Consider the following 72,089-nt stretch of genomic DNA (forward strand, 5'->3'; position numbering starts at 1 on the left):
ATGAAAACTCCCCATCACCGACTGCACATTGGTTAGCTTCCGGTTGGTAAAACATTTGAGCCCCCCCTGCCCACTGGGGAGTACACCAGATTAGACCTTGTGGCAAGGGTTGCCACCCAAGGGTTTCGAACTTGTGACTTCCCATCAACTTGGTGACATTCACAAATCGCCCCTACCAGATGAGCGAAGACCTTGTTTCGGTTAGACCATTATTAACAATATGTGAAACGTCAAAAAATTGTTGATGCATGTGGTTAAAAACGTTCCACGTTTGAAAAAGACAGATAAAAAATAATTACAAGAAAACTAGCAGACAGTTTTAATTGGATGCAACAAGGCAAGAAAAAAAAAACACATATATGGCTTTTTTAATAATATGTGGAGTTTTTTTCTCGACAGACAACATCTAATGTGATTTGAAGCTTAGATCTGGTGAGTTTGGATTCATATCCTTTGTTTTTTCTTGAAAAGTACTCCTTTTCTAACATGAATCTTCATGTTTCTGAAAGAAAATTGTTTTTTACCAGCAATTTGAAGGTCACAGAATTTCATTTGTTCTTTTGGTTTCTTCAAAGTTATTTTTTTTTCATGGGAAAAAGGTTTTGGACATGAAAAAAAAAAAGTTTAAACCGAGTTTTGTTATGGTTAAACTTCCCGTGCATAAGTGCAAATCCATTTGGTACAAATGTTGTTTACATGGCCCCAGGGGACACTTTAGTCATTCTACAGCTTCCCCATCTGCGTATTGCCTTCCCTTGCATGAAATAATCCATGATGTATCTACCCTTAATTTGGTGCATTATTCATATTTGGAATAATTTTCACAATGCTTTAAAAAAAATAATTTTCACAATGCACATGGACATGTTTACGGTTCTCATTCATTCTCGTCAAGGGGCTGCAGTTTTACAGTGCATTTTTCTTTTTTGGATTGGCAAGCTGGGGGTGTTTTACAATGCATTTGCCCGTGATTGTGGGCAGGATTCATTCATGGGGGTGTCTTTGTATTGCTTGGCATACACGTAGGGCCATCGATGTTGCCTTTTGCAACCACCCAGAACCAATTTGAGTTCAACACGCTAGTTGGGATAAGGAAGTTGCATTCAAATGTGATTTGAAATCTAATGCAAAATGGGAAAATGAATCTCATTTGCACAGATAACCAAACATGTGATTCAAAATCTCATGCAAATAAGAAACTTAATGTGATTTGAAATCGCATTTGAAGTAACTCTCATGCTAAATCCAAGTCACATAGTTGGATATGTGATTTGAAATCATTGGACTTTAAATCACATTTGATTTCATCTCATGTGATGCAACCAAACATACCGGTGTTAGAATTGGCATGAATGGTACCTTGAGTAGCTCATTTTTTCGGCTTGGCTTGAGTCATTGGAAGTTTGTTCAGACTCATAAAATAGACTTGCCAAGCTGAACCACGGGCTGCATTCCTATGGTCAATTAGGACTGGGGGGCTCGGCCCTCGCCCCCCCTCCCCTCGAGAATTTAAAACTTATATTGGAATCTTTATCTGGCTGATCCCAATATAGATAAAAAAAAATTCTGGGCACCCCTCAAAAAAAATTTTCTGACCCCGGTAAGATTTTTTTTTATTTATTTATGTTTGCCCCCACAATAAAAGTTTCTGCCTATGGTTACCCAGTGTGCCAACATAGGGTGCTCACCTCAGTTCAACTCTCATAAGATTTGTTAATAACATCAAGCTTATATATACATTAAAGAGATGAGTAACTTGTAAATAGTTTATGCAATAAGCTGTCATAACACTTATGAAAAACATAGTTGCATGTGCTTTTGACTTGATCATAATCCTTGGTAAATTTGAAAGCAAGACCCTCTAGTTATGTAGTGTAACCGGACCATCCAACTACTGCATGTCAGTAGAAGTATGAAAACTCATAACTTCCAAATTCTAAAGAATGGATGAGAATGCAGAAATTGGAGAATAGCCAATGATGGGACAAATGCGGTGCATTATAAAAAAAATCCACTAGCTAGCTCTGGGGATAACGAATCAGGTAAACCACTTTTGTAAAACAAACTATCACAAAAGTGGTACCTGTCTAAGCTGTCTTGTGTGGTCAGACCTACTTTGAGTACCAAACAAGGCAGATGTCACGTCTTGAATTGGAGTTTTACATTAACATTTTACCTGAACAAATCTCGGGTGAAAAGATCAGGTGCAATATGATTGCACAAATATTTGTGCATTAAGCACCTGATCACCCTCCATCTTGGAAATAGGACTTATCAGGTGTGGGGCCCAAAGACCTGATGGATGGCGATCGGGTGCTTAATGCACAATTTTTGTGCAATCATATTGCACCCGATCCTCTCTCCAATCTCGGTGCTAGGAACAATTGACTTTCATACAAGCGTTAAGCCAATGGATCAAAAAGATGCCTTGGTCGTAATAAAAGCTGGATCCCATGCTGTACTAATGGCTTATTGATTGTGATCGACTATATCACATGCAAATTTACAAAATCCAGCTTGACTTTTGACAAATTTACAAACACAACCTAAGTTTTGAAATTTTACAAATACCTGCTCAAGTTAGCAAAATAATTCTCGGACATCCGTCTCCCTTAACTCTAGTGAATTGACCATGGTCAAACCAAGATTTATCATACTAAAATTCTGTTATTACCCTTCTCTTTATATTTCCACTACTTTACCAAAAGGTCCCTATTTTTCAAAAAACACAAGTGTTTCTTCCACCCACTTGAAAACACCAGAGCTTATTGGCGTGTATTTGTAAATTTTCAAAACTTAGCCTGTCTTTATAAATAGGTCAAAAGTCAGGCAGATTTCTGTAAATTCTTCTGAAAAATAAAGAGAAGAGAATAAAGGTACCGGTAGATCTTTCTCTCTCTCCCGTATGGTTGTACAAGTTGCCAAACCCCTCCTCACCCTCACAGGAAGAAGATTAAGATGGGTTTATCTTCACCATTTACTTTTCATTCCTTTTCCCCTCTTTTCTATCAGGTTGTTTATCTTGCCGTCCAAGGATGTCCCTCAATTTTGGAATGCACGGAACCTCTCGACTCTCATGTATTTGGAGCACACCCCACTGCCTAGAATTAACGGAATAAGCTGAATATTGCATTTTACCAACTTATTCATCATGTTACCTGGATAAAAGTGTGCATTTTGACTGCTCCGGACCGTCAAGTTTTCACTTTGTTTTATCAGATGTAATACTTCTTTTCCCTCTCTAAGTGTTGTAATTAGCTTTGCCCTAAGTTCTCTTGTGTACTAAGTGATATGAAACTCTCTTTAAACACTTACTTTTGCTATAAAAAGTTTTTGCTTTCTTGCATTTTTGCTCTCTCGTCCTTCTCTCTCTTTATGTTATTGTATGCATGTGTGCTTGTGTTATTTTGCCCTTGCATTCATCGAGTGCACACATTCGTGGCACACTCGAGAGACCGACCTTCGATGTTGGTGAGCACCGGGGCGTATCACAGGGGCCTTCGCTTTCAGCCCATGACAAAGTGGTATCAGAGCCTTATCGAAGCTGAGAAAGGGACTCGATGACTAGTATCGAATGGGCCGACGACAGTCGTTAATCATGTATTCGAAGACGACCGAATCTCTTTTCAAGAAAACTCACAATCATAAGGAAAAAAAATTGCTTCGGGGAGTCAAATTCCTCAAGAAGAAGAGTTCATAGAGGATGATTGTGTGGCAACTCTGGTGCATAATGTTGCCCAGCTAACGGATACTGTGACCAACATCAAACAATTAGTTCACGATGCAAATAATATTTTTGTATGCTTGATCATGAGATCAAGTCTGTTGTGGAAGACTCTGTGGATAGTCTTACCACCAAATTCAAAGATCTGCTCGAAAGGTTCAACACTATGGCTAAAGAAATGGTCGAGGTCCATAGGAAGAACGACCAACTAGAGCGACACATGAGGACTGTCTCAGCTAGAGGAGGCGCAACGAATGGGGATAGGTCGCGTATCAAGTTGTTTGAACCTACAAAGTACAAGGATACTCACAAATCAAAGGATCTCGAAAACTTTACTTACTTGATGGAACAATACCTCGATGTCGCAGGAGTCGAAGAGGATGCAGACAGATTGTGCACCGCAATGATGTATTTTGTAGATGACATGATGCTATGGTGGAGACACCACCTAGGTGATGTTGGGCATGGTCTCGTTGCAATTGATTCGTGAGATGATCAGAAGCGAGAATTACACAATCACTTCTTGTCAAAGAATGAAGAGAGAATTGCCCATAACAAGTTGATGTCATTAAAATAAATCAGGTTAATTCATGACTACGTTAAGGCTTTCACCTCGTTGATGTTGGATATCAAGAATATGACTGACCAAGACTGTAAGTACCACTTCATATATATATGGATTATAGGGGTGGGCTGCTACAATGTTGAATAGGCAAGACCCTTCAAATCTCGCTTTGATGCTTGCTGCTGCTAAGTGATTGGCTGAAATTGATAGACGTGAACTACTAAAAAATGATCGTAACAACAACAACAATCAGAGGGATAATATAAGAAATAATTATAGTGATAATTCAGGCAATGAGAACCAACATACTGATAACAAAAAAAAATCGTAGCCGATAGGATGGACAAAATAACAATCAAAATAGGAGTAACAACTACAGAGGGCGACACTATAGTTGTTGTGATTGCTATTACTATAACAACAACCACTTAGCTAATGAATGTCTCAATAGGAATCATGGTCAGGGTAATGCAGATAACCGTGAGCCTAGAGATGCAAACATTGTTCAAGTTGAAAATGGGTGTGCCATTGTAAAAGCGCCGACTGTGGGAGTTGTGAAGGTGACACCTATCGTCGAACCACCTGTAAGGAAAGAGTTGAGGTACTTAGAAGTCCTTATGAATGAGAGACTTACCAAGGCCTTGGTAGACATGGGTGCCACACACAACTTCATTTCTCTCGAAGAAGCAAAGTGACTGCAATTCTGTTGAAAAAAAGAGAGTCAGATTAAGGCAGTCAACTTCAAAGACAAATTTATATGTAGTGTTATCTGCAATGCGTCAGTACACATCCTGAGTTGGTCTGGAAGGATCGTATTTTTTGTAGCCCTGATAGATGATTTCAAGGTCATCCTTGAAATAAAATTATTGTAAAACAACAAGGTGGTGTTGATGCCTCATTTGAATGTTGTCAATTTTGAGGATGAGAAACAACCTTGCATGATTGCCCGCAGAGAAGTCTTGCGAGTGTTTGGTGTCCACGCTCCAATTAAAGAAAGGTTTAAAGAGAGGTGATGAGACTTTCCTTGTGGTGATCCGTGAAGTGAAAGAAGTAGAAGATGTTGTTGGTGTTCCATGGGTCTTAGTGTTTGTATTGAAGGAGCTCAAGGATGCGATGTCCACCAAACTGTCGAATAAGATACCTTTGCGACATGAGGTGGATCACCAGATTGAGTTGGTGTTGGATGCACAGTCACCTATAATGGCACCATACCACATGATGACTACCGAGCTAATGAAACTACATAAGCAACTTGATGGCATGCTTGAAGCCAGGATTATTCAACTATCCAAAGCTCCCTTTGGATCACCCATGTTGTTTTAAGCAAAGCACGATGGGTCAAAGCACTTGTGTGTTGACTACTGAGCATTGAATAAATTGACGGTAAAGAACAAGTATCCACTTTTTTTTTTATCGCGGACATGTTTGATCAGCTTGAAAATGTTCAGATCTTTTCAAAATTAGACTTGAAGTTAGGTCATTGGCAGGTAAGAATTGTTGAAGGAGATGAAGCCAAAACCACCTTGTGACATGCTATGGGGTATTCAGGTTCCTTGTGATGCCATTTGGCTTGACGAATGCGCCTGCGAGCTTCTCCACCCTAATGAACACTATATTCTACCAAATCTTTGACAAGTTCATCATAGTTTTCCTCGATGACATAGTTCTGTATAATAGCTCAATGGAGGCATGTTCAACACCTTCATATTGTGTTTCAAACTCTAAAAGATAACGAATTTTATGTCAAGCGGGAGAAGTGTCTATTCGGCTAGAAAGATGTATACTTTCTTGGCCATTTCGTGAGAGGAGGCAAGATGAAGATGGATCACCATAAGGTTAAGGCAATTCAAGAGTGAGAGTTGCCTGTTAAGGTTCTTGAATTACGCTATTTCTTGGGACTTGCCAATTACTATTGACGATTTATTCAAAGAATATTCATTGATCGCTGCCCCACTCACTGATTTATTGAAGAAAGACAAGCCATGGTTCTGGACTGATGCTTGTTAGGAGGCCTTCCAAAAGTTGAAGTGTACCTTGATAGAAAAACCCGTGCTGAAGTTGCCTGATTGCCAAAAGTCATTCGAAGTGCATATTGATGTGTTTGACTTTGTGAATAAAAGGGTGTTGCTACAGGGAGGACATCCCATCACATTTGAAAGTCATAAGTTGAATGACACTAAGTGACACTACACAGTACACGTGCATGAGATGTTGCCTATCGTGCATTGTCTCTGCGTATAAAGGCATTACCTTCTGGGGTCACAGTTCATTGTGCAGACTGACAATGTTGCGACAAGTTACTTTCAGATCTAAAAGAAGTTGAGTTCGAGATAAACACGTTGGCAGGAGTTTCTAGCAAAATTTGACATGGTCCTAGAGTACAAGTTAGACAAAACCAATATTGTTGCTTATGCATTGAGTCAAAAGCCGAAACTTACAGTACTGCATGAAGGAGAAGACAACACTCGTCAACCGCTGAACGATCTTCTCGAACAGGTTCAAGAAGGATTGATGAATGATTCGATGGCTCAATAGCTAGTCACTTTAGTGAAGGAAGGAAAAACCTGAAGGTTTTGGCTGAAAGACGAATTGCTCCACACCACTGGGGACCGTTTGTATATTCCGTAGTGGGGTACTCTGTGGAGGCACTTGATACAGGAGTGTCACGACACGCACTGGGCTGGTCACCCAGGGCAACAAAGGACATTGGCGTTATTGGAGCATGCATGCTACTGGTCGCAGATGCATAATGACATTGATGGATACATGCACACTTGCTTGATTTGTCATCAAGACAAAACTATTAATCAGAGATCTGCAAGATTGTTGAAGCCATTACCAGTGTCGAGCTATCTCTGGAAGTGTGTCACCATGAGCTTTATTGTCAGTTTGCCTATTGCACATGGGTATAACACAATTCTTGTGGTTGTGGGCATGTTTTCAAAAAGTATATTGTATTCATACCTACCCCTACCACTTGTTCAGCTGTTGATATTGCTAAGTTGTTCGTGCAGCATATGGTGAAACATTAGAAAATCTCAGAGAGCATTGTCAGTGATCGCGATGCTCGTTTCACTGAATTTTTTTGGCTAGGGGTATTTCGTTTGATGATGACAGACTTGCACTTTAACGCTAGTTTTCATCCCTAGATTGATAGGCATATTGAATGGATCAATGGTATGCTAAAAATAATATATTCGACACTTTGTTAGTGCCAACAAGAGAGATTTAGTGGATTTGCTTGATATCACCCAATTTTGCTATAACCTCCAGAAGATAGAGTCATCTAGCCATAGTTTATTTAAAGCTAGCAAGACAACAACCACAGACTCCACTCAAGGATGTAGGAAAGCGTCTTGTGCATATCAATCCATTAGGAATTGGCAGGACCAGGTAGAGTTAGTGAAGGTGTATTTGAACAAGACGACGAAGCACATGAAGAAATGAGCGAACGAGAAACGTTGGCCAAGAGAGTTTCATGTTGAAGATAAGATGTTGGTGAAGCTCTTCCCCGAGCTCACAACTATCTTTTGAGATCACCACTGAGGCCTCATTCGCAAATATGATGGCCCCTTTACCATCACAAGGCGCGTTAGGAACTTGGCATACAAGTTAGACTTACCAATAAATTTTAAGGTGCATTCAGTTTTTCACGTATCCAACCTGAAGTTGTTCCATGAAGACGAGTACGATCTGCAACAAAGCATACCTCAATGTGTTCCCATCCCACAGTGCACGCCTTTAAAAACCAACATAATGAGTAGAGAACCGAAAGTGGTCCTGAACCACTCTAATAACTATATCAGCGAAGTGAAAAAGTATTTAGTGCAATGAAAATGACTACCGAAGAGAGAAATAACAGTTGAGAAAGCATCCAGCATGAGGAAGCATCCCCGGCTCGTGAAGGAGAAAAATGTCCAATTGATGCCGATGACAATACCAACTTAAGCAGGAGAGCATGTTCTGGACTGCCAAGTTCTCACTTTTTTACCTGATGTAATACATCTTCACCCTCTCTAAGTGTTGTAACGAGCTTTGTCCTAAGTTCCCCATGTAACCCTTTGTACACAGTTACTTTTGCTACAAGTTTTTGCTTTATTGCAATATTGCTCTCTTTATGTGATTGTATGCGTGCATACTTGTGTTGCTGCGCCCGCACACCCATTGAGTGACTGCTTGCGTGCATTCGCAAGGTATTCTAGAAGCTAGCCTTCGGTGTTGGGGAGCACCGGGCATGTCACAGGGCCTTCCCTTTCAGCCCGTGACAGTGACTCTCCACCAATCTAAAATCAATTCATGCATGAAGTGCTGTCACGTATACGCAACAAGCAGTGGCATATCCAAGAAACGTAATGAAAGACAAACAAGAAATTGGCTGAAGCACTCTTTCAAGTGCGGCATTGTATACTCAAGGGGCTCGTTTTCAAGTATAATACAGGCAACTTAGTTTTTTCAATTTTGTTTGCATGTGAGAGCAATTTTGGCTAAAAACACGAGATCTGGTGAATATTTGCTGGGAACAATCAACAAACAAATCAAGGTGGTCTCTTGACATTATCAGGTGCAGGCAGCAGCCAGGAAATTCAACAGAAAGCCTGACCTAACCTTCCCAAAAAATTGGAGGTATTAGGTGAAGAGTTTTTGGTCAAACAACTATTTTCTAAATATTTTGCGAATAAAACTAGGGGGTAGGCAGCCTGCAGGTGGCTGATGGCCGGCCCACTGCGGACAGGCTTGGGCAGACTTTGGGACTTGGCCTGCACAGTTGACGGGTCACAAGCCAGCCAACCTGATCCAATCCACTCGGTGCCAGGCCCATTGTTTGGGCTGGGCCTCCAATAGGATTTTGGTCCTTGGTCCTTGGTCCTTGGTCCAGCTTGAACGGAGCTTAGGCACAGCTCCACATACGGAGGAGCCGTTTGGCTTGTTGAGAAACCGAGCCGACCCACTCGCCCAACCCAAAACATAGCATAGCATATCTCTTCTTGCTTGTATAACTATTCCGAATCATGTGCTGGATTAAAGTTGTAGCATGGTGTTATTTTCCCCCAAGAGTTCGCTTAGCCAAGAAGCAAGCTGGTTCCACAAAGGAATCAGTGACTTGAGCGAGCTGCCCAAGCCACCCGACACCGGACAAACACAAGCAACATGTGACGTGAACCACTAGGTTAACTCAGACTATTCACATATGGGTTAAAGAGAGAGAGAGAGAGAGAGAGAGAGAGAGAGAGAGAGAGAGAGAGAGAGAGCCGAAAAGCGATCAAACGTTACTTAAAAGTGAAACTCAACAAAGCGTTGAGACCCACAAGCACAAACACAACAGCATAACATGAGAACACCAATAACACAAAACAGAACACTCATTGAGGACCACAAACATCTATATGAGGATCAGTTTGTGGCAGAGGCAGGTCTTTGAGATATATGCGTAAGATAGCATACACATCAGCCAAGACCCTATGGGTCAACCGGTTAAGGTTGAACGGGACATCCCGAAAAGTAGCATCATTTCTGGCCATCCATATGAACTACCACCCTGTAAATAACCAAACTCTCCAAATAGTCCTCCACTTCATTTCACGTCTAATTATAGCAGGGCCGAGGATAAGATCTAACGCAAAGACTGTTTAAATGGTCCGACTGAGAGAGAGAGAGAGAGAGAGAGAGAGAGAAACAATTAGTCTAAGAACAGCTTCAACAGCCAAAAGAACTTGAAGCGTATATTACCCTCATCACTCCAGCAATTCTGCTATCATAGACTGCTTAAATGGTCCGACTGAGCCAGCTGAAACGCCAGCCCTTTTTCGGAAACACATTGTCTGCATTCTTTCTGTAAATCCATATGCAAGCACCTTCGCATTTAAATATGCCTAGAGAAGCCTCTGATACATTGCCACCCTGCCCACATATCCAGCCTCTCTCATTCTCTGAATTTTTTCCTCGGAGTTGTGGATGTCACCCTTCTCCGCATATTTCTCCAAGATGGCCATGTATGAGTTGTAGAGAGGGCTTCTATTGGCCCTGCTCCACAGCCTTACGTAGAACAGAGTCAGCCTTATCCACTTCACCTGACTGCAGACAGAGCTTCACAACGGCATCCCATGTCAATGGCCCAATCCAGCAGCCAACGTCCGACATCCGCTTCACTAAATCCTTTCCCTTGGCCAACAGCTTGTGATTTCCATGAACCTTCAAAAGAGCAGTGTAAAAATTTTCAGGGAGCTTCTTCCCACTCTTCATCATCCTCTCAAACAATGCCTCAGCATTCTTCATCTTACTCAATTTCCCCCATAATTCGACTCTTCCACTTGTGGGTTTGGCTCACACAACTTCCAAATCCGGCTAACATCATCAGTTTTACCCAGGGCAGCATACAGAGGAAACAAGTCTGCATGCAGCTCGATTAACTTTTGAGTTGCCACCTTCCATCTCCTTCAAGATTGCTTCTGCCTTCTCTTTGTACTTTGCATCGATGTGGAACCTAGCTACCATTGATTATGACGATCAGGATCTATCCCCTCAGACTTCATGTTCTCTATCACCTGTTCCATCCCCTCGTAATCACCACTAAAGCCTTTGGCATGGATCAAGATCTTGTAAGTGAACAGTGTGGGCTTGACATTTTCTCTCTATCATCAGTAAAACATCTGCAAGCTTCTTCTTGTCATGTCTTTTGTACAGCAGAAGCAGTTGGTTACATGAAAATGTAGTCAAGGGGAATCCCTTATCCCTCATCAGATTAAACAAATGCTCTGCCTTCTTGACATTGTCAATGGACGTGCAGTTAGCCAAGAGCGTTCTGTAAACTATTTCAGTTTGCATGGATGATGGAATTTTCGTGCTATAAATCTCAGCATTGTGAACGCCATAAACTTTTGCAGTCAAATCCATGCGAGCAGCATAATCTCTCTCAGTGAAGTTTATAGTGTTGTTTGCTTCCAACAATTCTGCAAACTGCAAGAAGTCAGAGGTGACAAGAGAGAAGATATAATGTTCTGCATAATCTTCCAAACGTTAATTTACTAACTGATCAACAATTCAGTCTAATGCTATTGGTCTCTTTTGTCTCATCTACATGTCCATGACTTCACACACCCTAAAACACGTCCAGAAGCAAGAACAATACTATTAACAAGGATAGTTGCTTTCTTCCCTACTGCAGTCATGGATGATTCACTGAGAAAGGAGCCATGAACTAGAATTGAGTTCCATTTTACAGCACCAACACGCCAACAGCATAGATGTAACTGATAAGTTCCACAAGCGGCAACATAAATCCAGACAATACGCAAAACCAATTCAAATTTAACTGAAAATGACAAATCTATGTTAGTAATTGTTATCAGAGCTCAATAATGTAAGGAAAATGACTTGCATGTCTCACTGAATGCAAGCACGGGACAGATAAGTTTCTTAGCACCATGATAAACCTGTCAGTTTCACTTTTTCATTTATAATGATAATCCCTGTTCAGAAGAGGGGTTGGAATGGAACCCAACCCAATGCCTAAAACGGTGGCAGGTTAGGCAGCCATCCCGCCGGTCTGTGACCACCGCGCCGGCCAAGATCATCTGACTATGGGTCGTCAAGATGATCCTCGCCAGTGGCGGGGCTTGGGCCATGGCAGGCGGTGGCTTGGGAACCAACGCCTGCCCCTTGTCCTTGATCAGGGCCACTCCGGTAGAGTGGCAACGGTGCGAAATGCGGCACTCTTCCCTGCTGCTTCTGATTTGAGACTGATTCTGCCTCTTCTAAACCAAGATTCTGGGCCAAATCAATCCCATGTCCCTCATTCGTTGCGTCGATTAATGAGTGGTCATCATACCAAATCTGAATTCCAGATGCATTCAGAGGTAGAGCACCTTTCTGCACAAGGTCCATTGGAGTTGGGATCGGCTCGACTCAATTGTTGGAGTCCACCACAATGCTGTCGGCTAGGGTTCTAACTCCGCACAATAGCTCATTCAAATGCTTTGTAAAATTTTCGCATCAAATGTTCTTCCATTTTCATCATCGATTTGACTTGCAATGTCCCGTGCCTCGAGTTCTCCAATCTGTCGATTTCAGCTATATGAGTTTGCAATCCTTGGACATCATTCATGAGTTCTGAGGAAAGTAAAGAATAACAAAAAATATCAATTAAATTGCAGAAAATAAAAGAAAATAGCAAGAGTAAATCGTCTATCCATCTCCACAGATATTCGTAGGACAAAAAAGAAAACCCTAATTCTAATTTGAATATAGATCCATTAAATAAAAAGATTTAAATCTAAATAAAGCTTAAATAAAAGAACCCAAAATAGATGTCCTGGATCAGGATTGCACACGTGCCTTTGCTTGAGTATTCATGTGCATTTGTTTGTTGCTTGCTGTGCTGGCCACTTATATTAAGACGTGCTAAAGATTGCTCAACCCATCCCTTGCAAAGCAAGTCTATGTTTCGCTACATCATTTCTTGGACCTCCATACTCGAGTAGTTTCATGACTGTCTCAAGGGTGTTGGCGTAGTGGGGTTGGGCCTTACTGCTAAACAGGCAGTCAATGTTCGATTCTCATGGGCATTGCACCTATGCGCCAACCAACGCGTAGCATAGGTCCCGGGGGTAGGGGTCCTAACTTCGGAGTTTTGTGATGATGACATGACGACCATAGGTATGGCAGGCTACGACAGCACGACCAGGTCTTAGTAGTGCTGGCTGCGATTTCTTCTGGTTATAAAAAAAAAAAAATAGTGCCATGACTTGCGCAGGTAGGGCTGTGCAGGGGTCAGACTTGGATTAGGATATTTTGGGATTTAAGATAATCTGATTCAGACCTATTTGAACACATTTACACGTAATCAGACTCAGCTGCATAAGTACTTCAATCAAATCTGTCTTTAGTTAGTAATTCGGTACAGGTCTTTCTACCAAATCCGACAAAATGGACTCAGATTTGATTGGAAATTTAAACCCAAATGTTTTTTTTTATCACTAATGACTTCTCAGTTTAATCTGTTGCATGAATGTAGGTAAGCTTACCTCATTCGGGAAAAGCAGCCAGCACAGTTGAAAACCATGATAATCCAGTTTCTTACATATTATTCATTGCAAAAATTACACAAGAATGGTGTTGCATCGTGCCCTCTTTTCTTTTTCTTTGGATGATAAGGGAACACTCCTCAGTTACCAAGTTCACTGGCATAAAAAGCCAGGCCTCCCTTGCCCATTAACAGTATACCCAGCTTAGTCCTTGTGGCAAAGGATATGCATCCATGGGATTCAAACTCGTGACACCTTTGTCAACTTGGTGACCATTTATGGGTCGCTTCCACGAGAGAGAGAGAGAGAGAGAGAGAGAGAGAGCTCTTTTACAGAAGTAAAATTTTTGGTGGTCTTTTATTGCAGTAAAGAGGGGGGGGGAGTTCCCACGTTGTAACTCTACCGGTAGAATCCGTTCCACAGGTAGAGGTTCCTTAATGATGCCAAATGGTGGCATTTGATTGTTGGTGGCAACTATGCTCACCCCAAATGGGATGGCCATAGCATTTCTCCTAAAGATGGTACCTATGTGCAAAGTAACCAATCATTTTTGTATCCTTTTACATTATTGATTCAGAAACTTAACTAGATTAACAAATAAAAAAATTGAACAGTTAAAATTCAGGTTTCAGACATACGCTAGCATAACCGAAAAGAAAATTTTAATATTCCATACAAGCTAAAATCTAACAAGACCGTCCCTTTATTCCCAGTTAAGCACTCGGTCAGATTAAGCCACACTTGCAGAGGGCCAAAATATAGGCAATAGCAGCTCCCTGACCAGCTGCCTGGAATAATGACGTTCATCCAAGACGCATTCACTGGATTATCTTTCTCAGGGACAACAAACATTATTCAGAATGTATAATCAGACAAAATACTGGCTACTACAACTCAAAATTTCATGAGATTTGTGTTTCCCTTTTCCATGCCCGAAACAACCACCCCCTAAGGGGATGTTTGGAAGCAAGAAAATGGTAGGAAAAAATCAAGTAGAAAAAAAATGTTTTTTTTTTGAAAAGAAAGTTTTTCTAAAGTGTATAGAAAAAAATTCCTCCGCTTAAGCGGGCTGAAGAAAATTTTCTTATCAAAATTTCTTTTTTTGATTAGGACAACCATTCACTCACAACATATCTCATCCTGGGCTATCACGGGAAGAGCTTCATTCTTCTTCATCTTCCTTCCACCCACCACTATTTCCAGGTTTCTAATGCTTGAACCACCTCTCTCTCTCTCTCTCTCTCTCTCTCTCTATATATATATATATATATATATATATATATATATATATATATATATATATATATATATATATATATATATATATATATATATTGGTGATAAATTGGAGCTAAAGCAATTTGACTGTCCATCGCACGCATTGATGGAATATATATATATATATATATATATATTGGTGATAAATTGGAGCTAAAGCACATTGACTGTCCATCGCACGCATTGATGGAAGGTCAGCACGTAAAAAACACAAAAATCACATCAAAAACATGATTTTTTTAGCAAAAAGATCTTTAGTGGCGCACTAAAAGCACTAATAAAGTCCTGCTAAAGGTTTGGGACCTTTACTGACACTTCTAGTGCACCACTAGAAGCCAAACGCATTTTTGAAAAAGGTCTTTAGTGAAGCACTAAAAGCACCAATAAAGGTCCCAAACCTTTAGCAAGACCTTTACTGGCGTTTTTAGTGCGACAATAAAGGGTTTTCGACATAAATTTTTTTGCACGCTAACTTTCCATCAACGGGCGTGATGGATGGTCAGCGCGTTTTAGTTCCAGTTTAGCACGGACCCATTTCACTATCTAACACCCTCTCTCATTTTTTCTCACATTTTCCATTATATTTTTCTTTTTTCTTATAGGCAAGCTGAGATTAGGGCGACCCCAACCAGTTATACAACAATACCATTTGGATTCGAACTTGCAACCTCCCAACACAAGGTGAAGTACACTAGCTGCTCCTACCAGACAAGCGGAGCCCCCATTGGTTCCATTATGTTTTTCACATGCTATACAAACAAATGTAAATATTTCATTTAGAAAAGTTATTTTATCAAAACTTCTCATAGGCATTTTTTTTCTTGTGAGAATTTTTATTGCTTCCAAACATACCCGAGAGCCACTTTTGATGAAAAGTACTTCCCTAGGGGAGGTATGGACCATTTTGATAGGAAAGTTGTTTTTTCTCATTTATTATGTGGGTCCCCCTTCGGTTGCTGATTGAGCTGTCTCACATCTGTCAAACTCGTTGCATCAGGGTGACCACTTATTGTTCTTGAACCACCCAGACGGAACCAAGCCGAGTTACTATTATGGCAGCTATGCTGGCATGGCAAAAATGCATTAAAGGCGAGCCAAGTCTGAAACCTTTGCGCTGACCGTTCGCTTTCTCAGTAGTGAAAGTTAGACACGTCCCATATGTATGCCTCCATACAATTGCTTGTACGAAAATATGCTGAAGGCCCTGTGCGCACATTAGCTGCAGCCGATAGCTCACTCCTGTGCACCGGTGATTTTTCTGCCCAAACTCTTAGACGGTATCCGATTTCCATATAAAGGACACGACGAAGAAAAAGTCCCTCTTTAACTTCCATTCTGATTGAACGAATATCTCTTATACGAAATTGAAAAAAGATGCGATGGTTTCTTTGAGGAAATCCCCAACGAAAAATACACGCTATTCCATTTTTTGACATGCTTTATTTGCTTTGCTTTTCTTTTCTTTTCTTTTTTGGCCACATTTGGCATGGTGCTAGAACCTTGTTCAGAAATGTTGTACATAGCGGTAATAGTAAGCCCAGCCAAAACAAAAAAAGCTCTTAAACATTCCATAAGCTATGTGTTGTACTCACAAGAGACCCGGATATACAATAGAGGAGACTGCTCACTATTTCTTGAAACTCACGGATGAACCATATAGCCAAGAAAAACCATAAACCAAAATAGAAGAGCTTGCGTAGGTAAATATATAACGGACATAAAAAGTGAGTTAAGCCAACCAATCTTGCTTGAACAATGAAAAGAGCCACCGATGGCTAAGCTGATCAACAAGACTTTGATCTGAATCCTCCAGAGGACCACCATATATTTCTCATAGATATGTCTGATTCACCCTTTGTAGGAAAGAGATCTTATACGGCCTCTTTCAAGGAAAGGGCATGAAACAAACACCACTATAAAAGAGAGAGAGAGAGAGACTAAATTCTAACTGTTTGAAACTTAACCACCCAAGTTTAGTTTAAAAGAGTATAGTATTTAAAAGCAAAACTTTAATGATCAGCGTAGACTCTGGGCAGAACCTGCCTCAGATTCTTTATCAAATTTTCACAGTTATAGAAGCCTTAAAAAGTACACACACACAGTTAATCTAAAAGCAGCTTCAACAGCCAAAAAAGATGAAACTTATATTACTCTCATCACTCCAGCAATTCTGTTATCATAGACTTCTTTAAACGGTCCACCTGCGCCAGCTGAAACGCCAGCGTCTTGCTTGGGAACATATTGTCTGCCTTCATTCTTTCTCTAAATCCATATGCAGGCGTCTTTGCATTTATATATGCCTGGAGAAGCCTCTGATACACTGCCACCCTGCCCACATATCCAGCCTGTCTCGCCCTCTGAAAAATTTTCTCAGCGCTGTGGATGTCACCCTTCTGCGCATATTTCTCCAAGATGGCCACGTATGAACTGTAGAGGGGCTTCAATTGGCTCTGTTGCACAGCCTTATGTAGAACAGAATCAGCCTTCTCCACCTCACCTGACTGCACATAGAGCTTCACAATTGCATCCCATGTCAATGGTCCAATCAAACAGCCAGCATCCGACATCCGCTTCACTAAATCCTTTCCCTTGGCCAAAAGCTTGTGATTTGCATAAACCTTTAAAAGAGCAGTGTAAAATTTTTGGGGGAGCTTTCCCCCACTCTTGATCATCTTCTCAAACACTAACTCAGCATTCTTTATCCTACTCAACTTTCCCCATGCTTCGATTGCAGACATAGACTCGTCCAAATGTGGGTTTGGCTCACACAACTTCCAAATCCGGCTAACATCATCAGCTTTACCCAGAGCAGCATAGAGAGGAAGCAAGTCCTTGCATGCAGCTCGATTAACTTTCAAGTTGCCACCTTCCATCTCCTTCAAGATTGCTTCTGCCTTCTCTTTGGAATTTGCATTGATGTAGTACCTAGCTACCATTGATTGAGTATGAAGATCAGGATCTATCCCCTCAGACTTCATGTTATCTATCACCTGCTCCATCCCCTCATAATCACCACTCCAGCCTTTGGCATGGATCAAGATCTTGTAAGTGAACAGTGTGGGCTTGACATTTTCTTTCTCCATCATCAGTAAAACATCTGCAAGCTTCTTCTTGTCATGTCTCTTGTACAGCAGAAGCAGTTGGTTACATGAAAATGCAGTCAAGGGGAATTGTTTATCCCTCATCAAATTAAACAATTGCTCTGCCTTCTTGACATTGTAAATGGACGCACAGTTAGCTAAGAGTGTTCTGTAAACTACTTCAGTTTGCATGGAAGATGGAATTTTCTTGGTATAAATCTCAGCATTGTGAATGCCATAAACTTTTGCAATCAAATCCACGCGAGCAGCATACTCTCTCTCAGTGAAGGTTATAGCATTATTCTCTTCCAGCCATTCTGCAAACTACAAAACATGGGAATGAAGTCAGAGGTGACAAGAGAGAAGATACAATGTGCTGTATGATCTTCCAAAAATCAATTTACTAACTGCTCAACAATTCAGCATAATGTTATGGATCTCTTTTGTCTCATCTACATGTCCATGACTTCAAAACACACCCTGAAACACGTCCAGAATCAAGAACAATACTATTAATAAGGATAGTTGCTCTCTACCCTACTACAGTCATGGAAGATTCGCTGAGAAAGGAGGTATGAACAAGAATTGAGTTCCATTTTACAGCACCAACAAGCCAACGGCATAGATGTAACTGATAAGTTCCACGAGCAGCAGTGCAAATCTGGGCAATTCATAAAACCAATTCAAATTTAACAGAAAATGCCCAAATCTATGTTCGCAAATATATCAGAACTCACTAATATAAGTAAGATGACTTTGCATGTCTCACTGCCCGCAAGCATAGGTCAGAAGTTTTTTGGCGCCATGATAAGCATGTCATTTTCACTCTCTTCATTTATCATCATAGTCAATGTTGTTAAAAGTGCACCTCAATGCACAAAAAGCGTGCCTCACCACAAGGTGAGGGCCCTTTGGCCTTGAGGCGCACATAAAAAGCGCAAATCGTACGAGGTGCGCCTCAGCCTGAGGTGTACAGCTCATTTTGTTTGGGTCAAATGGGGTCAAAGCCCACATTTGACCCCCAAAAAAGGGAGGCCCAACTGATTAGGGCCTCCCCCTTTCGTCTCTCACTCTCATCTCTCGCCCTCTCTCTCTTGTCTCTAGCCCTCTCCCCTCTCGCTGTCTCCCTCTCTCTCTTTCTCTGCCGAAAGGAAGAAGAAGGTCTCGCCCTCCCTCTTTCGGTAAGTCTCCCTCTCTCTCATGCTCCTCTCTCTCTCTCTCCATCTCTATTGTCTCCCTCTCTCTCACTGCACACACGCAACATAAACACACGCTATGTTCTTGTTAGTTGACCGACCTTATTATTGTTCATCAAGTTGAAAATTAACACTGTTTTGACAGCTAACCTTTCTAAAAATTAATGCTGCTTTGTCCCTCACTTTTTTCCCACTCAATGGATGAACCATGTAACCAGCTAACCTTTCTAAAAATTATATTGATGCAGTAATTTTTATGTTCAAATAATTGTCATGCTATTCATATCGGTTGCATTTCAAGTTTGCTTTGTTCTATATGTTTTCTTGTGGAAATTGCTTAAGTGTTTTTATTTCATCTCTTCAAGTAACAATCTCAATAGATATCAGGTACTCTTTAATGAAATCTGAGATGGCCTACTTTTCATTTAATGTTTTCTTGTGGCCTACTTTTCATTTCTTAGATACTTACATAGATCAATATACACATTAATGTTACTTTTATATGTTAATCTCATATTTGTCAGTATTTATTTGATATTTTTTTTTCTTATTTGTTGTTGCTTCATCAATAAAGTATTTTTTATTTATTTGTATTTTTAGATATTTTTTAAAGGATTTTTTAAGTTTTTTAAAAAATTTTGAGGCTCATGCTTTATGCCTAAAGGCTTTTCACAACATTGATCATAATCCATGTTCAGCAGTCTGTTTCTTGGATTTAATCTCAAACTATGTCACATAGGTGCAGGTGCGGATGCAGCGATGCGGCACTTTAAAAAAACTTGGATGCGGGGAGGGTATATAGATATATAAAATTTTTAACAGTTTTAAGTTAACTCTGCATGTATGTGTGTGCATTTATGTATTTATATATATAATATAGATAAAACTGGACTTGGTTAGGGTTAACTGAATCTACTTTTAGACAGAAATGGACCTCAGTGTGGTTGACTTCACTTGACACAAAGGAAGCCATGTCCAAGTGTCATGCGGGTGCGGTGCCCTGTTAGAAGAGTCCGTATTACATCGATCTCAAACACCAGAAGCTCTTCACTCAACCAAATCATAGAGCCTAGTCACAAAGAACAAAAAACTGTAGTGGTCTTGTTTCTGCACACTCTTCACTAATTCAGATGAATGTGTCATCCAACAAGAAATAGCGCTGACAAATAAGCATCTATCTAACAAACAACACTCAAGAATTGACATCAAAAGAGTCCCATATATATGATCTATGCACCTATTCTTCATGTGATAGAGAACACCTCGAGAGGCTACCTGATCGGGACTCCACTTCAGGCACTTCATGTGCTTTCTGTATCTTAACAGTCCTAAACTATGTCACATAGGTGCGGGTGCAGGTACGGCGATGCAGCACTTTAAAAAAACTTGACTGCGGGAGGGTATATATATATATATATAATTTTTAACAGATATACACTCATATCACCACCTTTCATATATTTTTTTTTATTTTGGGTCCAACATGGACAGTTATGACCTTGGGCGCATTGACCGCACCCAGGGCCAGCTTGACCGCACCGGGTGCGGCACCCTGTTGGCTGAATTCCTGTGACATAGGTCCTAAACCATGATATTTAATATATTCTCGAGAAAAGGTCAAAATCTAATTTGCTAGATAGAGTGCACATTTGCCCTTGTTCAGAATGTCATGCATTAAGAAATTGGAAACCTGATAATCAAGATGACGATATATTTGTCAGTCTGCAATCAATGGCTAATTGCAATGTTGTCCAACTTTGTTGAGATTCCAATGACATCAAACAAATCCAATAGAAACTAATGAACAATCTAACAAAAGGTTGTGTTTCAGCAAGAAGAGATATTCGTGATTTCTGCTTTGGATTCCCTTTTATGTTTTCAAAGGTCAATGTCCCAAGTCCCTCCCCAATGCCCTTTCCCAACAGATCATAAAGACAGCCATGTATGTTAGTTCTCATGTCTGCTTAGTATGTGTACTAAATGTGATTTAATCATTTTTATTGAAAGTATGTTATGTTAGTTCTCATGAGGCCACCTTTAGGTGGCAGATTTGAAATATGGATGTAGTCTTTTATTGTTCTCTTTCGTGCCACTTAGAAGTGGCAATCCAAATATAGGACATTCTTTATCAGTGAGGAAAGATACCAGTACCCAAAATCAAGAGTTATTCACCATGATTTACAATGCCTCCAAAACTAGACATGTCTACAGAAACTTTTCAGGGAAAGAGAGTTTACATCATACTGAAGATGACTCTTTGTCACTTGAAAGTTTGTCCTCTTTTGTGCTTATTGCTCAAAGAAATAAGGTTAGAATGTCCAACTCCCCATTATTTCACCAACTATGAACAAAAAGATCCATTCCTTATCATTTCATCAAGTACCAAGATGTCTAAAACAACCTGAGGTTATAAAGGACATCCAGTGAGAATGATTTTCATAATGCTTCGTGAAAAGTTTCCACTATTTTGGAAAATGAAACAGAAGATGAAAGGGAAATATATAACACCAATCCATCTGAACTGACAGAACCACCAACATCTATCCCTCCATTAGACAAAACCTTCTTTGAATTGTAATTGGTTTGATAGTGGATATTAAGTATGTTTTCATCTCAAAGTATCATGTTGCATATGATCTATGAACCAACTATAGCTCCTTATCCTAAAATCCACATGCACATTTAATACCTCGTGACATAAACAAGCACCAGCATATTGTAAGTTTATGACACTTCCATAGGTCTAGTGTATTGCTGTCGGACATTCTTGGTCACAGATACAGACACTGAAAGACTGCCTGGAAATGACTATTGAACTCTATGAACACTCTTGACATGTCATATTCACCGTGCAAGTGTCAAACATGCTACGCATGGTATAGAGACATTATGTATCAGGTGTCAAACATGCTATGCATAGTATGTACTATGTACACTTTTTTTTAACGTTAGTGGAGTGTTTATACATTATAACACTCTTTTATTCCCATACTATGGTCATTCACAGTGTTGGGCCCAATAATCTCTCAGCACTCTAAGCACCAGACATTGTACCCAAATTGCATGCTGGCCAAAAACTCATCAGAAACCAGAAAATCAACTTAAATTTTTTCTTTTCTTTATCTTTAAAGCCCAAAGATTTTAAAAGCAACGTGTCAAGATTAAGAATCTTATTATCCTTTTAAAACCCTCATTTGCTTTTTCAATTGGAACATCAAAAAGTTCTGTCATTTATGCTAAATCCTTGGGGTTTTAGGATCAATTTCTGAAAAATTGTACATCTAAAAGACCTCCAAGGATTTACCATCAAATCTGTATTAATCTTCCATGTTCTTGATGACATTTTGCAGTTACATGTTCATTGTTCATGTGAATAATCAATGGTTGATTAAAAAGTTAAACAAAATACTTTTATTTTATAATTTTATATCTTCTAACAGGTCTTCAACATCCACATATATATAAAAAATAATATATAATATATAAATGTGTGTGCATGTGTGTGTCTCCACATATCTCAATTTTTAAGGCACTGTGTAAACTTCACACCAGTCTCTGACAACAATGCTTGAGCCAGTGTTTTATAACAGAATTTGCAACCATAAGCTCTAATCCAGATTCAAGCATATTGGATGAAAAATCTTTCTTACTTAAAAAAAAATCTTAAGAAAGAACTATGACCTAAGTGAATAACACTTTGGAACTGGTAGAAGGTTAAGAAAGAGCCTCCATGCTCAGCAGGTAGCCACTAAAGCCTCCTTATATAATAATAACAACAACAACAACAATATTAATAATAACAATAACATCAAAAACAACAACAACAACGATAATAATAATAATAATAATAATAATAACTCCTCCTGTGTATAACTGTTTAGTTATACACTGCCGGTCCCAAGCCCGGATAAAGGAGGAGGGTTGCGGTAGGCCAGTGACAGCCAACATAAAAACTTAATCACACCCTATGAATATGAACCAATATGAGAATTTCGTTGGGGCGTTCCCTACTGAGCGACGCGCTGTACTCTATAGGCCCGGAGACAGTGATAAATGGGCAAGGGTTGCTAGGTCGTCGCCCAGAAGCGACGCGTCACACCGGCGCCCGGGTGTGGTGTCAAATAGGCAAGGGTTCCCTCACTTTGTTAGACGGGTGGGGGTAAAGAAGATAGTTCAAGACCATAAAATTAGGTTAGCCACTTGGAACATAGGGTCTTTAACTGGTAAGTTGGTAGAGTTAGTAGATGTTATGTGTAGGAGAAAGATGGATATTTTATGTCTACAAGAGACCAAATGGGTAGGTGAGAAAGCAAAAGTGATAGAACCTTAAGGATATAAGATTTGGTATACAAGAATAAATAGAAATAGGAATGGAGTAGGGATTGTTATTAGTCATGAGTTTATAGATAATGTAGTTGAGGTCCGTAGGAAGAGTGATAGGATTTTACTTATTAAATTAGTATTAGGTACAGATATTAGTAATATTATTAGTGTTTATGCACCTTAAGTAGGTTTAGATGATTTCATTAAGCGTCAATTTTGAGAAGATTTAAATGGAGTAGTACAAGGGATATCTTATGGAGAAAAGCTTGTCATCGGCAGTGACCTTAATGGACATGTAGGCATTAGTAGGGATGGATTTGAGAGTATCCATGGAGGCTATGGTATAGGAGAAAGAAATGAAAGTGGAGAAAGGATTTTAGATTTTGGTTTGTCCTATGATATGATCTTAGCAAACACTTGGTTTAGGAGGAGGGAGTCTCACCTAGTAACATTTAAAAGTGGTGTTAATACGAGTCAGATAGATTTTTTCCTACTTAGAAAGAGAGATAGGGGTTGTTGCATCGATTGTAAGGTTATACCGGGAGAAAGTGTAGCTACACAACATAGAGTCTTAAATTTAGATCTTAGAATTAGAAAATGCCGCAAAAGAGATAGACATAGGATAGATCCTAGAATTAAGTGGTGGGCACTGAAAGGAGCTAAACAAAGAATGTTTGTAGAGCAGGTAGTTAAGGAAGTTGATTGGTGTCTCGAGGAAGATTCAGAATCAATGTAGAATAAGATAGAGGGTGGCATGAGAAAGGTGGCTAAGGAGGTATTGGGTGAGTCTAAAGGCGGTGCACCGCTAGGTAAGGATACATCATGGTGGAACGAGGATGTCAAATTAGCTATTAAGGTTAAAAGGGAGTGTTATAGAAATCTAAGTAAGAGTCGTGATAATGAGAATTTGGAGAAGTATATGATAGTAAAGAAGGAAGCCAAAAAAGTAGTTCGAAACGCGAAGGATAAGGTATATAAGGAGGTTTATAACAAGTTGAATACCAAAGAGGGCGAGAAGGATATTTATAGGCTTGCAAAGATGAGAGATAGAAAATCGAGGGATCTGGGTATGGTTAGATGTATCAAAGATGAAACACAAAGGGTTTTAGTCAAAGATGAGGAGATTAAAGAGAGATGGAAAGATTATTTTGATAAGCTATTTAATGAAAGTCATGCTCAGGATCTTGAAGACTTCTTCATTCCTTTTCATGAGATGAATCATGACTTCATGCACAAGATTCAAAAGAAAGAAATTGCACAAAATTCAAAAGAAAGAAATTGCAGAGGCTTTGAAGAAAATGAAATCAAGAAGGGCAGTTGGCCCAGATGGTATACCTATCGAGGCTTGGAAATGCTTGGGTGAGAAAGGTTTAGAATGGTTGACAAATCTTTTTAACAAGATTTGACAGACAAATAAGATGCCTAATGAGTGGAGGAAGAGTACTTTGGTGCCTCTATATAAGAATAAGGGTGATATACAAGATTGCACAAACTATCGTGGTATAAAACTCATGAGTCATACTATGAAACTTTGGGAGAGGGTGATTGAGTATAGGTTGAGGAAGGTTGTCATGATATCGGAGAATCAATTTGGTTTTATGCTTGGAAGATCAACTATGAAAGCTATACATCTTCTTAGACAACTTATTGAGAGATATAGAGAGAGGAACAAAGATTTGCATATGGTTTTTATTGATTTGGAGAAGGCATACGATAGAGTACATAGGGATGTTCTCTGGTGGACAATGATGAAGAAAGGTGTTTCTCTCAAGTACATTAGTATAATTAAAGATATGTACGAAGGAATAGTAACCAATGTCCGCACTTGTGGAGGGGTGACAACCAATTTTCCTATAACGGTTGGGTTATATCAAGGATCTGCATTAAGCCCTTTCCTATTTGCTATAGTGATGGATGAGCTTACGAGATCAATTCAAGAAAATGTGCCGTGGTGTATGTTGTTTGCTGATGATATTGTTTTGATTGACGAGTCTAGAGTTGTGGTTAATGCTAAGTTAGAATTATGGAGACAGACATTGAAAGCAAGAGGTTTTAAGTTGAGTAAGATTAAGACAAAATATATGGAATGTCGGTTTAGTAAGCAACGAAGTAGTGATGATAGTGTAGTGAAGCTTGGTGAGCAAGAAATACTGGTGGATGACTGTTTCAAATATTTGGGATCTATCATTCAAAAGTATGGAGAAATTGATGGAGATGTAAATCATAGGATAAAGGTTGGGTGGATGAAATGGAAAAGTGCAACTGGAGTGTTGTGCGATCGTAGAATGCTATTGCGGTTGAAGGAAAAGTTTTATAGGACGACAATTAGGCCCGCTTTACTATATGGTACGGAATGTTGGGCTGACAAGAGACATCATATTCAAAAAATGAGTGTAGCTGAGATGTGTATGCTTAGATGGATGTGTGAAAATACAATAAAAGATAAGATTCGAAACGAGGAGATACGTAAGAAGGTAGGCGTTGCATCCATTGAAAATAAGATGCGAGAGAATCGTTTACGGTGGTTTGGACATATTCGGCGAAGGCCTAATGATGCTCCAGTTAGAATGATGGAGAAATGGGAAAATATATTAGTTAAAATAGGTCGGGGTAGGCCTAAGAAGACTTGGATGGAGATGATAGGAAAGGATACGAATGCTTTGAACCTCACCGAGGACGTGGCATTGGATAGAAATGATTGGAGGAGAATGATTCATGTGGAAGACCCAGAATGATTTTCTTTTTTGGTTCATATCGCCGACCCCAATTGTTTTGGGATGAAGGCGTAGTTGTTGTTGTTGTTGTTGTAATAATAATAATAATAATAATAATAATAATAATATTAAAAATAATAATAATAATACATGGAGGTCATGCACACATGTCGAAGTGGCAATTTTAGAGAAAAAATTTGGAGAAAACTGCAAAAATGCTACTTCAAAATAAAAAAGGGAATTACCTGCAAAGCCTTTCTATATATTTTGCGCTTCCGAAGGTTTAACATGACTGTCAACACAACATCTTCAGTCACAGTGCCACCTCCTTGAACCCATCTATCAATTGCATCTTTAACAGACTGTGGAGGAGTGCTAATAATAATTTTAGTTAATGGGGAACTAGTCCTCTTAGGCGACTCCTTGACATCATCTCCAAACCGAACTTCATCTTCTGAAAAGCCAATTTCTACATGTTTTTTCACCAATTTCTCAGCCGAATCATTGTCCTCTGGAGAAGACTCATCTCCAGACAACGACTCATTAGCATCTTCCCCGCTCTCGCTCTCAGTCTCTTCAGCAATCTCAGGGGACTCAAGCTCTGAAAACCCATCCTCTAATTGGTCTCCATTGGCAATGTCAGGGGACTCGAGCTCTGAGAACCCATCCTCTAGTTGGTCTTCATCACCACCTGCGTCTGGGCCAGATTGGGAAGAAAGGCATCTACCACCCACAAAGAATGTGGTGTATGCGGAGTGATCAAAGAACCTCTTCGGCGTAGAGTTAAAATAAACTGCAAACTGGCTAGGTTCATGGCTAATCGAGCACTGCATAATGCCATTGTTAAAAGCATCCCCATTAACAGAGAAGGTTCTACAAGCAAGTATATGATAACCATGTCCCCTGACACAAAGTTGAATACGATTAAATAGCCATTAGAAAATCACCAACCAATTTACTCAATACCGATAAGAACCGCAGCCAATAACAATGCAAACAATTAGGTAAACAAAAAAACAAACCATATCCATCCTGCTGATACTGCCTCATAAACATGAAAAAGAACATGTTATCAACCATGGTTATAGCACGAAAGAAGTGAATAGCTATGCTTAACATGATCCAAAAGTAGTAGGAAAAAATGTAACGACAAAGAATTAAACAATACAGGCACAAATACATGCATGGGATGCAAGAACAATATGAGTCCTGACTAAGAGATTGAAAAAAAAAAAACACCAACAAGGAACAAAGAGGAAATGTATAAATCTCAAACAAGTAGAGCAAGCAACCAAAAAAAAAGTGAATGTGGTCAACTTCTTCAGATCAAACCCAACACAAATACAAGAAGAGCAAATAGAGAAACCATCCAAGCTTATTTCAACATATAAACTGAAGCAATAGAAACCAACCTATAGTAGCCTAGAGAGAGAGAGAGCACCTGAGAGGGTTGGTAGCTCTACGAACTGCCCACATGGTGGAACCTCAACACCCACCACCTTAAACCCTAGGAGGAGCTCTTAAATCCCAAGAGGGAGAATCTGAGTGTCCCGTTGGTCGTGGACTATTGCCCTTGTAGAAGGGCACCATAAACCCTAAACCCTAATTTTTGGGGTTGGCCCGAAAACCTCTTTGTGCTATCTCTATGGTAGGGTGCTAAAATAATTTTAGACTGTATTTTGTTCATGTAGCCAAAATGCCATAAATCTTTTATATGATTTCCCAACAGACCTCTTGCTTCCCTCATGTGTTTTTTGTTTCAGTCTTACCCCTAAATGGAAAAACAAAATCTGTGGTCAAAATCCTCGTGTGTCGATGGCTCATGGTGCGAGCCGAGATCAGTCCTCAACTGGTCAGGATCTGGCTTGACATGACCGACTCCATTAGGACGAGTCCACCCTTAGAGTGCACAACGTGACTAATGGTGAATAAGGGTTATCAGAATATTCTTGCTGCTTGAAAAAGCTCGCTAGAAGCGGGAAACTCTTCGCTTCCCTGAAAGGGGAAGCTTTTAGGAAATTAGTTTGAAATATGAGAAACCCGATTCTCTTTATTCTTATTTTTCAAGTTTGAGAGGATGTTATTCAACCTAGATTCATATTTTTTTAGGCAAGTGAAAAATAATGATATTATGGAGAGTTAGGCTATTGGTGAATAAGGGTGACCCTTGACGGCTTAGAGAGGTTTCCAATGCGGCTCTGACGGTCGGAAATGAGGCTTTTGAGACCTAAAGCACTTGGCATATTTCATATATATATTGATTTCTGGTTTTTAGGCGTTTGACCCATTTAGGTTTCCAATCCGATCATATAAACAGTCTGGTATAAATAGGGATGGTAGTGGACCCAGGCGGGTGCGAGGGACAAGCTCTCCACCCCCACCCCCGTCTGTGTCATTTTTAAATTTTCAAGACATTTGTAACAAATGCCTCTATATGCAAGAGAAAGAGATTAAAAAAATCTTAAAAAGTTTTTTTTTTTTTTTCAACAGAGAAAGCTGAGGTTAGGCAGACCCCCTACCAGTTATACAACCATATACCATTGGGATTCAAACTTACAACATCCCAAAACAAGGTGAGGTGCACTAACTGCTCTTGCAATTCAAGCTGAGCCCCTTGGTAGGAAAAATCTTTAAAAAATACCAAAATAAAATTATGGAATATGTTGATAATTATAGGAGAGATATTAGGAAAGCCTATCTACCTGGGGATGAGAGTTAACAAGAGAGAAGGTAAATTCTACCAAGATTACCAAAGTTAATTATAAACTATATTAACAATTATCTAAAGTTAAATGTCGATAAGTAACCACAAAAGAGAGAGAGAGATTTTAAATATTAGCCAATTTATTGAAATTATAGATATTTTTTAAAGTTACCGAATGCCATAATCCATTAAGCATGAGATTCATTAGTCTCCTTCATCCTATTTATTGAAGGGCTGTACCCATGATTAAAAAGGTGAGATTTACTATATTTTTATAGATTTCAAGATAACCATTGAAAGGCGGTTTGCTCTTATTCTAGGTAAGTGATCATGCAATCACATTCTTCATTTGAATTCAGAGGTTTTTTCTTTCTCTTGATTGCCCAGTTCGCGGGTACGGGCCTTTGATCTAGTATATCTTAAGAACGTGATTCATGTGCAATCACATTGCACAAACAAATGTGATTCCCTGCAAAATACCCGTCCGATTTAGATTTTGGGCCCCATAATCGTTTAGCTGCGGTGCGTTTTGTGGGGTCCAGCAACAAGCTTTGTACGCAGTGAGATATGGAGAGGATCAGGTCAATGTGCCAAAAACATATGTCCTGCATAATGAGACCCCATTAGCTACATCGAATTCTAAACACAAGACAGGTGTCACATCTTAAGTTGGTGTTGTACAATGACCTTGTAAAACATCATTTCACCGTATCCACTTTCGGTAGATGGAGCGTCACATTTATTCTGTATAATGAGAGTCACTACAACAAAGCAGTAGATTAGCGACGACCACATTCCGTCGCTAATCCGTCGCTAACATAGTTAGCGACGGATTAGCGACAACGAGGCGACAGTATGCTTACGTCGCGAATATTTCGACGCTAACTGGCGACGAAATTATTCTGTCGCCAGGTCCGTCGCTAATTGCGACGGAATAACGAGCGCTATATTCCGTCGCCAATCCGCCGGTACTAAACGGCGACCACGGCTTGGCGACGGATTTAATTCCGTCGCTATGCCGTCGCTAGATTAATATGAATAGCGACGGATGGTTCCGTCGCTATGCCGTCGCTAGATTAATATGAATAGCGACGGAATCATCCGTCGCAAACACAAAAAAAAATCAAAAAAAATTTATTTAAAAATTAATTACCGAGAACTGTACAATTTCTATTTCCTGTACAATTTATATTTCCTGTAAATAAAAAACAAACCACACAAAAAAATTCATATAACAAGTATCTACAATAATTAATCGTTCCACCTTAAAATTAAGAAGTTTAATTATTTACAATTCAACAATTACATTTAGGAAAAATAAAAAAAATAAAACTTCTTCAACACAGTCCTCTAATCATCGCCAAGATTTTGTGCGTCTTCTTGTTCATTGTCTTTATCTGTCCCTTCAGCTCCATTACCCTGATTATCGCTAGCAGCCTACACAAGAAAAGAACAGTCAGTATTGATAAACAAAATATAATGAAATAAATTACACACTATATGTGATTCTATCGTGTGCTCATGTGTGATCTAAGGCAATAAAAAAACTCTATATGTGATTCTATCATGCTCATATGTGTGCTAAGGCAGTCAAAAAATTGAATATGTGATTATAGCATGTTCATATGTGTTCTAAGGCATCTAAAAAAACTCTATATGTGATTCTACCATGCTCAGATGTGCTTTAAGGCAGACAAAAAACTATATATGTGATTCGATCATGCTCGTATGTGTGCTAAGGCAGTAAAAAAATTGAATATGTGAATATAGCATGCTCATATGTGCTCTAAGGCAGGCAAAGCCAAAAATTTTATATGTGATTTTATCATAAATGATATATAACATGTTCATATGTGTTCTAAGGCAGTTAAAAAACTCTATATGTTATTATAGCATGCTCATATGTGTGCTAAGGCAGTCAAAAAACTGAATATGTGATTATAATATGCTCATATGTGTTCTTAGGCAGTCAAAAAACTGAATATGTGATTATAGCATGCTCATATGTGTTCTAATGCAATCAAAAAAACTTTATATGTGATTCTATCATGCTCATATGTGCTCTGAGGCAGACAAAAAGTTATATATATATATATATATATATATATATATATATATATATATATATATATATATATGATTCTATCATGCTCATATGTGTGCTAAGGCAGTAAAAAAATTGAATATGTGATTATAGCATGTTCATATATGTTCTAAGGCATCTAGAAAAACTCTATATGTGATTCTACCATGCTCAGATGTGCTTTAAGACAGTCAAAAAAACTATATATGTGATTATACCTGAGAGGGACCTGGAATCGAAGATCCCCTATCCTGAACAGCGGCGTTGATCTCATTTCGGAGAAAGGGGGCGACGGTGTATTGGAAGTAGTTATTTAGTGATTCATTAATGATCTCGCGTACATCATCACCGGAAAGAATAGTCGGCTGCTTGGAGCTTATGTCGGCGCAAGAAGTCGGTGAGCCGTAACTGGAAGAACCAATAACTGGTGAAGTGTTCATATTACTCTCAAACCCGGACACGCGACCTTTTTTGGGTTCACCTGCTGCAGTCACCCATGCTGTAGGATCAAATGATGGATGCTGAGTAGCGTCTTCGCCATATCGCTCTACCATCTGTTGCTCATATGCCTCCTACAAAATAATGTTTAAAGTATTCATTAATAATTAATGATAACATTATGATAACTTGCATATATATTGCAATGATTATTAATAGAATTAATACATACCGTTGTCGTTCTCGCCTTCTCTGATACGAAGACTCCCGTGGTCTTCCGTTTATGTGTTTCTACAAACACATCCTTATATGGTACACTGCCTCCTTTTTCTGCTTCCTGCGAAGTTGAATGACAAAAGATTTAGTACACAAGTTTGCAACAATACTTATAAAATTAATATTATATATTGATGAGTTACCATTTTCTTTAGGTGGCTCCCAAATGTCTTAGATCCACCTGTGTGTAGATGGGCTTCGGGCATCTTCGATCGATTTTGTGAAGCCTTCGCAGAGCGATTTTTAAATGCATCTCCCGCCCACTTATCGCACATTTCATCCCAATAATCTCTCATGATAGTAATAGGACCATGGCCCTTCCACAGTAATGGATCATCTACTACGCCAGATGTTTTTTTTGCTGCAGTCTTCATAGTGTGCAGCATGTCTGCAAATCGATTGGCAGCCACCTTTTGCCACACCTTTCTTGCATCATTTTCTTCCACCGTAGTTGCAAAGCGATTCGAAGCCTACAAATATTTTCAGAAAGTTAGTAGACATTGCTTAAATAAATTAAATATGAAACACATTAACTATGAGGAACAACTGTATACCATGAATGAGGACCACAATCTGTCTAACACCTCCTTTGGGTACTCTTTCCATTGAGCAACTGGTCGTGGTAGATGTTGAAGAAGTGAATTCCTAATCTCTCGTACTACTTCTTGTGGCTCAAACCTCGTGCTGCACATGAATTGTTACACAATAAATATCAATATAAAATATTTAAAAGATATGCAATAATTGAAAACAAAATACTTACGGTCGATTATCGATATACACTATTCGAATGAGTCTTCTTGTGCCAGCCTGAGAAGACCCTGTTTCCTGTGTTGGCTGTTGACTTGTGCGATCAACTGGTGTAGGTGGGTCATGTACAGGCGCAACATCATCTGTAAAAAAATACATTAGAAATTCTCAGAATGTGCATTTGAACTAATCAAGCATCTAATTAGTTATATGATATACCTATCACAGGAGCCCGTGAAGATGAAGGTTGAGCCTGTCTACTACTGGATGAGCGACCACTATAACCTCCACGAATCATATTCTAACAAATAACATATGTCATACAATACATTCAAATAATTCACATCAAGTATTACAATGCATTCAAGTCATTCACATCAAGCATTGCAATGCATTCAAATAATTCAAATCATTGACATCAAGTATTGCACTAATTCAAATCATTCGTTAATTTCATAAATTATAATACATTCAGATAATTGAAATCATTTACATCAAGTATTACAATGCATTCGAATCATTCGTATCAAGTATTACAATACATTCAAATAAAATTTTTAATCATTCACACCAAGTATTGCAATACAACTCACATCAAGTATTACAATGCATTTAAATAGAGGTTTGTAGTATAAGATTTTGCTCACTAGCTTGAGAATTCTTCCTCGTCACTAGTTTGACTTTCTTCTTCTTCTTCTTCTTTATTGTTTGCCCATCCACTTGGTACATCATTTGGATCACATTCCTCTATGAATGTTTCATCAGCCAATGGAGATATGACATGCATATCATGCGCAACATCGTGACCATAAGCGAAGTCACAGACATCATCTGATTGATAGTAATCACTGTCTTTAGCTAACTCATCTTCCTGTAACTGATCATACTCGGGGTATAGTTTGGATTTCACCTTGCAAACTGCCCACCATTCATTTCTATTTGACTTTTTTATGCTCGGATATGAAGTATAATAAACTTGTTGAGCTTGCGAGGCTAATATGAATGGTTCATATGTTCCAAACCTGGATTTATGATTCACCTCCACAATGTCTGAAGCTTTGTCGAGTCTTGTTGCAGTTGAATCAAACCAATGACACTTGAATATCGTAACCCTGTTATTCATGCCTAAGTAAGTCAACTCCATTATTTCCTCTATAACACCGTAGTAATCATGTTCATTTTCACCGTAGCTGCTACCCTTGACACACACGCCACTATTTATCGTTGATTTGTTTATACCGTAGTCTTTTGTATGGAATCAATAACCATTTACGATATACCCGTTGTAGCATTGCACAACTTTGGTCGGACCATTTTCTAAATCACATATTCCTTGATCTTTAACATCACCATTGCGAACCTACGCACAAACATAAACAATGATTGTGATCACGATCAATTATGTAACTTAGTGTTGTTTATAAGTACAAAATTTATGTTAGCTTCTTTACCAACTATTTCAACCACTCCACAAACTTAGTTTCACGTTCTTTTTGTACTTCTGCATCAGTGAGATGTGAAACTTCGTTTCGCAACTCCATATCAAATCGTCTGCAAACCACAAATACTTATATTACCGAGTCATGTATCCACATATAGAACATAAAAGGATTTATAATTGAGTTGCATATACATATACTTACTCGATGTATGGGTCGATCGCTGAGCAATTAAAAAGAATATAGATGTGTGCTGCATCTTGCTCTCGATCTGTCAATAGCCTTGATCGGCAACTACCAAATGCATGCCCAAGTGGTTGAAATATCGACAGCTTGTCAGCTACAGTTACTTGTTCTCCATCATCGTTACGGGGCGGGCATGTGTAACGTGTTGGAATATGAGGTTCGAAGTACATAGATGAGAAATTTGAAATCTCTTCTAAAGTGTATGCCTCACAAATAGAGCCTTCTACTCTTGCTTTATTACGAACCTTTTTTTTTAGGTCGAACATGCATCTGACAAGAATATACATTTCAAATTTTAAATATCTGTCATTAAAGAGACAAATATAAAAAAATATATACCTTTCAAATGGGTACATCCATCGATATTGCACAGGGCCACCAACCCTTAGTTCATATGGCAGATGTATGATCAAATGTTCCATAACATCGAAAAATGCTGGCGGAAATATCTTTTCTAACAGACAAACAGTGGTGATGACAGAGTCCTCGAGATTCTTTACATCTAATAAAATGACCTCTGATGCGCACAATGTTCTGAAAAATCCGCTCAACTCAGACAATACCCCACATATAGGTTTGTCTAACATATCATGGAATGCTAGGGGTATCAATCGTTGCATAAAGATATGACAATCATGGCTCTTCAACCCATATAACTGTCCATCGTCAATCTTCACAGCCCGAGCAATGTTAGAGACATATCCATCTGGAAATCTCAGTTGTCTCAACCATTGACATACATGTTTTATTTGATCAGGTCCGAGCACGTACTTCGCCTTTGGTTTCAGTACTTTGCCATTATACTCTTTGAGTTCCAATTCTGGTCTTTTACATATTAATTTTAAATCCATACGGGCCTTCGGATTATCCTTCGTTTTTCCTTTAATATTCATTACTGTATTGAACACATTATCAAACACATTTTTCTCTACATGCATCACATCCAAATTATGTCGTATCAATAGGGTCGGCCAATACGGTAGTTCCCAAAAAATAGATTTTTTCGTCCAATTGTGTTCCTTCCCAAATCCACGGAAGGGTGTAGGACTGCGGGCATCTGTTAATACATCTGGAAAGTATCGCAATCTTCTTAAAATCTCTATGCCAGACAATCTTGAGGATGGACCTTCCGTTTCAGTTGTGCCTGCTGTAAATACATTCTTTTGACGTCGGAACGGATGATCGCTGGGTAGAAATCGACGATGGCAATCAAACCAGCAAGGCTTCCTTCCATGCCTCAATCTAAAAGCTTTGGAATCCTCCATGTAGTACGGACAAGCCAACCTCCCATGTGTGCTCCAACCAGATAACATACCATATGCAGGGAAGTCACTGATTGTCCATAGAACAACGGCCTTCATGTTGAAATTTTGTTTTTTGTGGGCATCATACGTGGTAACACCATCATCCCACAGTACTTTTAATTCATCAATCAATGGCCTTAGATATACATCAAGATTTTGGCCAGATGAGGTCAGACCAGGGATCAACAGAGACAAGAAAAGATTTGGGCGTTTCATACACAAGCTTGGTGGAAGGTTGTATGGAGTTACAAATACTGGCCAGCATGAGTATGGAGTTGATCTACCCCCAAATGGATTAAATCCATCTGTACATAGACCGAGTCTAACATTTCGCACTTCCATTGCGAAGTTCTGATGAGTACGATCAAAGTGCTTCCAAGCTTCAGCGTCAACAGGATGCGTGATCTTGTTTTCATCGTGTCGAACTTTATTTGCATGCCATCTCATGTGTTTAGCTGTCTTTGAAGACATATACAATCGCTGCAATCTAGGAGTGATAGAAAAGTAGCGGAGCGACTTGTATGAAACTTCCTTTGATCTCGTGCAACCATTGCCTCTTGTCTTTGGCTTGAACCGAGGATGCCCACATGACGGGCATGATATGTCGTTTTCCTGCTCCTTGAAATACAACATGCAGTGATTTGGACAAACATCAATCTTTTTGTAACCCATACCTAGAGCGTTGACCATAACTTTCGCACGATAGAAATTTTGTGGCAATTTCTCATCTTTAGGCAACATACTCTTCACAATCATGCACAAACGGTCAAAACATGATTGACTCAAATTATACTCGGACTTCAAATTCATTAGTTGAAGAACTGCTGACAAGATAGTGTGACTCTCACAACCGTTCCAAAGTGGCTCATCAGCATCTTTAAGTAAATCATAAAATCTACTAGCTGCATCGTTTGGTGATTCTTCATCTACGGCAGTTCTTACATCACTAGAACTTATAGCAGAACTCAGTTCTGTTCCTGCAGCATCAAATATCAAATTCGTATATGGATTATCGTGCACCACATTCACCCGTGCATCAAAATCGTTTCTAAATTTTTCTCCATGAAACGTCCAGTTCTGATAATCACTCACAAAACCCTTCCTGTATAGGTGATGTCTAACGCCATGAGGTTCTACAAATCGATTATTCTTACAAATCTTGCAGGGACACCTAATCTGACCTGTGGGATCTACCGTACTGACACTCGCCATTGCAAATTCAATAAAACTATCGACACCATTCATATATTCATGCGATAACTCATTGTCCACTATCCTACGGTACATCCATTCACGGTTTGCAGTCATTCTGTCGTATGATGTTACGAATAGTATCCTAACGAATTAAGAAAAAAACAATCAGAATGCTACGATGAAGAAAATATCAAATTTATCATGCAATATACTATGTAAAACAATAACAAGAATTTTGATGCATGCATTGATAACTTAATATTTTCATGTGCAAACTATTAATGACACGATACAATCATTTGAAGCATGCTTTTATTATAAAATTTCACATGGAAGTCAAAATCAAATTGAAAGTAACTACATGCAAGCATGGATACAATTACATCAAACATTGCAATACATCATAATCATTCATATCAAATAAATGGCAAACATGTACCTGCAGCAAACACACTTCAATATCTCACTAACTACTACCATGCTTAGCATGGACTCCGTACTCCAAAAATAAGAACACTTCCATATTCCTACATTAAAATCATGCTCAGCATGATCTCCGAACTCCAACAAAGCAGTCCTAGATATCAACAACTAAGTGAGTGTGTGAACAATAAAGTGTTGCATTCAATAAATTAAATAACATGTGATACGTTTGCATCACTTACTCACCACGGGTATTTACCCGATTTGCATTGTTTTTGTCATTTACTTACCACAGGCGGCCGAACACGAGTTGGTTCCGTTGAAAAATCTGCACAAAAACAAAACAAATTAAGTAACAAACTAACTAATCATGAAACAAGATGAAACACTAACTAAAAAAATTAAAACAACTCTAACTAATTGAAAGAAGAGAAAAGAAAAATAGTATATATGTTAAGCCAAATCTAACTAGAAGATGCTAATTTAACAAACCAGCTATAACATGTTGAACCAGTTGACTAACATAAAGTCATAGACAATTTCTAATCTGAACTACTTAGCAAAGGAATAGTAAATCAATCAATTAGTTTACTAGAAAAAATGTGAACTCCGTTTAACCACCACTATCATAAAGAATTCAAATAGCCCTAATCTAACTAACTGATTGTGAGAACATTAAATACCAATCTATCTAAGAAAAATATAATTATAAAAGACTAATAGATTGAAATACTCTAACTAACCAGATTTCAAGAAAATAAATTGAAGTAAAAGTAACTACCAGTAGACATTAACAAACTAACAAATTGATAAAAAATTATGAACTACTCTAACTAGATGCCAGAACTGCCTTTCCGGCAGGGAAGGGGGTTAAACCCCCTGCCGGAAAGGCAGTTCCGGCATGGGGGGTTGACCCCCTGCCGTGCCTTTACGGCAGGGGGGGTCGACCCCCCCTGCCGGAAAGCACGGCAGGGGGTTAAACCCCCTGCCTTTCCGGCAGGGAAGGGGGTTAAACCCCCTGCCGGAAAGGCAGTTCCGGCATGGGGGGTTGACCCTCTGCCGTGCCTTTACGGCAAGGGGTTTAACCCCCTGCGATTCCGGCAGAGGGTTTAACCCCCTGCGATTCCGGCAGGGGGTTTAACCCCCTGCGTTTCCGGCAGGGGGGGTCGACCCCCTGCGTTTCCGGCAGGGAGTCGACCCCCCATGCCTTTCCGGCAGGGGGTCGACCCCCCCTGCCGGAAACGCAGGGGGTCGACCCCCCTGCCGTGCTTTCCGGCCGGAAAGGGGCGTACAGCGTGAAGAAGAAGAAGAAGAAGAAGAAGAAGAAGAAGAAAAAGAAGAAGAAGAAGAAGATTACCTGCGCGTCGCCGGACGGTGGCGGGAGGTTGACGGGGAGCGGCAGCTGGCGAGCGCCGGCTGGCGAGCAGTGGACGGGGAGCGGCGGCTGGCGAGCGGCGGCGACCGGACGGTGGCGAGAGCCGACGGGCGGCGGGAGGGAGCAATACAGCGAAACAGGGAAAAGAGAAAGAGGGATGGGATTAGGGATTTACGCGACATTTAGCGACGGAATGTTTCCGTCGCTAAGCCGTCGCTAAACCAAAATACCAAAAAAGCGACGGAATATATTCTGTCGCTACGCCGTCGCTAATTAGCGACGGATTAGCGACAACAGAGTTCCCTCTCTAAATCCATCGCTAAAATGGTGTTCTTGTAATAAAAAGTAGCGACAAAAACATGCAGTCGCGAATCCGTCGCTAAGTAGCGACAGATTAGCGATAAAATTCATTTCCTTGCTAATCCGTCGCGAATTAGCGACAGATTCTATCTCTAGCTAATCTGTCGCTAAGTAGCGACGGAAAAAATCCGTTGCTAATTTCCGTCGCTAATTAACAATTTTCTTGTAGTGAGTGCACCAGGTCCCGTGCTGTATCTTGGTAGGGGTGGGCAACCGACCGGGCGGTCTGATTGGCCAAGCCGACCCGGCTCATCATGGGCCGTGTTTGGGCCATGATTTTAGGCCCAGGCCCATTAGGTACCAGGCTGAAACACTGCCCCAGTTACACACGTGAGCCTGGCCCGATGAGCCTGAGTTATTTATTAATTTTTTAATAATATAATTTTTTTTTAAATTAACAATTACATAGTAACTTCGATAATTATTACTATTTACCTAATTAGTTGCATGAAAATTTGCTATTTGTTAATTATTACTATTTACCTACTTAGTTGCACTAATTAAGAATTAGGTTTTCTTGTAGTATCATGAAAATAAAGAAAAATAAATGGGTTTGGGCTGGGACAGGCTAGCCCGATGCCCACTCCTATATCTAAGGTTGGAATTCTGTTGGAGGTATTTTCCCAATGACAAAACAAGGAAAAAGTATAATTAATTATGAAAATCCAAAAATTCCTGGTGTGTCTCGGATATACATACTAATAGTCATAAGGACACGCCATTTTGGGTGTGTGTCCCATGATGAAAGGAAACACTAGGACACTAACACATACGAGTATTATTTTAATATTTGTATTAATATTTCAATTATTAATAATATTATTTAAATAAAAATGCATATTTTACTATTAAAACAAAAAAAATATTAATTAAAAAATAAAAAAAAATCTGTATCCTTGTGCATAGTGACAAAAGTTAAAAACAACAAAATATCAGCAGTCAAAAACTGGCAAGAATCTGAAAATCTCGTGTTTCTTTTGGCAAAATCTTGGCAATAAAAAATAAATTAAAAATATAATAAATATTTTTATAAGAATATGTAAATAAAAACTATTTACGAATAAAAACTACATGGTTTTTTCATGATAAATAGCCGTTAAAAACATAAATATCTTGTTTAAATCATGACATTTATGTTTTGACAAAAAAACATGATATTTTGAAAATATCATGAGAAATTACTGTTTTTAACTTTTTGGTATATTATCGATAGATTTTTCATAAATCTCGCGATATTTGTCACTAAGTCCTTGTGTTCTATTTTCTGAAAAAAAAAATTGAACTTGCGAATTGAACTCACGTCATGTGACATCGGTAGTTGCTAGTTCCATAGTAATAAATGCCGCTTCAATGACCAAAAGGATCCGCTAGTGCACGTCACCTTGTGTTGGGACGTTGCACGTTCAAAACCCAATGGTATAGTTGTATGACTGGAAGGAGTCTGCCTAACCCCAACTTAAAAAAAACAACAAAGAAAAAATGCCACTTCAATAATTTGTACTTTGTTTGGAACAATTGGCAACAAAACTCCTGTTAAAATTGAGGAATCTCTTTTTTTAACCTTCCATGAATTGTTAGGTAGACATGAATTCTTAATTCATATAATGGCTTTGATTTCCAAAATCCAAACATACTACTAAATGCTAAAGAAATACCGGAATCCCTTAAAATTTGGACGAAGCACACTGCTAGCTCTGACAGTGGATTGCCCTCACATCATGCTACGAGTAGTAAGGATACCCACTTGACTGTGATGGGATAAAGGGAGCGGCTATGTGACCGACCGGTGAACGGCGACCGTAACTATAACGGTCCTAAGGAAGCGAAATTCCTTGTTGAGTAAGTTTTAACCCGCATGAAAGGCGTAATGATCTGGGCACTGCTTCGGAGAAAGGCTCAGTGAAATAGACATGTTTGTAAAGATGCGGACTACCTGCATCTGGACAGAAAGACCATATGAAACTTTATTGTTCCCTGGGATTGACTTTGGGCCTTTCCTGGGCAGCTTAGGTGGAAGGCAAAGAAGGCCTCCTTCTTCTGAGGGGCTCGAGCCATCAGTGAGATAACAGGCCCCACATGAAATGCTGTCATGTGATTGGCTATGGCACTTAGCCATGTCACTTAACAGCTCCTCTGATCTCAACTCCTACTTGACTATGCTCATGGAATAATAAGAGAGAGGTTACCTATGTGTTATGTGATATGGTCTAGGGCGATCAAAGATCTTGGCGATCGTCCTATATATTGGGTTTTAGTTTAAATTCAACACCACTCGGTGACAAAGCAGAAAGCAAACAACTGTGTGAGATTATCTTATTTGCCTGAAGAGCAACTCATGTGCATATTCTTTACTTATGGTACTCTTTTTGAGACTTTTGGGTAGATTGACCTCGGCACTGGTGCAAAGGGGTTTTGCTTTTCTCTTTTACTTTTATGCTTTGAGAGATGATGAATTGAACGAAAAATGATTGTACTAACCTCGAGAATAATGATATTTCATAGAATACTCAGAAGATATTGCAATATTTACCCACCCCATTTCAATTGAATTTGAGAGCATTTTTTATGATTGGACCCTTGATCAACGAATTTCATAGTTTTAGTGAAATGCACAGTTTCAGCGAAACTCAACTTTCGCCAACCCAGTTGTTTAAAGAGTGTTGTTTTATTTTAGATCATGGATGGTGGTGGTGGTAATGGTGGAGAAGTGATGAAAGTAATACTGATGGTGATGGGGATGATAGCGGGTGGAGTGAAAGGAAAGAAGTAGTTGAAACAAAAAAGTAACATTATAAGAAAAATGGGGTTTTACAGCACAATAATTGTGCCAGTGAAAACCTTTACTGGCGCAAAACCCACACAAGTAAACGTCATGTCGGTAATAGTTTTTCTGACGAAATTTTTTTTGCCAGTGAAACTGTTTTTACTGGCGCAAATTTATGCCGGTGTACATCTCTAGTCTGGCACAAATTTGCGTCAGGCTTATTTATTTCACTGGCAAAAAATTTGTGCCAGCTAAAGCTTGTTTTTATTGGCGCAAAACTGTGCTAGAAAACGTAGTTTTACTGGCACAAAACTCCGCCAGAAAACATAGTTCTACTGGCATAAAAATGTGCCAGTGAAACCTTTTATTTAGTTCAGCGTGCCAGACTATTTTTCTGATGCAAAAAATTAGATTTTGTTAAAAAAAAATGCTGCACAATATATAACACAAATACAATTTTTTATTTATTGATGAAAATGTTTTACAATGAAAGAATACAATTATAATTGCACACATTACAAATTACTGCCTCTAGGCCCTGTTCCACCACTTCCATAGGTTCCCTTCAATAGATAGTTTGTTCAGATTCTTCAAACACTCAATTGAGTCTGCCTCAAGGCTCGGTTCTACCACTTTTAGGACTTTGATCGATAGCCCAATTGAGTATTGAAAGTGTGCCCAAGTGCTGGAAGTTATGGCTCACATAAAACAAGCCACCTTGAAAGTTAGCTGCTGAAAATAAGAAGTTTTTTAATATGTGAATTATGTAACCAACATAAACATAAAAAATAAAAAATGGTTTACTTTTTGTAACATGAGACACATTTCATGTGATGGTTTCCCTTCTTGCACTTCATCATCACCAATAATGACAAAACATGACTCTTTCCATGTAAAAAAAACAACTAAAAAATATTGATAATAGCATAGTCTTCAAGTTCTTCTTTTAAGAAAATCCAACTAAAATGATCATGGTTAGCAAACGAGACATACCATGATGATATAATATGTTATGTTCTATGCCGGCCTTAGAGAATTTTGAAGCTAATGCAATCCTAGTTTTTATTTTAGTGTAGTTGAAAATACAAAATGCTGACAAGTATATCCAGAAGTTGAAATTATAAGATCGGATCAACTTACCAAACGATCAATAAGCAATGGTAGCTTAAGATCCATGATGCTTAGGTTGACATTTGGCATTTACAGGAAGAAACAACCTTTGCTCAACAATAACAAGAACTACGAGCATCACTGCGCATACACATGAATGAAGATAACAACTGTAAGCAATAAAACATTCACTTACATCCGCACATAGACAAGTAGAATGGTAACTATTGATCCGAATATAAACAAATAGGCATGTAACTTTATCTGCTTGTCTTTCACATTGTACTTGTTTAATATGTGAGAGAGAGATGTTTACAGTTTTTTTGGATACTCCAACTGTAGGAACCAAAGTCTAAACCATCACTAACACAAAACTTTTGGATTTTGAATGTTCCTGGGAAAAGAGTGAGATCTGAAAATCCTGAAATTTGTACATTTTGCTAACATCACAAGCACGACACCCTAAGTGGTGCACCTCTTAGTGGGGGTAAAGCTTTAGAAACGGGAAGTGCGAGCAGAATAACAGATCCTTGGCAACTGCATCCATTGTGCACAAAATTATATATATATATATATACTTGTTCCTGATACAATCCATGTTAAAGGTCAATGCTATTTAGGAGAGTTTCCAAAATACAATTTGTTTAGCCTATATTTTTGCCAATAAAAAATGAGAAAAAAATAAATTTTCACGGTTTTGCGGCCATCATTTTGTCATCTTAAAACTTTTGTGAGTATGTGGGCCAAACACACGAACAAGCTGTGTCCTGATGAAAGTTAATGTATTAATGCGGTTGATATTGTACCGTCATCTTTATGAGGACGGTTTGTGTGAAATTCGTGGGAGAGATAAAAGGTTTTTGAGAGTTGAAAAGTCATATAACTTAAAACGCGTGTGCGTTAGAGTGTGAAACTGTTGAAATTAAAAACTCGGTGGTATTAATGAGTTAGTGGGTTAGTGGTGTGTCTCAATGGCTGTGAGCCTATAAAAAGGCATTAGAAGTGAGTGCTGAAGGTGTGTCATTTGTGTGTTCTTCTTTTGAGTGTTGTGTGAGTTTTTTTTTTGCTTCTTGTCTTGTGCTCTTTTGTTAATGCATTGAGGTATTTGAGTTTAGTATCTCTTGTTTGTATACGTGTGGAAGAGTTTGTGCTTCTCTCTGTTTTTCAACATTTGTGATATCAGAGTTTCGTTACAGTGAAGTTGGGCGTAGCATTGTGGTGGTGAAGGTTGTAGCTGAAGCGAAAGATCTTCAAGTGGTGCAGAGATATAATTGTTTTGTAGTTCATGATATTGAATGATATAAATACACTCAACCTTTCACAATCTTTAGTTCTTATTTTTAATAGAGAAAATTATGAATTTTGGAGTATAAAAATTCAAACATTTTTCACCTCACAAGATCTTTGAGATCTAGTAGAGATTGGTTCTATAGGAACAGAGATTTCTAAAGCAGAAAAGAAACCGAAAAATGCAAAGGAGATTTGAAAAAGAGATTTAAGACTTTTGCTTATGTTGCAATAAATAGTTACATATTCTATTTTCCCTCAAATTGCCAATGTCACAAAACTAAAAGAAGCATGAGACATTAAGGCAAGAATTTCACTGTGACAAGAAGGTAGCCCTCGTGAAACTCTAAACTTTACGTAGGGAATTTGAGACATTGTTTTATGAAAGGCAGTGGACCTGTACAAGACTTCCTCTCGAATTTCTATTATTATTAATCAAATGTGATCTTTAGAGAACATTACTCATCAAAAGATTGTCAAAAAAGTTTTGAGGAGTTTACTTTCAAAATTTGATCAATTTGTGACTGCTATCTTGAAATCTAAGGACTTGTCAACTTACTCTCTTAATGAACTAATGTGTTCGTTGATGGCTCATGAAATAAGAATGAATAAAACAATTGACAAGAATATTGAGCATGAATTTTAGTCTAAGGTGGAGATTTTTAATAATGAGAAAATTGGCATAAATTTCTTTGATCAGAAGTATGCAGGCACATGCAGAGCTGGTTATCATGGTTGTGGTCGAGGACAATGAAGATCCTACACCACCCATCAAAATTCATAAAGTGGTGAGAAAGGAGAATAAAAACAATTACAAGGAAAAACAATGCACGCTTTGTAAAAAGATATGTCATATTGAGCCATGTTGTTGGGATAAAGTAAAGCAAAAGGTTAACTTTATCGAAAAAAAGCAAGATGAGGGTAAGTTATTTCTCACTTAAATCTAAATGAAAGTATTGGTGATGTGTGTTTTCTAGATAGTGAATGTAGTAACCACATGACATGCAAACTAGATTTGTTCTGCCACATGGATGAATCAGTAAAGTTGCAAGTTAGGCTTGAAAATGACAAGCGTGTAAAAATTAAAAGCAAATATATAATAGCAGTTAAGACTAAATTAGGTAGTAAAAAGAAAATTGATGATGTCTATTATATTCCTGGCTTAGATCATAACTTGCTTATTATGAGTCAGTTGATTAAAAAAGGTTATTCAATAATATTTCATGATAATATGTGTGAAATTAAAAATAAAAAATCTAATGTTCTATATTTTAAGATTCACATGGCTGACAATGTGATATTTCTTATTAATATCTCACAACTTGATGAGTATCTTTTTGCTGCTAATGTAAAGAATGACTCTTGGCTATGATATCTACGTTATGGTCATTTGTACTTCAGTGGTTTGAAGTTGTTAAGTCAAAGATTGATGGTATATGGTTTGTCATCTATTATTTCTATTGATGATGTGTGTAATGATTGTGCTTATGGCAAGCAATATAAATTGTCATTTTCTATTGAAAAAGCTTGGACAACCGACATTTGTAGACTGGTATAAACTCTATCTTTGAACAAGAGTAAATATTTTTTATTATTTATTGATGACTTTTCTCATATGAGTTAGGTGCTTTTTCTTGTTAGAAAATAAGAAGTGTTTAGAAAATTTTAGTAATTTAAAGCCCTTGTTGAAAAAGAAAGTGACCATGTTATAAAAACTCTCCACACTGATAGAAGAGGATAATTTTTATCTAATGAGTTTGGTGCTTTTTGCAAGCAAAGTGATACTTGCAGGCAATTGACTGTAAGAAAAACACTGAAACAAAATGGTGTTGCCGAGCGAAAAAATTGAACAATTATAGAAATGACTCGAAGTATGCTAAGTGATAAGAGACTCAAATGATTTTTAGGGTGAAGTAGTGGCGATGTCAGTACATCTTCTAAACATATCGCCGACTAAGGCACTCTGCAACAATACCCCATATGATGCTTGGTGAAAGCAAAAACTTGATGCGAGCTTTCTGAGAATTTTTTATTATGTTGCTCATGCTTTGATTCATTCTAATGATTGTGCCAAAATGGATAAAAAAAGTGAAAATGCATATTTGTTGAGTACAATGATGAAACAAAGGGTTATCAGTTATTTAATCTTATTTCTAAAAAGTTAATTATTCGAAGAGATTTTTTTTTGACAAAAATAGTTGTTGGGATTAGAAAGAAGAATCAGGTGAACATTTAACATTTTTGGAGGATGAACTCAAGTCTACTCCATCAAATGAGAATATGTCATCCCTTGGGTTTTCATCTCCTTCCTCTTCCACTTGAAGGACATCATCACAACAACATTCCTTCACGGAAGGTATGATCCTTACATGAAATGTATGAATCATGCAATTTTGCTCTTATAGCTGCAGAGTTTACATGTTATGAAGACGCTAGTGGAAAAGAAAAGTAAGAAGAATCTATAACAGAAGAAATTGTAGCTATTGAGAAGAACAATACATGGGAGCTTGTACACTTGCTACCTAAAAAAGATGCAACAGGTGTGAAGTGGGTCTACAAGGTGAAGTACAACTCCAATGAAAGTGTGAACAAATTCAAAGCGAGGTTACTTGTAAAGGGGTATGCACAAAAACCTGGTATAGATTTCTTTAGAACTTTCTTTCTTGTTGCTCGATTTGAATTCATTAGACTTGTATTTACATTAGCAGCTCAGATGAAATGATAAGTTTTTTAATTTGATGTCAAGTCGGCCTTTTTAAATAGTTTTTGAAAAGAAGATGTGTATGCTGAGCAACCACAAAGATTTGTTATTGATGAAAAAGAGGAGAAAGTTTATAAGTTGAAAAAAACACTATATGGTCTTAAGCAGGCACCAAGAGCATGGTATGAGAGGCTTGATTCATATTTTCAACAAAATGATTTTCATCAAAGTGAAAATGAGCCTACGTTATATGTCAAAGTGGAAGATAATGCTATTCACATTGTTTGTGTTTATGTGGATGATATTATATATACTGGTTTTTCAAATCTTCTAGTTGAAAAATTTAAGAATAGTATGATGCAAAACTTTGACATGACTGATTTGAGGCTTTTGCATTACTTTTTTGAACTTCAAATTTACCAGACAATTGATGGTATTTTTATCTCTCAAGAGAAATATATAATTGATCTTCTTAAAAGGCACAATATGTCAAATTGCAAGGAGAGTTCTACTCTAATGAACATAAATGATAATTTATCATCAAATGATAGAACAACTCGTGTAGATCCAAAATTGTTTAGAAGCATTGTTGGTGGGTTAATGTATTTAACCCTATCTCGTCCAGATATCACATTTCCTGTTGGCTTAGTCTCAAGATTTATGAATGATCCTTCGAAGCATCATCTTGGAGCAGTCAAGTGTATTCTCCGTTACCTTCGTGCAACCAACAACTATGAAATATGGTATAAATTTGTTCCTAATTATAAGTTGGTTGGTTTTACTGACAGTGACTGGGCTGGTTTTGTAGATGACAGGAAAAACACAAGCAAATATGTCTTTAATCTTTGTTCAAGTGCAATATCATGAAGCTCAAAAAAATACTTTCACAGTGTTATCATCATCCAAATCTGAATATATTGCAGCCTCTACAACAACTTGTCAAGCTATATAGATGAAAAGGATTTTAGAAGATGTGCAACAATCTCAAGTTTTTGCAACAAAAATTTATTGTGACAATATGGCTACAATAGCAATGACTAAAAATCCAGTTTTTCATGACAGAACCAAGCACATCGAGCTTCGCTATCATTTCATTCGAAATGCTATTGTTGAAGATATAATTGTGTTGAAACACTGTTCTACAAATGATCAAGTAGCTGATGGTCTCAACAAAGTGCTTTCACATCCAAAGTTCATCAAGTTTAGAGATTCACTTGGTGCCTCTAGTTTTGCATAAAAGGGGAGTGATGAAAGTTAATATATATTAACGTGGTTGATATGGTAACATCCTCTTTATGAGGATGATTTATGTGAAATTCGTGGGAGAGATAAAAGCTTTTTATGAAAAGTCATATAAGTTAAAACGTGTGTACGTTAGAGTGTGAAGCTGTTGAAATTAAAAACATAATGATATTAATAAGTTAGTGGTTTAGTGGTGTGTCTTAATGGCTGTCGGTCTATAAAAAGGCATTAGACGTGAGTGTTAATGGTGTCATTTGTGTGTTTTTCTTGTAAGTGTTGTGTGATTTTTTTTTTTGCTTTTATTTTCTTGTGCTCTTTTGTTAATGCATTGAGGTATTTGAGTTTTGTATCTCTTGTGATAGGTGTGAAAGAGCTTGTGTTTCTCTCTGTTTGTTTTTCAATAGTGTCCACTGTCTTAAGCATAGGGATGGCAGTGGAACGGGGAGAAGGGGCCCAGCCTCCCACCGTTTGGATCAGGGATGAAGGACATGAAACGAGGATGGAGATCAAAATCAAAACCTATGCAGGGATGAAGGTGAGAATTTTTAGACAGGGTGAGGGTGGTGACCTTGTCCCCTGCCTCTATCCCGGTCCACTGCCATCCCTACTTAAGCAGCACACGACTTCAGGAGAGGAAAAATTAAGAAAAAAAAAAGGAAAAATATCCAGAACAAAGTTATGGGTTCGAGCTATCCGATCGAGGACGGACCCACCAGGCTGTAACACTTGTCCAACAATGTGCTTAATTGATTTTTGGTTTTGGACAACTCTATTGGTTTGCAAAGCTTTATGCCTCTAGAACTATGACCCTAGGTATGGCAGACTGAGCCAGTGCGACCAGGTTTTTTTTATCCCAGATGCAATTTCTTCGAGTAATAAATCGACAAAAGATTTAGGTTCGAGCTTACCAACATGGGCCAGGGCCAACCTGGTTCAGCAATGGCCCATACTGAATTTAAAACGACCTCTGATGGAGCAGATATGCACTTGCCTAGCATGTTTGGGGTAGTCTACGACTGTCATTCTAGAGTATGGACCATTAAGACATGTAGCCATGGGACCAGTAGAAATATCGGTGTCCATGACTTGTTTGCTTTTCAAAAGTGATTTAAAACAGTAGGGTTTATAGCTACATGATGCCAAACATGCCTCGAGTTCAAGAACTAATTAAATATTGAAAAACTTTTCTTTTGGGAAAAAATTGTTTTTTTTTACCAGGAAAATAGTTGCTAATATCACAACTTATAAGTCGTGTGAAGAAAGATTCTATTATATGTAGATCCTAGCCGTCGAACTGAATGAATCTGAAGCCTGAACGGTTAAGATTGGTTCACAATCTCACCTGTTCGTACTTATATGTGATGTTAGCCAGTCCAGATGCAATCATCTTGGACGGTTAAGATGATGGGACAACATCATTTGTCACCTCTTTTCAGTCAGTGCTCATTGATCATGAATAGACTTTTAGTTCAATATATACAAGTTTGGTGGGTACCACAACACTTGGGTTGGGGCATGGGATGGGTGCATGCATGCGTAAAGGCCCACCATGGCACCAATCATCTCTGATCCAATGTCAATCTTTTCACATAACGATTCTAATTAAGCACATTGTTGTTGACAACTTCCTGCATAAAACAGAGGTATGACTGTCATTGGGCCTTCCCTCCATCACCATACTAAGTTTTTCTTTGGAGTGGGGTTAGGCAGACCCCTACCAGTTATACAACCATACCATTGAGATTGGAACTTGCAACCACCCAACACAAGGTGACTTGAACTAACTGCTCCTGCCAGACAATCCGAGCGCCCCTTTGGTTACCATACCAAGTTGAAAGAGGCAGTGATGAGGTAAAACCTGGCACTGCCTCAAGAATAAGCCTCTTATTTTTTAAGGCGGACCACGTAAGGCTGGGTGGTCGTGGGCGTCACCTGGGGTTTAGCTGGCTGGAGGTGGGTCTATTATAAGTAGCCCGGTTTTCCGGTAAGGATACCTCATTATTAAAATAAAAAAAGAAAGAATAAGTCCCTTATTATGCTGCCACTGTATGTCTGTCTGGGGTGCTTTACCTAACGTTTAACTTTTTCTTATCTTGTTTTTTTTTTTGAAAGACAAGCTAGGGTTAGGCAGACCCTACCAGTTATACAATTATACCATTGGGTTTCGAACCTGCAACTTCCCAACACAAAGTGACGTGCACTAGCTGCTCCTACCAGACAAGCGGAATCCTACATAATCTCTCCTTATGGACCATACCCTCAGAGGATATATAATAAGGTTCAAGTCGGGTCTCAGTTTTGTTCAGGCCAAGCTCAGCAGAGCAGACTGGACATGTCAGAGTCATCCAAGTTCCAAACAAAATAATGCACATGTAGATGCGATCAAGTTTGGTTTTTAGGGATGTTTGTCTTTTGTGCAATTAAGTTGCCACGCTGGGTTCTTTGGAGAGTCACGTGGAATATTGCAAGCAGTGAGCTCCATCGCCCCTTGAATTCATCAAGTTGCAGGAAATAATTTAATTTATAACTTGAATATGACTTGGTTAATGTTATATATATATATGCTAAATCATGAAGCGTCGCTGACAGCCACTCATCTTATCATTTCTCAAGATGGGTGTGGTCTACACCAGAAATGTTGAGATGGGTGGTTGTCAGCGGTGGCAGCAGCAGCGTTGCATCATGCAGCGCCACTGCATAAAAAATGCCGTCCCAAACCAAACTATGTGCAGAATATTTAGAAGAAATAGGTAATTAAAAGGGAAAGTGGGCTCTCTCTCAATCTTTCAATTCCCATTTCCGATACCTCCCAGACAAGACAGGAGGCAATTGGCAATGCCCCTTTCCAATTTTCCCTTTGTGCATGTTTGATGGCACTGATAAATAGTCATCGACTATTTGTCTTTGTGGAAAAAAGGATGGGATAATTAGTTTCCGTGCTGACCTGACTGTTAGACGGGCAGTTGGGGATCGATTCCTGCGGGCATTATTCTCATTGCGTAAGCCAAAGCCGGTGGCTCCCTGGGGTCAAGGGGTAGGCCCGGGTTTACACCTCTCTGAGGTGGTTTTCCCGTTCCTACATGGAAAAAAAAAATTAGTCTCTGTGCTTACAAAAGACACGGCCGAAAACATTTCATATTTGTCTCTAAGGCAGCCGGGCTCACAAAAGTGAGACAAATAGTCCAGCGGGACTATTTTTCAGTGCAATCAAACGCACCCTCTAAGAGCATTTTATGTACCAATTTTTACTAGTCAAATGTACAACCCAGCTGGCTTGCCCAATCGATCCTGTTTTCTCCAAAACGCTGAATCCCAAGCTCACATAGAAAGTGGATAAAAAAGTGACGAATTTTGAAGAGAGTAAATAAGGTAAACAAGGAAGTCCCCAACAACCAAATTCTTTACATTTTAAAGTGAAGACCCTTTTACGTATAGAAGATTTTTTTTTTACTCATCATATTTACCTTGACTACAGTAAATGAGGCAAACCAGGAAGACCCCCATAAAAGGAAGCGAGAAAGAAAAATAAAGAAGGGATGTCTGTTATTTGGTTTTAATACTTTTTTCATTAAATTGGGAAGCACCGCTTTAAATCCCATCACGTAGTCCAACACCAAATCTAGAACTTAAAAAAAAGATGGTCACAGAAACAGCATGGTAACAGTAACTAAGTAAAATTATTCCTCTATTCCCTTCTTTCTCACTCACGGGTGCACATTGAAATCACCAAAGAAAACATTCACATTCTTACCATGAAGTACGGGGCCCACTTCCATTCTCCCCATAACCAGTGTGGCTTTACATGAAAACCCTAAAGTCTTTCAAGAAGACCAATATGCTCAATTTTTTTTTCTGAGGGTGGTATATAGTCATGGCCCCCTAACCTCCCTTGCACACAACATGTATCTTGCATGAGCCACTAGTATTGGATCCTCAGTTCTAAAAGTGGGAGATCCAATGCCGTGGAAGAAAAAATATTGATTTTTTTTACAAAAACATGCTTAACCTTTAGCCTATTTAATAAACAGAGACTAACTTTTAAAAGATTACAAATATACGCCTAACTTTGAGAATTGATTTGTTAACTAGGCCTGTATTCATAATATCTCAAAAGTTAGGCATGTGTTTGTAAATAATCCAAAAGTTAGGCATATTTTTGTAAATTTTCCAAAAATATTTATATGCATTGAAACATGGCCCACATGAAAGTTATATATGTGGGCCATAAGAATTTCTGGATTGGTGGCAGGCATCATGGGCTCATACAATGTACACAACCATGGTCCTGTAATCATATTTCTTTTCCAAGATTCTAAGCTAGGACTGGCATAATCCAGTACAGTTTAGATCTTTGGTGTTCCCACATAGAAAAGAAAAGGAAATCCATTAAATGCTGAGTTTTGGTGGTATCATGTTATATACTTGGAAGCGCACAGTTCTGGACCTTGGATAGGAAGTAGTTTTGTTCTTTGGTCACGAGCATTAGTCTTCTGATGAAGCATCACAATATTGTCCAAAGTTGATGACCATCAAATGTATTTCCTTCGAAAAAAAAAATCAAATGTATTATGCTGTTTGCATAACCCCAGCTTGCCTTTCAAAAAAAAACTTAAAAAAGAAAAAACAGTGGTCAACGCTACTTTGTTGATTGAAGCAAGATAAAAATGCAGGATCTTGTTAATGATCACCTTTCAAGTTGTCTCATGTGGTATGATGCCAGAGGTTGCTGGAATACCTGCAACAAATGATGCCCCAAAACAGTGCCTGGTTGCTTGAAACCATGCTTCAGTGCTTCATCATAGTGTTTTATAGTGCTTGATGCTCTGAACCAGCATGTTATGTCACTTTGCAGATACAGGAGCATTGATGGCATATTAGTAATATAACTGAAAAAGCTTTCTCTTTCATAATCTTGTTCAAACAAGCAAACACATGCTCTCCACAATCTTTGAAAAATGTGTGATTATATATATATATATATATATAGAGAGAGAGAGAGAGAGAGAGAGGTTCTTATATGGCTGGGTAAATTAGAGGTGGAGGGGTGCATGAGTGATTGTGGCTTATGATCTATGGGTGTTTTGGTGAGCAACAGTGAAGGGATGCTTGTGACAATGGATTCAAACCAACCGGTTCCAGCACCCTTCTTAATAAAGACCTACCAACTCGTTGATGATCCCTCCACTGATGACATTGTAACATGGGGTGAAGATGAATCAACTTTCGTTGTTTGGAGGCCACCAGAATTCGCAAGAGACTTGCTCCCCAACTACTTCAAGCACAACAATTTTTCCAGCTTTGTCAGGCAGCTCAACACATATGTAAGAACTCAAATCCCATCTCTTTTGCTTATTTTTTGCTGCATTATGAATGGCTGTCTTTTTTTTATACTCTTCTTTTTCGGTTTTTGATGTCTGGGAGTGGTTTGACAAAAATTATAAATGATTCACATGTTTACAGTTTTTAACAAATATGTGTTTCTCTTTTCTTCTTTTTCTGCTAATATTTTGTTAGGTAAATAGTTATCAGTACTAATGCTTGAGCTCATGTAGACTAGCATAAAAGATGGATTTTGGAATCTTGATTTGAAGGAGCCTCTTTGTTTAGTTCACAAAAATGAATACATTTTCCTCATAAAAACTCCAAAGAGTGCATGAGAAAAAGGAATTTGATGGTTTTTGTTTTCAAGCAAAAAAGGCCACTAAGCATTCCTTGAACTGCAGGGTTTAGACTTTAGAGTGAATGATTTGCTTTTAGATTTCTTGAGAATAAAATACCATCTGATGGTTTCCTCCTGTATTTTGTGAATTTTTACCTTTTTTGTCTTCTCAGCCTATGATACTAAATTCTGCAGTGAAAATAGTTTTTCTTAATGGGTTTGAGTAGTTATCTTATGGCATTTTTGATGAATATTGTATGAGAAGTTCAGTAAAGGATGGCTGCCATTTTGTGGATCATAGTTGTTTAAGTAATGGGTTTTATTCATTACTTCATCATCTCGTGTTTGTTTTTCTAAAGGAAGGTTGTTAGCCAAACGGGTCATAACCAGGCACTTTGCTGGTCCATGTGTGACATGGTTCAACTGAACTCTTGCATTTGCAGGCATTAAAGAATAGGTTTTCTTTTGTCAAATGTTGAGTTTTTTTTAATCATTAATCCGAAGTATCATTTCTTTTTATTTTTGGAGAAAACGATGATTTCATAAAAGTATATTGGTGCGTTTACTTCATGGAATCTGTAGGGCTTTGTCAATTAGGTCACTTAACGAAAAATGGGTAAATATCCAGTATTACTAGTATTTCAAACAATTTCAAGAATCTGCTTTTTTATTACTGAGTTTACAATCCATCTTCTTGTTTCTCTTCAATAAGAAGTTCTCTAAAATGAATATTGGACCATTCACCTAGATGTTCTTTTCACTCTTTCAGGGATTCAGGAAGATTGTTCCAGACCGATGGGAGTTTGCAAATGATTTTTTCAGGAAAGGAAAGATGCACTTGCTATGTGAAATCCATAGAAGAAAAACAACTCAACCGCCTAATCAACATCACCAACCACAGTCACAATTATTGCCGTATCCATGGGCTAGAGCAAGCTCAGATGGTCAAGTGAGCTGGTGGGATTCACCATCATCATCCCCAAGGGATCAGTCTTCTTCAATTCCAAAAGACAACCCTGAGCTGCTGTCATCACTCACAGAGGATAACCAGAGGCTAAGGAAGACCAACTCCCAGTTGCTGGCAGAGTTGACCCACATGAGAAAACTTTACAATGACATCATCTACTTTGTTCAGAACCATGTGAAGACAGCATCCCCACCAAAATTACCAAATCACCCTTCATTACTTTCCCAGCTCAAACTCACAAAGTTTGGGCCTTCTCTTGAAGAAACCATGAGGAACACCAGTTTGACCAGTGCAAGCTCTCTCACACTAGAAGAAGAAGAGGATTCCAGCAACAATGTCAAGCTCTTTGGTGTTCCCCTTCATGGGAAGAAGAGGATGCACTCTGATGCTCCTCAGTGATCAACCAAGTTTGAACCACCAATTGATCTGGGGACTCTTGCAGATCTCAAACAGGTTATGCCTATGTCCTGCTCAGTCAATATCGGCGAGTCTCCAGTTCAAGACACTAAATCTGCAAAATTCAGAACCTATTTGATTCTCTTAAGATTCATGCGGCCACTCTTTTGAGACTAATCCAAATCCAGTCAATATGTTTGTACACCATGGTGCTAGAACATATAAAATTGGAGTTGATTTGGTCTTGAATATGGCTTCCCAACTTAGCCTTTGAGCATATTCAAGATTAGATGATATTAGGGTCTCATCAATTTTTTTTTTGCTGAAGGGTCTGATAACCAAAACAGAGGGCAAAGATAGCATCTGGTGCCCAAAATATAGGCTCAACCTTTGGTATTGTCTGACTTGGTACCAATTTCTTGTTAACTTTATACTACGCGTGTCTGAGACAGCTCAAGTCTTAAGTTTCAAATATCAATCAAGATGTACATGGATTATGACAAATTAATTATCAGATGCAGATGAAAATTCCTACTATGAAAGAAAGACCAAAACATTCTGATCAGATATGTTAATTGTGAGGTCTTGAACTTATTTCTTAATTTTTGCCGAGGAAATCAATTGCAATTAGTGCAGGTTTGAACTCTTGTAATCAGATCTTCAAAAGCAACCAACAGGTCAGAGTGTGTGTGTGTGTGTGTGTGTGTGTGCGTCTGCTTGTTGATTCAGGGACTCATTTTCGTTGGCACAGAAGCTTGAGCGCATACTGTTAAAAGGCATAATGAGTGCAAAGGAGGGTCTGTACTTGGCATTAATCATAGCTTGCTTTATGTGACCAGTGGGCACTTTTTTTCCATTAGGTGGAATCTAAGTATTTCTGCACTGTTCATGTCAGACTACACGTTTTGGTCCTTCTGTCAAAAGTCCCGTGGATTAGTGGCAGTACCAAAGCAAAAGAAAGTAAGTACTACACAAATAAAGCAGTACCACGATCATGGCCAGACAGCGAATCCTAGATTGGTGCCCTCATAGTGAAGGACTCCATCTCACGCGCCCCCACACCCCAACCCCAACCCCACCTCTCTCTCTACATTAATTAATTTTATTTTTACGTCAAAAAATTTGATCTGAGATTAGATTTTTATTATTTTATCCATGTTGAATATATCCATGGGTCAGATTTGGTCAACATGACCTGCCTCTATGAATTTCGATTCAGGAATTTGGAAAAATATTGTCAAAATCTGTCTGAATCGGCCTCAATCAGCTCAAAGACGATTCAAAAGGGGCTGATTAAATTTATTATTTTAATACTTTTATGGGCATTTATTTTTTAACGACACATCAACTGATGGTTAAAAAGACCGATCAATTCGCTTTAATTTTTTCATTAATTCTTTTAAGAAACCTATTCAACGTTTGGAAGAGAGAAAAACTCTCATAGAAAAATAAAGTTTTGCCTATGAGAGTTTTTTATATGAGTTCTTTAAAAAAAAGTTATTAGCTTGTTTGTGTAGCATGAGAAAAGCAAAGTGAGAAAATGCGAAAAAATGAGAGAGGAGTAGAGTGGTGGTGAGATGGATGGTGGTGGTGGTGGTGAGACTGGTGGTGGGGAATGTAAAAATAAAAAATCTTTCTCGTTTAGAAGGGTCAGAATATCTACAAGGATTTTCTATTTTGCATCACTTTTCCTACATCTTTCTCGCTTCCAAATGTGCCCCTAGTGATCCCATTTTAACGACATTGGTTTAGAACCTACGGGTTTGTGTTTTAAATATATTCGACCTTCAAGAGCAAAAAGTATCCTTAGGATCATGTTTAACATATTTTGTTCTTGGGCTATTTCTAAATCATTCTTAATTTTCATAAATTTATTAAAATTGAACTTTACTATCTTGAAAATTAGATTTATCATATTTTGCAGATAATTAAACATGCATGGATGCTAGTAATTAAAACATGCCAAACTTACCTGTGTGGTTGGATCTAAAATTTGGTGACTAAATGCATCCCAAGTATTGTGGTTCAGAACCACAATCGTTTTTGGTATCTTTGTTATCCAATTGTTGAGACAAATTACAAGACTTGAAAACATGACAAATATTCATTGTGTCCTTCAAAAACTGGTATTAAGAGGCCCATGATATTCTAGTTTGGTGGCATGCCTAAGGAAGTATTTGGATAGACCTACTTACCCAAAAAGTTGGAACACTTTTATATGCTCCATATTGCAATATTTCAGTTTATCCATGTTTTCTGGATAAATGGTTGAACTCCTGTTTTCAGCCACTTATCCTACAAATGGATTTGAGTTGATTTAGCAGTTGAGCCGTGTTTTTTCTTTTGGTATTTCTCTGAAACAAAGTGACACATATAAAGCTCTCTCTCTCCTTTGTTTTAACAAATAAAACATGTTAAAGTTGAATTTTCAAATTATTAGTTTATTACCTTCTATTTTTTCTCCTTTTCCTAATTTTGATATCTTTATTTTGCAGTTTTTAACACATGAAAATCACTTTTCTATGACCCTTTATTTGCGTGCAGTCATATTGTCGCTATGTCGTGATGTGAATAGTACTAGTTTCATCATAGCATGATGACAACAATCAACTAGTATAAGCTCCAAAAAGATTAGTTCACATATCTTTTTAAGGTCATATTCATCATCATCATTGCCAGTGGGATCATTGTCCAAGATTGAATGGAACAATAGAACAACACAGACATAACACATGTTCTTTTATGTTATATAATAATTGTACTCCGTCTAACATTTGTTTTGATTGAACAAGAAGTTGTGTTCTTTGTGTTCGGCATTTGATTTACATTGTTAGACAGTTTGAACACATATAGATAATGGGTTAGATAACTTTGTTTTGGATTATACGACCCGATTTGCCGAACTATATAAGTGTTTTGACATATTTATTATGGATTTTACCCTCAGATATGGATCTCATATTAAATCCAAATACCAAAAAAATATACAACTTATGTAATTTAAAAGGAAAACAAATAGGCAACCATATTTTTGACATACAAATATTTTAATAGGTATCATATTGGATCCAATTATGAACATATGTCAAAAAATTATAGATTTTTATCCTCAATATGGATCTCAAATTGGATTCATATAAAAAAATAGTATAAAACTTATACAATTTAAAGAAAAATAATAAGAAATAAAAAATATGAATTCATAAACTTTCATTCATTAAAAAATAAACTTGCTCATACAACATTAATTCATTAAAAAATGAACCTACTCGTACAATCATTCATTCATTAAAAAATGAACATACTCGTACTTTCATTTATTCATTTATTAAAAAAACAACATGCTCATATATACATTCATTTATTCAAAATTAACTTTTTTCATACACTCGTTTATTTTATTTATTAAAAAACAAACATGCTCATACATTATTCATTCAAAATGAATCTGTTCATACATACATTCATGCATCCATCCATCCATTCATTCATTCATTCTAAAATGAATTTACTCATACATTCATGCATTCATTTATTGAAAAATAAACTTACTCATACATACATTTATTTTATTCATTAAAAATAAATTTTTTCATACATATATTCATTCATTCATTGAAAATGAATTTGCTCGTACATACATTCATTCATTCAAAATAAACTTGTTTATACATTCATTTAAAAAATAAATATACTCATATATTCATTCATTAAAAATAAACTTGCTCATATATACATTTATGCATCCATTCATTCTAATACGTTCATTCATTAAAAAATGAATATGCTCATAGATATATTCATTTTATTCATTCAAAATGAATCAGATCATACATTCATTCATTCATTTTGTTCTTGATTTTGTCTAATGTGAATTAAGACCCAAACTATTCTATCATTTAACTTTCCACCACCCTCATTGCCTTGTCTTTCAACCTCCTAAACATTTCCTTCTAGGTATCTTAGCTTGATCTATCCAACTAGAATGCACTTTTTGTACTTCACTCATTACAACATCTTTCGTATTGAACAGTACTTGCATTCACAAGTATAATTTCATCATAACAATAATTAAAATAATTGGATAATGAATGAAACATGACTACAAAATACATAGTCATATGCTTTAAATCTTTAGTCCAAATCTAAACAAGTGTATAACATTTTCATCTTTGAAATCTAGGCTAGGTCATTCATGTGTGTGTGTGCGCATGTACATACCATAAAAACAATAAAAACCCTTAATTGAAGCAAAAATATATTTGAAACCGTAAAATCAATAAAACTTTGGCCGTCTATAATGATATTCAATAGAAGCCCCAAATGTAATCCCTAGGTATAGTTCAAATCAAGACATCCACAATGAGATTCAATACACATAACTTGCAATTCATATCAAGTATACCCTAGAATAGAAGAAAAGCCCGAATCAAGCAAAAACCTTAATTTGTTTTTTAACCCCACAAGATACACAACATACCATTGAGTTTTGAACTTGCAATGTCCCAATACATGATGACGTGCACTAACAACTTATGCCAAACAAGCAGAGCTCCCATTGTAAATCCTAAACATAGTAAAAATCCAGCAATCCACAATGAGATTCAACACATATTGCATGCCATTCATATCAAATATACTCTACAATTGAAGCAGAATCCAAATCAAGTAAAAGCCCTAAATGTAAACCCTAAATCTAGTAATAATCCAGCCATCTACCGTGAGATTCAACACATATATCATGCTAAACAAATCAAATATACCCTACAATTGAAGCAAAGGCCCCAAATCTAAACACTAAAAACAATAAAAAATCAGTCATCTATAAACGAATCCCACACCCTAGCCCTTCCAAATCAGACCACACACACACACACACACACACACACACACACACACACACACATATATATATATATATATATATATATATATAGAGAGAGAGAGAGAGAGAGAGAGAGAGAGAGTTGTGAAGGTCACCGAAGGGTCGGCATCAAGGGGAGGCTCGTAGAGGACGGAACGTAAGTGTTGGGGGGAGGGTCACAGAGAGGGGAGAAGGAGACTAAATGAAGGGGGGGGTATTACCCCCTGCCCAATAATTTCTTTTTTAGTGTAACCCTCATCCATGTTCCCAGCGTAACAGGGGGAAGGGGGTGAAATAGTAAAAAACTGTTACACCGGATGTGCGTTTCGTGCGTTTCGTGCGTTCGCCTCATCCACTGTTTGATAGCAATGTTGTTTCACGTATCCACGGTGAAGTTGCGAATGCACAAAACTCGCTATCAAACATGCCCATCTTGATCCGGGTCCAGTTAGCTCCATTCCAGAATTAGTGAAGTTTAGAATAGAAGGAAATGACATTCTTAATGTAGATAAGCAAGACCTTTCTAATGAAGATAAGCAATTTACCTTGAAAGCTAAGGTTTCTAGAGAGAGGAGTCCTGTGGCTAAAGAAAGAGGTTGCCAAGATGAACATGAAGAGATGAAAATTTTATTGGTAGGTTCATTAATTAGAAAGGATAGCTAAAGATACGAATTCATGAAAAATAGAAATTATTACATATGAATATTGGTGATCTATGAGCTCCTCATTGAGTGTTGAGAGGAGTCTCATCATGAATGTAGGTCTATACTAGACCGAACCACATTAAAACCAAGTGTATTGTGTGAGTGTCGTAGTTGCTTTCTTCCTTTAGTTTGTAGATTTGAAGGTTGAAGTATATGAAGAAGAATATAAATTGAGTCCTTTCAAATGAGAAAATTACCTATCAAAGTTGTGCTAGAATAGTATTTTTTTTTAAATATATAGGTTTAACGTAAAGAAACCACCGCTATAGGTAGAATTAATGTCCGTTAGGGGGCGCTTGATTGCACAGATAGGACTGTGTAGAACGATTGGTCGGGTGCAGAGGTGTCTTAAATAAGCCCAATCTTTGTCTAAAATTTTTGTCCCAAGTGTTCTAGAAACCATTGTTTCAGGGATAGGGGTGGAACACCTAAAAGGTGTCCCACTAGACGCACGAGGAGTTGTGTTCCACACATCATGCGTGTATGTATACCGTTTGCGTGAGGCATGGACAGTAATGACTTGCAGACACTGTTGTCTGCACAATCAAACGCCCTAACTGTTGTTTTCCTTCTTGCATCATCAATTAAAGCCTTGCTGTTTGAAAATGGCTAGTTTTTCACTTTTGTTTTTTGATATGCTTGCTTAGTGCTGCATTTGGATCATGAGATTATGAAGTATGTGCAAGTTTTCCAAGAGTTTCATTAATCAACGGTCTCCAACCGGCCAAAATTTCATGAAATGAAAAATAATAATTTAATAACAGGGAAACAAGACGAAGATGTGATTTTAGCAACTGGATCATGCTAAACACATTTGCAGAGTTCGAATTGAGTCAATATGGCTTGCACCAACATTTTTCCAACTTGAAGCATCTACAATTGACTATACAAAATGTGTATGTATGTGTGTGTGTTTGCATTCAGTCATGAATATCAACAATTTTAAGTTCTTTTGGGTGAATGCCATAGTTAGATTGATAGAACCATGAAATCTCAGCCCAGGGTTCTGTGTTAGACTCCCATTGAAGGTTGCCGAATACTTGAACGGTTTCAATGTTAGGAATTAGAAGGTTATACCAATGGGGACTCCACGTGGTTGGGAGGAGCTGCCAGTGCATGTCTCTTTGTGGTGAGACCTTGCAGGTTTAAAACCCAGTAGTATGTAGAATAATAACTGCTGGGGTGTGCCTATAAGCCCAGCTTGCCTTTAAAAAGGAAGAAGAAGGATATATGAGATCATTTGTTTAAGGGTGGTATCTTTCATGTGAAAAGGCACATTTTTTGAAACACCACCACCACCTGCAGAAGGTCTACTAAGTAGGGATGCACACGAGTCGAGTTTGAGCCAAGCCGGGAGGGTGGTGTATGTTCTCCCCCGATGATTCACTGAATCCCATGTCTGTGTTCGGGGGTCTGAATGAGCACCACGTATACAAGCACATGGGGCTCGTATTCCCGTCTATGTTGACATCACTTAGCATTGGAGTCTGGTGTGGTTTCAAAGACTTAAGTACCCTTTCTTGCTATTCTTTTCATAAAACGACGGTTTGAGAAAATGACAAAAATACCCTTCATTCAAAAAATAAAAAACAAACGGTTCAAAAAAAGGACAAACATGTCCTCCATCCAGAAAGTCGAGGATAATGTTGACTCTTCAAAGTCTACACAGCGAAACGAACCTTAATCGTTTCGCCGATGGTGATCCGACGAAATGATGGTGAGCCGGCGATCCGATGGTCATCCGGCGAAATGAACCTGAGCCATCAAAAATGTCTATTTGAACTTTTCATCGTCATCTTCTTCTTCTTTCTTCTCCGTAAGACATTGTAAAACCCTCTGTCTCTCTAGAGAAGAAATTAAGGGAGGCAAAGAGTTCCCCCTGGAGAAGGCCATGAACATCAACCCTCTCACTCTCTCTCCCTTTTCTTTCTACTTCTGTGCACATCCAGCAGACGATCCTACATCGCTCCATCAAACACCGACTGACCTGCACACTGACTATAGCATCGTTCAACTTGATGAGTTGTGGAGCCTGATTCATAGTTTTTGCCCTTACAGGAGGGGGTTTGGGGGCTCCTCCCAGTGTGGGTAGCATCATTCAACTTGATGAGTTGTGGAACCTGATTTAGAGTTTTTGCCCTTACAGGAGGGGGGTCCGGGGGGTCTCCCTCTGCGCGGGTCCCACTGCGCAGTCAGCGGGCGGGGGTTCAGGGGGGGCCGCCCCTGGCGGGGGGCAGCGCCCCCCAGACCAAATTTTTTTGGAGCCTTGTATAATTTTTTATTTTCTTTCCCTCTTTTAACTATCAAAAAAGAGTAATAAAGTGTTTTCTTTCCCACAATTTTTCTATTTTTCTTTTTCTGTTTCTTTTCCATGATTTTTTCAATGACTCCCCTATAACGATTTTTAGTGTTTTCGGGTCTCCAATGAGTCCCACAACGATTTATAGTGTTGTCTGGTCTTTCAACACGATTTATAGTATTGTCGGGCTTTCCTATAATGATTTGTAGTGTTTTCAGGTCTCCAACGAGCCCAACAACGATTTATAGTGTTATCCAGCCTTTCAACAGCAATTTGTAGTATTGTTAGGCCTTCCTACAACGATTTGTAGTATTTTCGAGTCTTCAACAAGTCCCACAACGATTTATAGTTTTATCTGGTCTTTCAACAATGATTTATAGTATTGTTGGGCCTTTCTACAATGATTTATAGTGTTTTCAGGTCTCCAACGAGCCCAACAATGATTTATAGTGTTATCCGGTCTTTCAACAATGATTTATAGTATTGGCGGGCCTTCTTACAATGATTTGTAGTGTTTTTGGGTCTCCAACAAGCCCCATAATGATTTATAGTGTTATCTGGTCTTCCAACAATGATTTGTAGTGTCTTTCGCAAAATATTATAACAATTTGTAGTATTTTTGGGTTGCACAACACAGAATAATAGGAGTATGATTTTTAGTTAAAATAGGAAATGAAATGACCATAGAAATCACTGAAAATTTACAAGAATAAACTAGACTCAATAACAAAGACACCACTTTTTACGGATTTGGAATATAACCTTCGGTTAGGGAGATATGGCCATGACAAGTTGGTCCTAATTCGTATAGTGATTTATAACGATTTTCTTACTGAATAACACTACAAATCACTATAGTGATTTGTGGAAGACACTACAAATCTTTTTATTGCTCTTTTTCGATAGTTAAAAGAGGGAAATAAAATAAAAAAATTATATAAGGCCCCAAAAAAAATTGGTCCGGGGGGCGCTGCCCCCCGAGCTTCCTCCAGGAGCGCCCCCCCTAGACCCCCGTCGGAGGGGACCCCTCAGACTCCCTCCTGTAAGGGCAAAAACTCTAAATAAGGCTCCACAACTCATCAAGTTGAATGATGCTACCCACGCTAGGAGGAGCCCCCAAACCTTCTTATGTAAGGGCAAAAACTATGAATCAGGCTCCACAACTCATCAAGTTGAACGATGCTACCCACACTGGAAGGAGCCCCCAAACCCCCCTTCTGTAAGGGCAAAACTCTGAATCAGGCTCCACAACTCATCAAGTTGAATGATGCTATCCACACTGAAAGGAGCCCCCAAACCCTCCTCCTGTAAGGGCAAAAACTCTGAATCAAGCTCCATAACTCATCAAGTTGAATGATGCTACTTATGCTGGGAGGAACCCTCAGACCCCTCTTCTGTAAGGGTAAAAACTCTGAATCAGGCTCCACAACTCTTCAAGTTGAATGATGCTACCCACGCTGAGAGGAGCCCCCAGACCCCTCTCCTGTAAGGGTAAAAACTCTGAATTAGGATCCACAACTCATTTAGTTGAATAATGCTACCCACGCTGAGAGGAGCCCTCAAACCCTCCTCCTGTAAGGGTAAAACCTCCGAATCAGACTCCACAACAGTCAATGTGCAGGTCAGTCGGTGCTTGATGGAGCAATGTAAGATCTTTTGCTAGATGTGCACAGAAGCAGAAAGAGAAGGGAGAGCGAGAGAGTGAGAGGGTTGATGTTCATGGCCTCCTCCAGGAGAGATTTCTTTCTCGGATAATCCTGTAGTGCAGAGACTAGGTCTTAAATAATCATCTTCGGGGCACTTAAGTCTTTACAACCACTCCTTTTCTAGAATCGTCATTTTTTTTGGCACCAATGGAGGAGAGGGTACTTAAGTCTTTGCAATCACATCAAACTCCAACGCTAATTAATGTTGACAAACATGGGGATACGAGACACACATGCTTAAATACGTGGTGCTTTTTGGGACCCCCGAGCATAAGATGCCCTGTTCGGGGGGGGGGGGGGGGGGTAACATATAACCTGCCAGTTCGAGCTTGGAGCCGAGCTTGAATGACTTTGTCCGGACTCGACTCGGTTCAGAGCTCAAGCTGACCCGTGCTTCAAGGCATTCCATAAAAATTTATTTTTTAAAAATATAGTTGTAGATGGGCTCAATTTTACCCGTGTCCCACCACTAAGCCAAAGCACACATTTTAGTTATTAACACGAAAATGGGATTTGAACTATGAGCCTTTTTAATAAAAACCCAACAGCCTACCCATTACACTAATAATAACCCGGTGAATATAATTGCAAATATATTATATATATACTTGTACCGCTCCTTATGGAGCCTACCGAGTTTTATCGAGCTCGGTAGGCTGATCATGCTCGGCTCGTTTGCTCATCCGAGCCTCCTTAGAACCATGTTCAAGCTTGGCTCATTTAAAGTATGGACCAGCTTCAAGTCGAGCTCGAGCCAGCTCAGTTTGTTGTGCATCCCTACTCCTAAGAAGGAAAGCATGAATAAGTTTTCTTAAGAAACCAGCCATTCTACTGTAAAAAAAACATAGGGCCACATTGTAGGCGTGATAGGTGCTTTTCTAACCCATGTTGAGAAAAAGGCCTTTTCATATGAAAATGAGTCGTTTCCCTAATTTAGGGAATAAGAAAGCTGTAAAAGATTTCATAGACTTCCTCAGCCTTCAAGACCAGTCACATATATAGCTGATAATTTGTGTTTTTCACAGTTTTATTATAAGAAATTCAACTCGATAAAAGCATGAGAAAGTTAAATTCTCACCTATTTCATATGTATTGTGATTTTATCATGATATATTGCAATATTATCATGGTTTTTTTTGCAGTCTTCACAATAACTTCACATATTTTTCATCTTTAATTTCTTGTACTAAAAGACATCAATTTCTCATAATTTTTTTTCCTGCCAAAAAAATCCTCATAACAAGATGTGACTCCAAATAAAATTTGATTTGGAGTCATATGAATCAGCATCACAAGAAGCTTGGAATGATTCTCATGAAGTACATGAGAATTACTCTCATTGGCCTTTTGCAGATAAAAGTTGGTTTCTCACCAATCATTTCTGATGTTTGGTTAGCCAATGCCAATGAGACATTCTCACATTTGCATGAGCGTTTGAATCTCATGAGACATTACAAAACATGCCTCACTTTTGACTGTCATTTATTTTTCCATTAATATTTGTGAAGGAAAATAAGTTTTTTATCTTTCCAGCATATTGAGAAAATAGTTTATTTTTTACAAACTTGCAAGTCTTTCAGGACTAATACAGCCATTTCCACTTCATCTAAGGGTATATAGTAGGTCAACGGGTCGGGTTTGGTTCGAACCCAGGTGGGTGGAACCAGACTTGGACCTGATTTTTTGTTACGGTATCCTGTACTGACCAGGTCTAATCGGGTCCACTATAAGATAAATCATATCCAGACCCGATAAGAACTGCATGAAGCATACACAGTAAAATAAATTTTTTTATCAGTTTTACATTGAAATTTTTTGGGTCTTAATCGGAACTCGGGTCAGCCCCAGGTCTGGTATAAAATTTCACAAACTATACCCGGATCCATGTATTAATCGGACCTTCGTGTCTGGACCCAGGTCTTAATCGGGTCTTCTTATTTATCACCATACCCGGACCCTATAGGGTTTCGACCGGGTAAACCCGACCGTTGACACCCCTAGTATATAGTGGTCAGCAAACGGGTCAGACTCTAGCTAGAGCCAACTGGTCCGAAACTGTGTGCAACATTCACATGTACAAGGCCAGGTCAAAGTGGGTTGAAACTGGGAACTTGACCCATTTTAATAAGGTAAACCCTTACTTAAAAAAAATTATAAATAAAGGAGCTAGGTATGAAAATGGATTTCAGATATGGATTGGCATGCTCATCCAGATATTATTCACTCTTTCTAAATCAGGTCCGGATCTGATTCTAAGCCTTTGTGTTACTGGATTTGGTGGGATGGGCAAGTGCTAATGCGAAGATAGAAAAGGAAGGATCCAGTTAGGCCCTAGTTTGACCCAGATCCAATTGCACATATTTAGCAGCACTTGGCCTAACAAGACTCACCCGCACATGCTGTGAATCCAGGTTGGATTCTGATATCCGCTATCCATTTCTGACAATAAGAGAGGGATCTGGTTGATACTCTGACTCGTTTGCATCCCCAAATAATTGGATCCCGTAGACATGTCCTGATTAAGTCATTGGATTCATTAGTTGGGTTCGAGTCCGAATATTACTCGGTCAAGTTGGGTAAGCCTCGACCCATTGACAATCCTACGATATGAGAAGGCCCTGCAAATCGGGTCTGCACGCCTTATACTCTGGATATGGTTTGGTAGCCGTTCAAAAGAAAAAAGAAAAAAAAACTCCATCTTTTTCAAAAATATTCGCAAAAATAAAATAAAAATTCTCTTTTGAGAGAAACTCGTAGAACATGAAAAAGCTATGTTAGGAAGAGTGCTTTTGAAAAAAACTTAAAATACAGATCCAATTTTATCTGATTATGGGTTTGGATCACATTGAGTGTTGAATTTGATACGTTGATTTCCAAAGAAAGATCTCGTGTATATGTCTGACTTTTGAACTTATTTTATAAGATTAAAGCTGAATTAAATCCATACGTAATATATGTAGTTTTTTTCGTAATTTATTTTTATGCCATTTTTTTCATCTTTGCTTTTGAATCTCGTGTCACAGGGGAACGTATACCCTCAGAAAAAAAAAAATAACCTCGACGGGGGCCGCCCTCCCACCCTCCGTCTCTCTCTCACCCCTACTCTCTCACTCTCTCCTCTCACGTCGACACTCTCTCCCTCGACCTCAACTCCCACATCTCCGCTCTCTTGGCAACCAAAGGTGCGCATCCTCTCTCTCTTGACCCCATTTTAGTTCTGAAAGCCTTGTTTTAGGTTGTGTTTTTGCTGCTCCAGTTTGAAATTCTGTTTTTCCTGATTTTTATTTTGTGCGTGTGTGAAATTGGGGGCCTACATCACCCCAATGATTCATCTCCGTTTTCTCCTGTCCCCCGCCACCCCCGATGATCCATCCTTCCCCTGTCACAACAGTATCCATCCCTGGCCGGGCCCCTGTCCATGCGTTCTCTCTGTGCAACCTTGATGAGGTAGACGAAGAGAGTAGAGCAAACACACGTTATGCCCCACCATCTATTTCCTCCAACTATTGATGAAAATGAGGAACCAGATGAGGAACGGGCAAGGGTTGTTTATTTCATTCTATTTGCAAGCAAAAAATGCCTCTTGGATTTTTTTTTTCACTCTATGTATCTCCCATCACTTGCCTAAGGGTTGAATGATGGTGGTGTCTGTTTTAAACACAGCTGATCAAATGATACTAGCTTTTGTGCGGAGTGATGCCCCGTGATTGTCCCTTTATTATTTCTAATGCGCACATCTCGTTTTTCATAAAAAAAGATATTAGCTTTTGTGACTTTAAAGAAGAATAACAATAAAAAACATCAGGTTTTTTTATTTTGGGGTACCTTGCTAAGAAAATCCTAACAGGAATTCCATCTACACTGTGGGTATAAGCCCAAACGTGATTATGTGTCGCTATATGGGTTTTGGTTTGTCATTTTGCTTGCCTTGCAAGTGTTTGAACAAATGCTTATGAATGTAAATTCAGTTTAAATCTCTTATTCTTTCTTGTTCCGCAGTCCTTATTCTTTGAACAAAACATAATCCAAGGCCCATATTTACAAATGTTGTGATGAAAACATTCTTTTGGGAACCAATATCTAAGTAATTGCAAGATCCATATTTCAACTCAAACAACTGATGATAGTTATTTTAAATTCTTGATTGAAATTTTTAGAGGTGCTTCCAAACAGGTAACATAGAAATGTCAAATTCACAGCATTTGTGGATTTGCTGGTTGCCTTCCTAGCTACCTCCGACTGTGAGCTTCCAAACAAAGCCTTAATGAGCTTGACTTTGTTGTCTTGCTCTGTAATAAGTCGTTTCTATTGCTTAGGCATTCTCCAGATCTCTCTAGAGGGCGTTCAACTATTGGAATTAATATCTGATTATAAAGATAGCCAATCCAGAACTGGAGTTCCTGCAACCACTTACATGCGAACCTCATACATGTGAAGAAAGTGCTATTATCGTCACAGTTTTTACAACAATGCCTTGTTATCTTGACAAAAGCAGAGTAAAAACTCCAGGATTGTTTTTGTTGGCCATGAGGTTGTGACCCAATTATTGACACATAGCTATCCAAAATGTTTCTCATAGCTATCCAATGTATATATATATATATATATATATCATTTGCATAATGCATACTATCCTTTCCATGAAGCTTAGAGCATATACCAATCATAAGTTATACATCTTCATTAATACTGCTCTTTCACTAAATGGTCTAAATTGCCAACCCCAAGTTGATCTATATGCTAGTGGTGTCAAACAGATAATTAGCATGACTAGGTTGTTGAACTACAGTGGGTTGTCTACGTTTATTTGACTGCCAAGGGTTCAACTGCAAGAGAATTTGTATCCTGTGAAACAGGTAGTAGAGGCCAATAGAGTATGTAAATGACTTGACATGAGAATAGATGACTTAAAACAAAAAGAATTTTAAGTTACACTTCTCTTACACCATATTTCACAGAAAGAATTTAAATGGCTTAAACACGGGAAAAAATAAATAACTGCATACCTGCTGAATGATTTGACTATTAAGGTCTTCAAGATCTTCTATTGCTGATATTTTACATGTTCCCCCCTCCAAGGCTTGCTTTTCTGTCCTATGCTTTCATTTGAGGTATTAGGACTTCAGTCAGTGGTTCCTTAATAATTTTCAAGTCTTCTTTTTTGGTTTTTGCTGAATATGACAAATATGAATCAGGATCAAGAACCATATCAGAAACCCCAAATTGAATATCAACCAACCATGATATTAGTCAATTCCTTTGCTGTAACTGATATGCTACTCCACTCTGCACTCTGCTAATCTATTTCAATTTCTTGTCCTTGTTATCAGTATAATTACCCATCCTTTTGGTTTCATGTTCGCCACTACACAAATTTTGATTTACGAATAGCAGCTCTGAGTTTTCTTCTTTCTTTCTGTAAAACTGTCATATGAAGTCCAAGAAGTACTGCACGATGGGTGGCATTGAGGACCTTTATACCATCCCTTAAACAAGCTAGCAGGAGCTTATATGCATTCTGATATTTTCCTGCACTGCAAAGGCCATGCAATAAGGATGTGTACGTGAAGGCATCTTTAATCTTCATTTCATTGAAGAACTGTGTAGAAATATCTAGGAATCTTTAACAGTCTTTGGATTAACCAACATGATTGTGTTATTTTTATATTTCTTCTCACCAATTGAACCTTGGGATGAAAATCATTTATTCGCCGATTTCTCATGTGAAAGCAAACATGAGAAAATGGGCTGTGAGATTTGAAATTACAATGAGCCTATTTTACTAACTTTTCATGTGATTCCAAATTACATTCACTTTCACCTTATCATTCTGAATCATATGATTTCCAATCACATAAGATGGAATCACATGCGATTTCAAATCAAATGAGATGCAAGCAAACAGGACCTTGGTGCTGATGTCTATGATTAAAAAAAAGTATTGAGTGAATAAGGAGAGCATGAAATCCACTAAACTGTGTACTACTCGCTTGTCCCACAATTCAAGGTTCATGTCAGTTTAGAAGCTAAAGGCCATGATTGAAAATAAAAAAGAAAAAAAAGTAAAAATCTCATAAGAAAAATGATACATATGAGAAGTTTACATATGAGAACTTCTTTCTATGAAAAATATTCTCTTGTTTGTGTGACATGAGAAATCTAGTTGATCCGACTCTCATTGTATAAAGGATATGCTTTGAGGCTCCAAGTTTAGTGATTGGGAACCTCGGAACCTATATTAGCATTGTTGTAGTTGCATTTTGGGTGCCACTAAGACATCATGCATGTGAAATTCTTCATTTCTTTTCTTTCTTTCTTTTTTTGGTTATTTGATAAGCAAACTAGGGATGACCCTCGTGGGATTCAAACCTGTGACCTCTGCTGGGCACAACCTTACCATTTGGCCTTTCATTGGATATCTCATTATGGGCATATGCCATGTTTAGTAATTACCATTCCCATGAACCTTTAGGCCAGCATTTCATTGAGGGTGCACAGATCAGATGCAATCACATTCAGTGTAGCCATCCTCGGCGATTCATCGACTAAATCATCGTCGATGAATCATGACTATCATCCAAAACAATTTGGGACGATGATTTTCATTGAAAATCGTTGGATCTTCAAATTGTCGATTAAATTAAGGCAAAAATTCAATTTGAGATCCATATTCCAGGAAAAATCCATATTCAGGGCAAAAATTCGATTTGAGATCCATATTTGAGGCAAAAATCCAATTTAAGATCCATATTCGGAGCAAAAAATTATATTTGGGGCAAAATCCCATTTGAGATCCATATTCAGGGCAAAAATCAAATTCTAAATCCATATTCAGGGCAAAATTTCATGATTTTAGATATAATTTTGTAATTGAATCCATATTTGGGCAAAAAACTATAATAAACTTGTTAAAACATGTAAAATGGTTGACGAATCAGGTCATACGATCCAAAACAAAGTAATTCGACCCATTATCCATGATTGTCCAAGTTGTCCGCACATCGTCATCAAACAACAGACATTTGGAACATAGCATTTGAGTACGGTCCAAACAAACGTTGGACTTGGAACAGTTATTGCAGAACAAACAAAACCAATATTCTGTTCTGTTCTTTTTGTTAATTTCGTTCAACCTTGGACAAACGATCAAATGTACCGTTAGGGTATGTTTGATCCGTCGTTCTCAGCGTGATTTGGACAAAAATTTCGCTGAGAATGGTGATTTCTAACAAACGTTTTTGCGTGTCCGCCGCGTCCTTATACATATGTTTTTTTGGTTCCACCCTCGTCCCTGTTACTTCCTTATACATATGGTTTTTTCGTTCCACCCTCCCCCCTGTTATAAAAGTAACAGGGATGATGGACGCGCCCTCTCATCGAGCGACGTCGATCGAGGTTTTGACGCCCTCAACCTCGAGCTCGGCTCCTCCCAGTACATCATCTCCGCCGCCTCCTCCTCCTCCATCATCTACGTGCGGGCCGCCGGGGAGGAGGCAGACTCGGTGACCCACTAGAAATAGGGGGGAGTCTCTATCCAGCGCAGAAGATGCCTCTCGGAAAAATGCGAGATCGATTGGGTTGGAAACTGGCGAGGATGGCGCCCAAGAATCCCCTCTCTCCAGTTCTCCAGCCTCCAGAGAGAGCCAAGACACCACACCCCTCCTGCTTCTTGCTGGAAAAATCTCGATTTGATCCTTTCTCTGCGGAGGAGGGACCTCCTTCTTCAAAGGTATGGTTGCAAATTTCTGGGGAGTTATTCTCATCTTTTTCCCTTGATTTTTTTTGGATATTTATCTGAAAATTCATGTTAGAGATTGTGATTATCTTTCATTTCTTTCTCTGGGATTATTCGACAAGTAGGAAAATCGAAATCACATTTGAGTTCGCATTTCATGAAA

At 38.4% G+C, this 72,089-nt stretch overlaps 2 protein-coding genes and 1 pseudogene across 2 annotated transcripts; 1 reads left to right on the forward strand and 2 right to left on the reverse strand.

Moving 5' to 3' along the window:
* Nucleotides 1-10,021: 10,021 nt before the first annotated feature.
* On the reverse strand, nt 10,022-11,024 carry LOC149836485 (pentatricopeptide repeat-containing protein At1g15480, mitochondrial-like; annotated as a pseudogene).
* A 5,541-nt stretch (nt 11,025-16,565) lies between these two features.
* Nucleotides 16,566-27,462, reverse strand: LOC149836486 (pentatricopeptide repeat-containing protein At1g80270, mitochondrial-like). Its single transcript, XM_090007007.1, has 3 exons — nt 27,342-27,462; nt 26,146-26,803; nt 16,566-17,991 (listed from the first exon to the last, which is right to left on the reverse strand). Exons 1-3 carry the CDS (start codon nt 27,374-27,376, stop codon nt 16,744-16,746), a joined length of 1,941 nt encoding a protein of 646 aa, XP_089863133.1. The 5' UTR covers nt 27,377-27,462; the 3' UTR covers nt 16,566-16,743.
* Nucleotides 27,463-52,668: 25,206 nt separating this feature from the next.
* LOC149836487 (heat stress transcription factor B-4-like) lies at nt 52,669-54,621 on the forward strand. Its single transcript, XM_090006934.1, has 2 exons — nt 52,669-52,917; nt 54,025-54,621. The coding sequence occupies exons 1-2, from the start codon at nt 52,669-52,671 to the stop codon at nt 54,619-54,621; spliced, it is 846 nt and encodes a 281-aa protein (XP_089863060.1).
* Nucleotides 54,622-72,089: the final 17,468 nt, after the last annotated feature.

Source organism: Nuphar pumila, chromosome 5 (assembly GCF_984573655.1).
Source record: "Nuphar pumila chromosome 5, dmNupPumi1.hap1.1, whole genome shotgun sequence".
NCBI classification, from domain to species: domain Eukaryota; kingdom Viridiplantae; phylum Streptophyta; class Magnoliopsida; order Nymphaeales; family Nymphaeaceae; genus Nuphar; species Nuphar pumila.

What these genes read in the sequence shown, in the direction of transcription:
- LOC149836486 (XM_090007007.1), bottom strand. Translation starts at nt 27,376, where the DNA reads ATGTGGGCAGTTCGTAGAGCTACCAACCCTCTCAG. An exon ending in AGAGCTACCAACCCTCTCAG is followed by an intron (nt 26,804 to 27,341) that starts GTGCTCTCTCTC and finishes ACTTTGTGTCAG; the next exon opens with GGGACATGGTTATCATATAC. An exon ending in TATATAGAAAGGCTTTGCAG is followed by an intron (nt 17,992 to 26,145) that starts GTAATTCCCTTT and finishes CATGTTTTGTAG; the next exon opens with TTTGCAGAATGGCTGGAAGA.
- LOC149836487 (XM_090006934.1), top strand. Translation starts at nt 52,669, where the DNA reads ATGGGTGTTTTGGTGAGCAACAGTGAAGGGATGCTTGTGACAATGGAT. An exon ending in TCAGGCAGCTCAACACATAT is followed by an intron (nt 52,918 to 54,024) that starts GTAAGAACTCAA and finishes TCACTCTTTCAG; the next exon opens with GGATTCAGGAAGATTGTTCC.